This window comes from Ylistrum balloti, unplaced genomic scaffold, assembly GCF_031769215.1.
Source record: "Ylistrum balloti isolate Yb309-2 unplaced genomic scaffold, AGI_CSIRO_Ybal_v1 Utg369706, whole genome shotgun sequence".
NCBI classification, from domain to species: domain Eukaryota; kingdom Metazoa; phylum Mollusca; class Bivalvia; order Pectinida; family Pectinidae; genus Ylistrum; species Ylistrum balloti.
The window spans coordinates 160,914-220,833 of record NW_026781934.1 but is presented as its reverse complement, the minus strand read 5'-3'; the positions used below and the strand labels follow the sequence as shown (position 1 = coordinate 220,833).

The 59,920-nt window shown below is 35.6% G+C and overlaps 4 protein-coding genes across 4 annotated transcripts; 2 read left to right on the top strand and 2 right to left on the bottom strand.

Moving 5' to 3' along the window:
* The first annotated feature begins 2,574 nt into the window (after positions 1 to 2,574).
* Positions 2,575 to 10,506, top strand: LOC132565249 (perlucin-like protein). The gene is made up of 5 exons (XM_060229888.1): positions 2,575 to 2,620; positions 4,910 to 5,004; positions 5,773 to 5,863; positions 9,412 to 9,628; positions 10,455 to 10,506. The coding sequence occupies exons 1-5, from the start codon at positions 2,575 to 2,577 to the stop codon at positions 10,504 to 10,506; spliced, it is 501 nt and encodes a 166-aa protein (XP_060085871.1).
* Positions 10,507 to 15,039: 4,533 nt separating this feature from the next.
* Positions 15,040 to 21,711, top strand: LOC132565241 (C-type lectin domain family 4 member M-like). The gene is made up of 5 exons (XM_060229877.1): positions 15,040 to 15,072; positions 15,361 to 15,477; positions 19,659 to 19,749; positions 20,628 to 20,838; positions 21,663 to 21,711. The coding sequence occupies exons 1-5, from the start codon at positions 15,040 to 15,042 to the stop codon at positions 21,709 to 21,711; spliced, it is 501 nt and encodes a 166-aa protein (XP_060085860.1).
* A 1,558-nt stretch (positions 21,712 to 23,269) lies between these two features.
* Positions 23,270 to 23,947, bottom strand: LOC132565240 (dexamethasone-induced Ras-related protein 1-like). The gene has a single exon (XM_060229876.1). It carries the CDS (start codon positions 23,945 to 23,947, stop codon positions 23,270 to 23,272), a length of 678 nt encoding a protein of 225 aa, XP_060085859.1.
* Positions 23,948 to 25,972: 2,025 nt separating this feature from the next.
* On the bottom strand, positions 25,973 to 59,594 carry LOC132565239 (WW domain-containing adapter protein with coiled-coil-like). The gene is made up of 13 exons (XM_060229874.1): positions 59,479 to 59,594; positions 59,289 to 59,322; positions 54,515 to 54,686; positions 54,058 to 54,188; positions 53,222 to 53,349; positions 52,651 to 52,760; positions 51,154 to 51,552; positions 36,471 to 36,626; positions 34,599 to 34,664; positions 33,946 to 34,342; positions 33,352 to 33,532; positions 32,937 to 33,064; positions 25,973 to 31,041 (listed from the first exon to the last, which is right to left on the bottom strand). The coding sequence occupies exons 1-13, from the start codon at positions 59,517 to 59,519 to the stop codon at positions 30,945 to 30,947; spliced, it is 2,040 nt and encodes a 679-aa protein (XP_060085857.1). The 5' UTR covers positions 59,520 to 59,594; the 3' UTR covers positions 25,973 to 30,944.
* Positions 59,595 to 59,920: the final 326 nt, after the last annotated feature.

Genomic DNA, 59,920 nt, shown 5'->3' with positions numbered 1-59,920 from the left:
CAAGGATCTGAAACAGAACTGGAAGTCTGTGTGGAGAATGTTTGGCAAGGATCTGAAACAGAAATGGAGTTCTGTCTGAAGAATGTTTGGCAAGGATCTGAATCAGAAATGGAGTTCTGTCTGAAGAATGTTTGGCAAGGATCTGAAACAGAAATGGAGTTCTGTCTGAAGAATGTTTGGCAAGGATCTGAAACAGAAATGGAGTTCTGTCTGAAGAATGTTTGGCAAGGATCTGAAACAGAAATGGAGCCCTGTCTGAAGAATGTTTGGCAAGGATCTGAAACAGAACTGGAGCCCTGTCTGGAGATTGTTTGGTAAGGATCTAAAACAGAAATGGAGCCCTGTCTGAAGAATGTTTGGCAAGGATCTGAAACAGAACTGGAGCCCTGTCTGGAGATTGTTTGGTAAGTATCTGAAACAGAACTGGAGCCCTGTCTGGAGATTGTTTGGCAAGGATCTGAAACAGAAATGGAGCTCTGTCTGAAGAATGTTTGGCAAGGATCTGAAACAGAACTGGAGCCCTGTCTGGAGATTGTTTGGTAAGGATCTAAAACAGAACTGGAGCCCTGTCTGGAGATTGTTTGGCAAGGATCTAAAACAGAACTGGAGATCTGTCCGAAGAATCTTTGGCAAATTATAATCTATGAATCTGTGACAGAGATGTGCCTGATACACAGATGGAACAGAAAAAGGATTGAATCATTCCTTGTCAAAAAAGTATCTTAGATTTCACTGGTCACTTTTCATCTGATTTAATTGCAGGTCAAGGTTCACCACATCTGATTGGTATTTTTTAATACCTTAAAAAAGATCAATATCAATGTATTATATAACAAAATCAATTACGGATCCAGGATTTTGATAATAGGAACAGGCTGTCCAGCGTCCCTAAAATTCCTAAAAAATCCTAATTTTTTTCAGTTTTGCTAAAATTCCTAAAACAATGAAAAATTCGAAGGGAATTCCTAAAAAAATCCCTTATTTTTCACTTCAGTTCCTACATTTTTATATTTCTTACAATTTACTGAAAACGTTCTCATTAAATCCATACTGAAAATGTGTTTTAATGTAGTTTGTAGTTCTAATTCAGGGTAGACAATGAAAGGCAGTTGACCAGTGGATCTATGTACCCAGATTGTTATTGGTTGTGACTGAGTGACAGAGGTGTGATTCTTAAGGTATGTAAAAAGCAATACCTCCAAGCCATTTTTCCCAGTGAAGATTATCTGAGCTCAAGCTCCTTTCAAAGAAAGTGCAGCATGAAAGATAGATTTTTCTAAGTATTTTAAGAAGAGTTAGTAGAATACACATCTTATTTGCCCCATTACACTAAATCTGAGATGTGTATTGCAAGTAAATAGGCTATACTTCCGTGATATGTGTGTATGTGTTTGTTGCTCTTAGATATATTTCATTTTAATGAGACTAACGCCAGGTACAATAGGATCTGTCGTATGCTAAAGTCTCCCACAACTCTGGTTCAGATCAACTTCTTGCTTAGCCTTTCTACTCTGTATGATAGGTTTCTTAGGTTGTTTCAGAGAGAGGATCCTTTAGTTTATATCCTTCACTCAGAAATGATTGATCTTCTGAGATCTTTCATGCTCCGATTTTTGAAGGGAATAGTGGTTGATGAATTGAAGACTGGGGTGAAGTTGGAGGAATTTACCATTGAGTCTTCTGAATGTCGGAGAAGTGATTAAGAAACTGGACAATCAACACCGAAATTGCTGGATAAGAAACCAGACCTGGAATAAGAAGAGGTATTGAACATGAGAAAGTTTTACCAGACAGTCACCAAGTACCTACAGAAGAGACTGTCTCTTGACAATGAGATGCTGAAAGATCTTAAATGCCTGCATCCCCTAATTTTAGCCCTAAATTTGCCCTAAAATTAGCCCTAATTTTTTGTCAAGAAGTGCTAGACAGCCTGTAGGAAGTGAGAGAGACAGAAAACGATTTGGGAAGTGGTGGGAGGGAATAGGTATAAACAGGATTGTGGGAGAACAAGAGCGAAGGAGGGGATAGAGGAGGGACAGATTTTTAGAAAGGTGGAAAGGTAAATAATGATTTGGGGATGGGGAAAAACAATTTTTTAGAACGGGACGAGTACAGGATACGAAAAGGAGGTAAGGAATACAGGATTTGGGGATAAGGTAAAACAAGATTTGGGGATGAGGTAAAACAAGATTTGGGGATGAGGTAAAACAAGATTTGGGGATGAGGTAAAACAGGTTTTTGGGAAGTGGAGGGCCGAAGGTGGATATTTGATGTGGGGATCAAAAACAGGATTTCGGAAAGAAAGAGCATAGACAGAATGTTTGAGTAATTGGGGAGGGGAAAAGATAGGATTCGGGGAAAAGGGAGTGACAAAAACAGACTCAATGAAAAATAAAAACCACCCCTCCCCCCTCCTCGGATGCGCAACTGAAAATAGAACAAAAAGTACAGAATATGTTTTAAATTTTGCTACGGGGGCATACGCCAACCTTGTCTTACTCCAACTGTTTATAAGTATATCGTCTCTGTCTATACAACCTTATCAAACTTCTTATCTAGTAGCTATACAGCGACATGGACAGACGTTTTCCATTTCTTATTGTTGTCTGGGTGGTGATAGGTAAGTCTTTTCCATTTGATCTTGGTTCTTATTGTCATTTGGGGTTAAGGGTAGCCATTCCCTTCTAGTTCGCACTGTCGTCTTGTTTGTTTGGTCGGGGTGGGGGTTGGGGGGAGAGGTAGATCTTTTCCTTTGGTTCGGAGGGGGTATGTAACTCGCTCACGTTCACCTTGTCACCGTTGATGGGAGTAGGAGGGGGTGTAAATCTTTTCTTTTGATTCGGGGATGGGGGTGGAGGGAGAAAGATAAATCTTTGCCTTTGGTTCGGGGGTGGGGTTGGGGGGGAGGTAAATCTTTTCCTTTGGTTCACGTTCTCATTGTCGTTTAAGGATGGGTGGGTTGGGTAGGAGTTTAGAGCTTTTTTCAGTTCATTTTGGTTCTCTTGTCGTGTGGGCGGGTGACATTTAAAGGTAAATATTCTCCTTTGTTCCACATTGCAGTCAATGGCAGATGAAAGTATTGTACAGTGTATTTTTACTTTTGGTTCTCAATGTAAAGGAGGTGGGGGAGGAGTATTTTATTTTTAATTTCCAATTTCATAAGTTTCAAATTCTTCAATTTGTAGACTTACATAAACAAATAATAATTCAAAGAGTTAACCTGATTACAAAACTTCCCCATGTCAAAGATGAGGTGAAATCACCGTTATTAACAGGTGCCCGTTTATGAGTGGGATTATTTAGCTATGAAACATTACTTTAAGTCTCTACAGTGCACGCCTGACAGCTGGCCATCTTAAATTCCAATTGAAATATAGATTGTACAATAATTTGGGTAAGTTTCGGTGAATCATATTTACTGGTTGTATATACTTGCGAACAATTAATTGATTGTGATGATTAATAAAACGATTCTATTATAATCCATACATAAACAAATTGCTTGTTTTGTAAGCGAATGACTTAGATGTTTGAAAGTTAAGATAGTGATTTCAGTCAACTATCTTGTGCAGATAAGAATGTATCCCGTATTTGATAATATCTATCTCACTAACATTACCTACCACGGACACTAACTGTGACCGACTTACAGATGTCGAGATTACTATGTCCAGTCATGTTTGTGTAAACAATTAATAATTGAATTTCTAGATGTTTTGAAATAATGTAAAATTTAAACTATATGAGACACGTGATCGGAAATACCACGTCTGATTCCGACAGATCCCGTTAGTATTACCAGAGATGAATAAAAATACGTCAAGCTACACAGAAAGACAGTTGTTATTTCATCACAATCAGAATTATAGTGTAAGTTAGCCGCCCAAACTTGCTCGTACCAAAGATCCGGGACACTCATATTAGTATTTCTGAATGAAAAATTACTGAAGAGGATAAGTTGATTGTTACACCATATTTGTCTTGTACATTTACACACTGGGTTTCAGTCTTATTGTCTTCCCCAATAGATTTAGATATATGACAACTAATTAAAGTCTACCGTATTTCTCTAATAAAATGGTCTCGTCATTATTGATACCATTTAATTAGTATGTTGTGTTACAGACCTAGATATATCTAAGTCCGTGGTATACACACTGTCGGCATAACTGAACCAACTGACACTCTATCAAGTATCATAATACAATATTGAGCGACCAAAGGCTGATACTGTATATTCCTTAATCAAATGTTGTAAAGTATGATAGATTGTTCACTGCCTGCAGATCATATCTTTGGCGTTCGATTTACTTTCTTTTCTCTATTCGCTATCGAAACATAATTGCTAAGAATGAATAAGTTGTTATCAAATAATTGTCATATATAGCATATCACACACTTTGTCGCTAAATTGGATTGTTAATGTATTAAAGCAGGTAGCAAGAAGCATATAGCCGTGGAGCAAGTAAACGCGAAAGCCAATCAACCTGAAAAAGATAAGTCGCGAAAGCAAGTATTACCGAAAGTAGAAGACGCGAAAGCAAGTGAACGCGAATGTCGGTTGACCCGAAAGTAACAGCCGCGAAAGCCAGTAGACCCGAAAGTAACAGCCGCGAAAGCCAGTAGACCCGAAAGTAACAGCCGCGAAAGCAAGTAAACACGAAAGCCAGTAGACCCGAAAATAACAGCCGCGAAAGCAAGTAAACACGAAAGTAACAGCCGCGAAAGCAAGTATTAGCGAAAGTAACAGCCGCGAAAGAATGTCGGTTTACAATGACTATGTACAATAGATAGGTTGCTGTTTGAATATTAAGGCAGATATTCTACATATATATGTAGAATATGTTTACGTAATCAACGTGTTGCGGTAGAGTGAATGAACATAAATAAAATTTTAATATTTTTCCAGGATCTGTCACCGGTGATTGTCCTAGTGGGTGGGTTAGTCACCGGGATTCCTGCTACTTTTTAAGTAACCATAACGCTAACTGGTACGACGCAGGGGTAAGTATATATATATACCTATATTTACTGATGTATTACCACATCACATGACCCATCTGTTATCCAGTTAATATGTCACGAGTGAAGTATACCCTAAAGCGTTTTTCATTGGCTATATCAGTCAGAAATTGATTGTGCGATCAAAATATGAACAGTGAAGTTACGTTACAAATGGAAATAGCGCAACAAGATGGCGGTCTCTGTTTGATTTTGTGCTTCAAAATTTGAAAAGTATCTTTAACTTGTTTTCATTTTATGTGATATTTTAAGAAGCTCGTCTCGAATTGTTGATTTAAAATAAAAACTTGTAAAAGTCTTAAAGATACTTCAACCATATTATGTTGATCAGTGAGTTAGACACCACGTGACGCGCAAAAAATGGCCCTGGCTGTTGTCGGGACGATAAACAAAGCAAACAAACACACAACAATAAAAACAAACCATAGTTACTCTCTGTGTACTCTATATAATATCATCTATTTGTTTCTACCTTCCCCATTTTATTCCAGAAAAATATTACATCAACAAACTTATATAATGTGCTCAAATAATAACATTCGTGATAGCTTTCTTCTCACTTAATATCCCGCTGAAACTGAACACATATGTATACTTGTGTACTTACTGTGGGTGGAATGGCTGTTATCAGTCGGGTTCAAAAATACCGAGCTTTCACCTACATCCACGCACGCATCCACGCACTCACACACACATAAACGAAAAACAAAAAGCAAATGTATATTATGAAATATATTTAATATCATGCAGTTCACATGTGAGGCCATTCATAGCAGGAGAGTAACCATCGACTCAGATGACGAGAATGATTTTTTGGCTGGGACTTTAAAGCATTTTAGAGGTGAGTATGACGTTAACAGACACATTTCAAACAATCTTATTGAAATATTATAACTGTGCATATCGGACTGGATTTGGAAATAATCTACAATACTAGTAGAACAATCAAGACCATTAACTATAAATACGGTCAAACCTGTCTATAGAGGCCACACTCGGGAGCAGAGAAAAGTGACCTTTATACACAGGTGGCTTCATATACAGTGACCTTTATACACAGGTGACTTTTATATACAGTGGCATTTATACACAGTGGCCTTTATATACAGGTGGCTTCATACACAGTAGCTTCATACACAGTGGCCTTTATACACAGGTGACCTTTATGCACAGGTGATATCTATAGATGTTATATTACTATAAATTACGTTACACTGGGAACCGTACAAGTATCTTTTATAAACATGTCGTCTTCTAAAGATGGCATTTACACATATTTGACAGCAGCTCTCCATGGATATAAGTGTTTTATCATGTACAGTATATGCTTCAGCAATAAGACTGCTATTACAACATTACACAGATAACCATAGAAATGGCCTCTATAAACAGGTGACTTTTTTTTTATAAAGATGACCGTTAAGACAGGTTGACTGTAGTTATCTATGGATTTAACAACTTCCTATAAGGTTTTCTTGGAAATATCTACCGAGAGATTTAAGTGCTGTGAATAACATTACATAGGGGACCAAATAAGTGGCCATTATAGACAAGTTTTCTTTGTATAAACATACCCTATACGTTTGACTGTACATTAATCGCAATTTGCAATCATATATATTGGGGGGAAAACCGCATTTAACTTATATATCTTTTCTTTTTTATGATCAGTATCGTCTGTTTATACATCAAATTACCGTTGTTTTCCCAGCCATGACAGCTGTTCTACACCACATTGATATTATTGGTTTATTAAGGTTTATCCTGTCAGTCTATTTATTCTCAGGTCTTGGAATGTTCATTCCAATACTTGCCTTTTTGCAAATGTATTCTAATTGAAGAGTCGATGAATAACTGACAAAAGAGAGATGAAACAAGCCGTGGATTCGTGATGGGAGATCGGGGATTTGAATAACAAATTAGCTGTTAGCAGTGGATTGGAGATTCAAGATGCTTAACTCAATAAAGGGGGCAAACTATAGATTTTCCCCTTTTCTTGATTACTGGTGTGTAAACTGTATTGTTTTTTAAATGACACGCGCTAGTGCGTACTTGCGCGTACATAGTACTTCGTCGCTGTATAAACCTTACTGGGACGTTATTATATACATAAACACCTGTCTTCAACTGTATCCACCTGTAAATTAGAATGTGTGAAATACGCAACGAAAACAGTGAATACGCTTATTCACCTTTTCAACAGTTTCTATATACATTCAAAAATGTTTCAAATTTGTCACGTAAGCCCGAAACTTCAGTAAACGCTTTCGACACCACAAGCAGTTGTCAATAGCTAAAATGGCGATGATACATAAAGATAGATGGATTGGTCTCATACCATCACATATGGCTGTACCTATCGTAACCGAGACATCTTACAACGAATTCTGTTTGTTTCTATAATGTGTTCATGCTTTTCCAATATCTAGCAAAAAGGCCAGTGATACAACTGAAATTTTCAAAAAGGGTGGTAAATATAATTATGTGCCAATAATTCACCACTGTGTTCAATTTTCATATTAACTGCGCATCTGCAAAATTAATTTGACAATTTGATTAAATGTGGTATAAATATATAAAGATAGTTTACACAAATGTCCACGCCACTCAGCAATCATTTAGTTACAAGGCTCTTGTTATTACCTAAACAACCAATATATCAAAAATCAATAATAAACAACCTTATGTGTCATTCAATATAAAATGGACTCCGCTTGGAATCCACAGGCCTTTATTTCTCATGGCCGCCATTTTCAGCATGTGGTTTGGAGGGTGTATGTGTAGGCTTCAGACTCCATTTTCACTGTTGATTACACTTCACTATACGTCTCTAAATACAGTAACATATCTCACTATCACTTAATAGGTTTCACAAGTGTCCTTCATTTACAACGATAAATATAAAGTGTTTAAGCTTAAAGGTTGAACTCTTTTGAATGTCCTCAGTCGTATCCTAGGCTTCATTTCAAGTCTTTTGCAGCTTCACGAGTCTCTGAAGAATGAAACAGCTGTGTGTCTTGTTGACAGACACCGATATAATTAACTTGAAATGATAGCTGGCAGAGGTTAATCTTTTATTAAAATGGAAGATATGATATATTTATTAATGCACACGTTGTTGATAGAAGAGTGGGGGGTCAACCAATATTTCACATAATATACATTCTGACCTCAAACTTCTCTGAGTTTATTCCTGTGATATTTGACCAAAATCAGGTTTCCTAGATGAGGATGATTAGATTTAATGTGTTTTATATATAACCTGCTTTAGGTGCCGTTTCCAGGCTCTCCGACGGTCAAGTAGGGTACAGTCTGCAGTGTATAAATTTTGGTTAATTTCCAGTGGTGATAATTTTTGTCAAGTTGTTTATGATTGGTTAACGGAACTTTTTATGCATTTGAATATTTGAACGCTTTTAAACGTGAAAAGTGCACCAGTCATAAATTAAAATTCTTTGGCTTAAAACAACGATCTTAAAATCAAATTTTCTATTAATTCACCAAAAGCTGATGTATTAATTATAATGTACTTCATGCATCTGTGTCTTTCAGAAAAAAATATAATGTTATCAGTAAATGATCTCAAGGTATCCAAACCTACCACCGCTCTTTTGCCAAGTATAAATCATTATTTCCTTTGCCAAGTATAAATCATTATTTCCTTTGCCAAGTATAAATCATTATTTCTTTATGTTGTAACTATTGTTGTCAGTTTTAAATTTAAAATTCAGTAGGTTTCTTTAAACTTGAAGCTTATTTAGCAGAACTCATAAACTACAACTTTCACTGCATTATTAACTTTGTAAGGCTCCAAAATTTGATTTCCTTTTTGTGAGTTTGTCCATTTCTGGATCTGGACGGAAACGTTCTATTTTTATTTATTTTCATAATTATTCCGTGTTTTGTCAGATATTCCATGATTCCTTGTCTTTAAATGAGGAATGTATTAAGCAAACATAATTTTGAACTTGGGTTGGCCTTTAAAATCGAGAAGGATGAAGAATGTAAGTTGTGCCAAGAACCAGAGAAAACATTAAATTGTAGTCTTGAATGCAGTTACTCCTCTCCAGTCAGACCACAATGGTCTATATATGACAGAGCAAATAAATGCACATAATATAGTAAAATATTAAAAACCTCTTTGAAAAGCGTAGAATAGTTTCTTTATTGTAACAGGTTCACAGGGTTGTCAAACTGTATTCTGTGACGTCATCATTATTATCGAATCTTTTTAAGGTTTAGATAAACATTCAGAAGAGTTCCCTTGCTGGAGTGAAACAATCTCTCCCAGAGTGCATAGCATAATTCTTTAAGTATGTATTTTATTTTTTAATGTATTTTATAATATGTATTGTGAGTATTTTTTCTCATTATATACATTTTGTACAGGCGCCTTTCATTCGGATGCCTTCTGGACAGAAGGAACATCGGAGGGCTCATCAGATGGTAGTTATAAGTGGGCAACGTCACAAGACCCCATTACGTACACTAGCTGGGGCCCTAATGAGCCAAATGCCACTCTCGGTGACTGCTTCGTGTTGAAACTCGACAGATCCTGGCAATCTAGAGATTGTCACTATAGTCAAGGCTTCATCTGCGAAATCAGGTATACATATACCTGTGTAAGGTTACTGGGTTTAGATAAGATAATTTGATCCTGTATGCAACAAGCATTTTCATTGGCCATATTATAACCCCATATCATAACGTAATGTCACGTTTGATTGGCCAATGCCGTGGTGTAAGAAATCAGGAAAGAAACGTGTCCATTATAAAAATGAAATATTACAATCTATTATTAAATTATAATGATTTCCATTAATCATTCTATATGTTATTGAGCCGTCACACAAAAACCGATATGTACTCTTAACATCAACCGCTTCAATCTTTATTTAGATTAAACTCATGATTTTTCTTTTTTTTTATGTTATAGGCCAATAACACGCGAATAGGTTGAGAATTAAATGATATATTTAGAAAACAAGACCTACTGTATAAGACATGCTTCCGCTTCTGCGCAATCACGGATTTGATCAGCTGTATTTTATCGTGATATCATATTGTAACATTACAATTGATTATCCTGCCGAATTTCATGTTGTTAAAGATGAAAATTTTCTATGTTTGAATGATTACTGCTGTAATTAAGCTATATAATATAAAGCTTTGATGATTCAGGTAAAATCTAAGAACCATTTCACATATATTCCATTAACATTAGAAGTGAATACGCAACACCCTTTGTCTTCATATTGATGGAGTTATTGGTGTGTATGTTTTCGGTGGAATGATAGGTAAACTGCAGAATCAGAAAGATGGTAAATTTTGCATTAAGTAGATGTTTTGAAAATAAACAATGGATCAAATCATATTGAGCACGTTAAATATCTCCTTACCAAAATAATATTTAAGTTGTTTTCATCTTTCAGTCGCCAACAGACAGACTGCATTACAAAGGAAGGTGGAACCATAATTGGATAATATATCAAAGAAAAATATCTCGATTATAATAAAAAAAAAATTGAAACATTTTCATGTTTGTGTTATAAATTTTATGGTATACAACATGTCGTGCAGATGTCCGTACAGAAAATCAAATTGTTAAATTCTTGTTAAAATCAAAACGCGAAAAAGGTTTTTTGTGTGCAAGCAGTACACCAACACGTAAAATCCAATTCAATATTTCATTCCATCATTCCAGCTCTTAGAAAATGAGCGGGAACTTAACTTTTATAAATCTTAGACTCATACCTGTGGGAAATTAAGTTGACAGGAAGTGTGTGTGTGTGTGTGTGTGTGTGTGTGTGTGTGTGTGTGTGTGTGTGTGTGTGTGTGTGTGTGTGTGTGTGTGTGAGAGTGTGTGTGTGTGTGTGTGTGTGTGTGTGTGTGTGTGTGTGTGTGTGTGTGTGTGTGTGTGTGTGTGTGTGTGTGTGTGTGTGTGTGTGTGTGTGTGTGTGTGTGTGATGTGTGTGTGTGTGTGTGTGTGTGTGTGTGTGTGTGTGTGTGTGTGTGTGTGTGTGTGTGTGTGTGTGTGAGGGTGTGTGTGAGAGTGTGCGTGAGTGTGCGTGCGTGTGTGTGTGTGAGTGTGTGTGAGTGTGTGTGAGAGTGTGTGTGTGTGTGTGTGTGTGTGTGTGTGTGTGTGTGTGTGTGTGTGTGTGTGAGTGTGTGTGTGTGTGTGTGTGTGTGTGTGTGTGTGTGAGGGTGTGTGTGAGAGTGTGCGTGAGTGTGCGTGCGTGTGTGTGAGGGTGTGGGTGTGTTTGTGTATGTGTGTGCAACTAAATACAAATCTTTAGCACAATAAAAATGATTGATACTAGAACTCTGAATATTGGCAGAATTACAGCAAATGCAACACAATATCGAGAATATTTACGGGCTTAAAACTTAGACAATCTAAGTCCAAATCCTAATACATTAAGGCAAGGTTAATGTCCCGAAGAGGTTTTCTTCGTCGTATGTCTTATGTCTCGTCACCATTCAAAGTGCTTGTCAAGTCAACATAACAAAGTGTATTTCCTAAATTACCAGTGATATGAATGATTGTATACATTACAAAGATAAAAATGTCAGCTTTGAAAGATCATCTCATCCATCCCATTCATTATAGAAATATTTCGTTCAAGAGTGAAAAGGGATCAAAAGGCTTCTATAATTATCGTATAACTTCAGGGCCATGTCCTACTGGAGTCAGTAAATGGAACCAAGAGTTTAAGTCTGATGATGTAGAAATGATTTTGAAGATAGCTTTTTGAGCTACTAAAAACTCAACGTTGCAATGGTTATAAGTTAGAATTATATATCACGTCTAGGGAACTAATACCTTCCTTCATATCAATAAGTTATATAATTTGATACTGAATGATAATAACTAAATGAATAAATTGACCCTCTATGTATTTGTTGTAATTTGAAGTAGGAACAATGTTTATGGAAATGCCAAGAAGTCCAGACATCTCTTCAGAGGTTTGAATTCCTGGTTCTTATTTCTTTTTGCACATAGGAAAAACTCTTCTCATTTTGGGATAGTTTCACAAACTTGTAATTTAAGTCGATCGAAATCCCAACTGTTATTAAGTTTTCTGTCTACAAATAGAGCTGCCTCAGCAAATCAGCACAACTCGATGGAATACTATCAAAGATCACATCATTGTTCAAAGCCATATAAATAAAAGTAGAAATGAACATTAGAGGAGGAAGATTGAAAGCTAGAAATAATTGACACCTGTTCTTGAACTATAGTTATATATTGTATAGAATGCAGTGTATCTCATGTATTACCCTTTGTTTGCATATAAAAAATGCTTGCAACTTATTTGCAAACACTCATTTAAGTTCATTCATGCATATGTGTTTATGTATTGTAATGTCGTTTATATGTTAAAAAGTAAAATAAAGAAAAAAAAGTTTTCTGACGCGTTAACACGAGTACGAGCATACGATGTAGGCATAAGATACTAGTTGAAAAGTATAAAGATCACAATATGTTTATATCTATGCCTAAAACATGTCAAAGCACTGGAACGGAAAGGATTTTTTTACTTGTTGTATGTAACGAACCAAAAAATCGTTCATCTGTTTCATTTTTGTCATTTTGTGAACATTAATTTTATGTTGATTGCATTTTAAAAATCAAAATGACCAATATTTGTGTTCTGATACTTATTTTGCTAGTGTAGATATCTTGTATTACAGACATCATAAAGCGTGTAATCGATTATGATGAGGATTTGATCGTAGTACAACTGATTAGTGCTGTAATGATAGAGCTACTGATGAAACAGTTTTTCATGGGTATGAACACATTTTACAGCTGATCGACAACAGAACTGAAAAAGGATGAGATTTAATTAAAATGATTTATAACTACAGTTTTACAATAAAACGTCAATGAAAAATCCATTCAAGTAACAAAGATATCAATCTTACGTTAACTGTTGTGTTGGTATATTCTGTTTCTATGTGCAATGCTAGTTAGTGCGTCGAGTGGTTTCATTGTTATTTCTCGGCTCTATTTTTAGACCGTGACATTACTTGGATCCAATATTTCGTTAACCTTTCCCAAACACCTGGTCTTATTCTCTTTGTACTTATCAAGGATCTTTGTGTAAATCTCATTGCATTTTTCTTTTTACTCTCCTGTATCTAACTCTAAAAGTTACGGATTCACTTGTCTGTCTTTTGTACCATCTTCATAATGTACCATGTATTAATTGGTTTTCGAATTACGATATTCTGACATGTTGTATAGTCTTATCGTGTATGGTTGATAGACAATGATAAAGGACTCCGTATGCTTAGCCATGTCATAGTCCGTATACAACTGGCAGTTGTGACCTAAATATACTGTAAATGGACCTCAAGATAACCTAATTGTCTTATCTCTAGAACAGCAAAATGAAAGCCTTCAGCATTGTTTTGGGCGTATATCTGGTAGCTGTGTTTGGTAAGTATAACTTTATCTAATGAATGCTATCAAAACTGAAAGTGACTTTAATACCATATTTGGAGGGAGGTACAAATAAATATGAAAATAAATTAACCAACCAAAACATCATACATAATTGTTACCTGAGCAAGTCTTTTTCAAACTATTTACAGTATGCTTCGCGTTCGTGGGAAATCAAATCAAACCAATATTACTTTTATATTTATCACACATACGGATTCCAAATTGTTTTTGAAAGGAAAATGGCCACCACAGAGAAATAAGGTATTACAAAATATTGAGACATTTTTAAGTGTGATAATTAATATATACAATTCACACTTGACATAAAGGTGGGGTTTCACTAAAACGCTGATACATAGTTGAAAAAGAGTTTGCAAGGTAGATTCAACTTCAACACCTGGCACATCAATTATCACGTACACTCCTGAAGAGAGAGAGCGCTTACGAAACACAGGCATAAATGTCGAATATTGTGTGATATTCTCTTTTTATGAAGAACAGAATATCTTATTTGGAAACCAATAAAAAGTAGTGTCGGGAAAGTTCGACCTTGTGCCCTTTCTGATATTGTCTAAAAAGTCTTAAGTCTATAGTACATTTTAAACAGCTGTATATATAGATGTAATACAAGTGGTCATATATAGTTTCTCTTTCTCTTGGTTATTTACCAAAGTTACTAATAACTGATAATGTCGCTGATAACAATATTCAAATACTAGTACAATTTGATGATTAATTTCCGTGGGTTGTTTGTGTTTGCTTTTATCATACGAATTCATACGTCTGTGAATCATTCAACTGTTAAGATAATAACTTACATTTTAAGTCTTAGAGGTTTACCTGAGCCTTGTTCCAATCGACGAAATCAACTGCCTGAAAAATTCTTGTAATGATTTTTGAGACAAATGAAAATATGCCATTTTATAGTAAGCATTAATATTGCAGACACCCCCTTACATAGACATAACATCAGTCTGAAGGAAGAAAATTGAAATAAGAGAAAAACAAAAATCAACGTAGGTCTGATTACAAGATCATACAAAGAATAGATAGTTTACAGCAACCGTTTGTACGAACAAACATTTTCAACTATATCCTACGTTGCAAGGAATGATAGAATATATGTTCTGCTGCTTGTTTGAAACTAAATAATGGCAAACTCTGCGACTTACGGTAATATTTTCCATGAAATCAATTAGCAAAGTAATCTGATGAGCTCTGCATTTATCATTTTTGTAGACTTGGGATATGAAAGAATGGTATAAATGATGTCTTTGTTTTATTGACTAAACGTCATGTTATACATCATCTGTCATTGTAGCTTCTCCTTAACATATAAGTGGATTTCAACCAAATTTGGTAGGGAACATTATTACGGATCGACAATCTTTAATTCAGAACAATGGATGACATCTAGGTAATGGAGGGCATGACCCAAACGGGAAATTTGAATATAATTTTGCTATTTATCCAACTTTTCCTTAACGCTTCATGATCTTCCAGCCATATACCATGTCTAACATAATAATTGATGGACAATAATTTCTTAACTACAGAAAGTTTCAATGTCGACTCCTAAGAACTGGATAATGGTGTTGGTATGGGGGTGGGGGTAGGGGTGGGGAGGGGGTGTGGGGATGGTGGTGGAAAACGAAAAATCTGGCTGTGACTCCTCAGCGGATAATAACACTAAGTGCGATCATTTCCTCTAAATCAGCAACTTGTTTCAATCCTAGTGGGAGGGAAGGGAGCAATGTACAACGTTTTTGTGCGTCAGATGTTCTGATTTTATTAATATGTCCGAAGAACGGTTGTTGTATAGTCGTTACGATTATGAACATAAAGATTAGTATTATTATAAAAATACTTACTTAATTACTTGACAGTTTTTATTTAATGAAGGGTTCCCTAGCGGGCTGGCCAGCTGTCCCGATGACTGGATTCATTTCCAAGGTTCCTGCTACTACTTTGTAAACAATTTCACAACGTGGCATGGATCGTCAGTAAGTCCAAGCAAATATCCTTTATAATTACCATGTAAGGAATAGGTCTGTGTTATTATAAGTGTATTGACGATTTGTAATATACTGAGAAGCGCAATTAGCAGAAAGTTCATATTGTGAATTAAATCCTTGACGTACACCCTTAAAACTTGACAAATGTGTGCATTTGAGTTAGGTCCCTATGGTACCGTATTAAAATCACTGATGCATAACTAAACTACGCACGCTGCTTGTACAAAAGAATAAGTGACAAAAGCACGATATCTTGAACCCGGTATAAAGGATTGGTTCAAAATCTGTGTGTGCAAATCTTCAGACATATACGTCTTGATTTCCCACATTTTAAGCATAAACAGTTCACCGTAAAAAATGCCACGACTGTCTGACGTTGACAGGGGTCGTGCAATTTCGCTTCTTATGCAAGGTAACCCAGCAAAATCAGGTCTCTAATCAATTTGGAGTCCATCCATCGAACATTTGCCGTCTCATCCAAAGACTTCATGCTACCGAAAGGGTTGCAGACCGTCCCCGAAGCGGTCGCCCTCGTGTGACGACGCGTTGGCAGGATAGGGCAATGCAACTTCCGCACCTACGCAATCGCTTTCTGACGGCCACGGAAACAGCGAGGTACACAATTGGGCGTCATCATGTTCCAATTGATCCAAAGACAGTGCGTACTCGACTGCGTGCCTTCGGTCTAAGACCGCGGCGGCCATATGTTGGATCACAGCTTAATGCGCGGCGACGTGCCAGACGAATGCAATGCTGAACGCACATCCCGCAAGACGCTTCCAAATGCAACGTTGGAGAACGGTCCTGTTCTCAGATGAGTCCAAGTTTTCGCTTTACCGGGCAGACGGCCGACGTCGTGTCTATAGACGTACCCACGAGCGCTATGCAGATGCTTGCGTGATAGAGAATGACCGCTTTGGAGGAGAATCGGTCATGGTATGGGGAGGGATTGCGCATGATATCGAGACTCCTCTGGTCGTTATTCGGGGAAATCTCACGGCCATTCGCTGTAGAGATTATGTCCTAGCGCCGCATGCTGTTCCTCTAGTACAGCAGCGTCAACTGACGTTGCAGAAGGAATCAACGTCAAATTTGAAAGATTTACTTAACGTACACGAATGAAATTCTCGTAGATGACAGAGTGGTCAACTATCTTTTAGCTACACCATAATTACATTCTATAACCCTTTTCTATTTCCCGTAGTTGACCTGGAAATTCCTAATTGCGTTTCTTTTTCCTCTCAGTATATTTACATTTTGTAGTGTCACTTGTTTTGACATAATATGTAATATGTGTATTAACATCCGCTCATACATCCGCTGTAATATCTCGGACAAACTCGTTTGCTAATAGTTAGAAAAGTACTTGTGATGTAATATCACTTGCTTTGACATAATATGTAATATGTGAATTAACATCCGCTTATACATCAGCTGTAATATCTCGGACAAACTCGTTTGCTAATAGTTATAAAAGTACTTGTGATGTAATATCACTTGCTTTGACATAACATGTAATATGTGTATTAACATCCGCTTATACATCCGCTGTACATAATAACGTGTATTTGTTACTAATGTGTCTATGATACGAACCCCGACACGTGAGATCACGTGTATTAATATGTACTAGGACATGGCGTAAATTGACATCTACTCAATTGTAATACGTTGATATGTAATATTATAACATAGCAGGATTTGTTTCAGATAACCCAAATATAACTTCTTTTGGCACACCATCAAGCTTCCACAGTTAATGACTGTTTATCTTTCTGCCACGGAAATTTTCAGCGTATTTTGTTTAACTGTTTCAGAGTTCGAATCATCCCCTATTGAATCTAAAACGAAAATTTAAAAAAAGACTGTGACAAAATCATGAATTTAGAGAAAACTTTGTATTATTCTTGGATTTAAAGATGATATTTTGTGATTCCTGGAATTAAAGATAATATTTTGTATAATTCCTGGATTTAAAGATGATATTTTGTGATTCCTGGATTTAAAGATAATATTTTGTATAATTCCTGGATTTTAAGATGATATTATGTATAATTCCTGGATTTAAAAATGATATTTTGTGATTCCTGGATTTAAAGATAATATTTTGTATAATTCCTGGATTTAAAGATAATATTTTGTATAATTCTTGGATTTAAAGATGATATTTTGTATAATTCCTGGATTTAAAGATGATATTTTGTATAATTCCTGGATTTAAAGATGATATTTTGTATAATTCCTGGATTTAAAGATAATGTTTTGTATAATTCCTGGATTTTGAGATGATATTTTGTATAATTCCTGGATTTAAAGATGAGATTTTGTGATTCCTGGATTTAAAGATGATAGTTTGTATAATTCCTGGATTTTAAGATGATATTTTGTGATTCCTGGATTTAAAAATGATATTTTGTATAATTCTTGGAATTAAAGATGATATTTTGTATAATTCTTAGATTTAAAGATGATATTTTGTGATTCCTGGATTTAAAGATGATAGTTTGTATAATTCTTGGATCTAATGATGATATTTTGTATAATTCTTGGATTTAAAGATGATATTTTGTGATTCCTGGATTTAAAGATGATATTTTGTATAATTCCTGGATTTAATGATGATATTTTGTATAATTCTTGGATTTAAAGATGATATTTTGTGATTCCTGGATTTAAAGATGATATTTTGTATAATTCCTGGATTTAAAGATAATATTTTGTATAATTCCTGGATTTAAAGATGATGTTTTGTATAATTCCTGGATTTAATGATAATATTTTGCATAATTCCTGGATTTAAAGATAATATTTTGTATAATTTTTAAAAGATGATATTTTGTGATTCCTGGATTTAAAGATGATATTTTGTATAATTCCTGGATTTAAAGATGATATTTTGTGATTCCTGGATTTAAAGATGTTATTTTGTATAATTCCTGGCTTTAAAGATGATATTTTGTATAATTCCTGGATTTAAAGATGATATTTTGTATAATTCTTAGATTTAAAGATGATATTTTTGTATAATTCCTGGATTTAAAAATGATATTTTTTAATAATTCCTGGATTAAAAGATGATATTTTGTATAATTCCTGGATTTAAAGATGATATTTTGTGATTCCTGGATTTAAAGATGATATTTTGTATAATTCCTGGATTTAAAGATGATATTTTGTATAATTCTTAGATTTAAAGATGATATTTTTTAATAATTCCTGGATTTAAAGATGTTATTTTGTATAATTCCTGGATTTAAAGATAATATTTTGTATAATTCTTAGATTTAAAGATGATATTTTTGTATAATTCTTGGATTTAAAAATGATATTTTTTTAATAATTCCTGGATTTAAAGATGATATTTTGTATAATTCCTGGATTTAAAGATAATATTTTGTATAATTCCTGGATTAAAAGATGATATTTTGTATGATTCCTGGATTTAAAGATGAGATTTTGTGATTCCTGGATTTAAAGATGATATTTTGTATAATTCCTGGATTTAAAGATGATATTTTGTATAATTCTTAGATTTAAAGATGATATTTTTTAATAATTCCTGGATTTAAAGATGTTATTTTGTATAATTCCTGGATTTAAAGATAATATTTTGTATAATTCTTAGATTTAAAGATGATAAATTTTTTAAAAATGATATTTTTTAATAATTCCTGGATTTAAAGATGATATTTTGTATAATTCCTGGATTTAAAGATAATATTTTGTATAATTCCTGGATTTAAAGATGATATTTTGTATAATTCTTGGATTTAAAGATGATATTTTGTGATTCCTGGATTTAAAGATGATATTTTGTATAATTCCTGGATTTAAAGATGATATTTTCTGATTCCTGAATTTAAAGATGATATTTTCTGATTCCTGGATTTAAAGATAATCATGAATAATTTCTGAATTTATGGATAATTTTGCATAATTCTTGGATTTTGTGATATCTGGATTTATAGATAATTTTGTGTAATTTCTGAATTTATAGATAATGTTGTATAATTCCTGAGTTTAGAGATAATTTTGTATAATTTCTGAATTTCTTGAATTTGGAAATCTTTAAGATATGAAGTAGTATGCATTATAAGTATTTTGCCGTTTAAGGTTTTGCAGACGTGAGTCACGGTGTAGTTAATACTGCTGTTTGTTTCCTTCTTTAGTCATATTGTCAGAGTCAAAATTCCGAGCTGGTTGCTGTGGAAACTGAAGTAGAAAATGACTTTCTCCACAGATTCATACAACGATTTAGATGTAAGTTGTAAAATAGTCCTAGTGTTATCGTTCCTTAGTTCCATGGTTTTATTCCCCTTGTACGTTTCATGAGTCGCCGTGTAAATATTTTCTGTTTCATATTTTATACTTGTTTTATTGGAGTTTATTATCATGTTGACATGTCGGTATTTTCTTTTATTTTACAGTTTCTTGTTGTTCCTATTGTTGGTATTACAGAACCCATGTCAGTAGCGTAAAAGTTGACAATTGCTGAACTATATATAGCTAGTTGTCAAGGAGACAAAACGAAATCTAAAATTATAGTAAGAGTTCTTGATATTCTACCAGCACTTGTTACTTACGGTTATTCTCTGTGTTCTGAATGTATTACAGAATTTCCGTATATACGAAGATAACTTGTTTTTGCAAACTGAACAGATGCATTTCCCCAATAAGTCTAATCAATCGATTATCGAAAATTACGCAATTTATTTCAAAATGGAGTCAGTGCACCTACTTTACTTAAGGTCCCCTTAATGTCCTTTTCTTAATTGTACTGTATTTGATGTTTCTGTGGTGTCCCTTTCTGAATGTGTTTCATCTAAGATTAAAGATTTAATTTCATGTTTGATTGTGCTTTATTCAATGTTATTTTTCGTGCCCTTTTCCTGATTGTACTTGAATCAAGGTTCTTTCGGTGTCCTTTACTTGATTGTACTTGAATCAAGGTTCTTTTGGTGTCCTTTACTTGATTGTACTTGAATCAAGGTTCTTTTGATGTCCTTTACTTGATTGTACTTGATTCAAGGTTCTTTTGATGTCCTTTACTTGCTTGTACTTGATTCAAGGTTCTTGTTGATGTCATTTTCCATGAGTGTACATTGTTTAACGCCCGATTTTGTTGTACTTTATCTAAGGTTCCTTTAATGTCCCTTTCTGGATTGATGCGACCGATATGATCTCTGATGGTGTCTGGGTTTGGGCTTCTTCACTCACTCCATTAACCTACTTCAACTGGGGCAAGAACGAACCCAATGGAGATATTAACGAGGACTGCATCTCAGTAGATTCTGGGATGTGGAACGACCTCCGGTGTGATGATAGAAGATACTTTGTCTGCGAAAAAAAGTAAATATAAAAAGAGCATTTATGAGAATGATCAGAAGGATGCCTAAAGTGGTATGTACGTGAAGGGGAAGGGGAGTGCTAGGCATACTTTGCAGATTACAAGTCGAATTGTATGTTCCCCAGGGAATTATGACTAGCAGGGACTCTGTGTTAATATCCCATTGACATAACCCTTAATTTTGTACAGCAATGGGCTTATTCGTATCACAACCAATACCGACGACAGATAGACATATCGATAGACAAGCTCTGGCTGACACAAAGAATGATATATCCTATCAGAGGATGTCCGATATTTTATTTAAAAACAATGTAAATGTCTATTTTCACTATTTTCTAGAATGATATAGAAATAACAGAAAAAGGTAAAGTTCAGATAAAATAGAGCCACTATCATTGGAAAAATACAGCATTGCCACTCACTGACGTCATGATTAATATATATAATATGTGTTGATTGGCTTATAATGTTGCTTCGAATCCAAGGAAAAGAAGAATATTTTGGATGTGTTTGTTCCGTGGTTGTAAAGCTTTTTTGTCATTTGAGAAAGTGATAATACTTAATTGGATTGACCAAGATTAACATGGGGGGTGTTGATATCACGGAACACCTGGTTTTATTATCTTTGTACTTTTTTTAGAATGCATGTAAATATTTCTTGTGTTAATTTCTTGTTCTAGTTTAATCAAACTCTGAGTTTGGATAATTGCTATGGTGACTTGTTGGTATTTTTATTCAACAGAAATGGTGTATTGCTGCCTCTTGGTAGTTTTATTGTAAAGTTGTTACACTTAAACTTAATAATATAATTCCTCCTTTACAGGACGCTGCCTATTTCATGTCCATCTGAAGGGAGTTCAATTATCGGGTAAACAACACACTTTAAATCTGTTTTATTCACTTCGTCGTAATAAAGGTTAGACATCAATATTTAATTTTTTTTGATTGTTTTCTCTTCTGAAAAGTCACCATTTACTTTTGTATATCGTGGAAATATGAGAGAGAGAGAGAGAGAGAGAGAGAGAGAGAGAGAGAGAGAGAGAGAGAGAGAGAGAGAGAGAGAGAGAGAGAGAGAGAGAGAGAGAGAGAGAGAGAGGCACCTATTTACATATTACAATTAAGATTATGGGATATTATGGGGTAGACACTTAAAGGTTTTAGTACTATTCAAATTTTTAAAATTTATTTTTATTTTCTTTCTATTTTTAAATTTTCCATGCATCCATTTTTCCATTGTTAAAAAAACCCGAAAAATAAATTGGAAAAGAGCAAGAAAATAGCGACGTAGTAACAGAATCTTTATTAAAATAAAATTCAATGAAACAATGAAAAAGGAAAAAGATTCAAGAAAAATTAAAACCGGAATAGTAAGATTCTTCTGTTTCATTAACAACTAAATCTTGGCCAACCCAAGTTAGAATTGTCGCTTTCTCAAATGTACTATAACATACTTTCTACATGGTCTTTCGAGTTTTTGACTTGATGCTCTGATTTTCCCAACATGGGTCTTAGAACGTCTGCTATTGACCAGTGAAGTTCGCTATGGTTCCGTTCATTTTTATCTTAAGTGTACAGTACATTTTCTGTAATGGGATACAGTTGTCTCTTGCTTAAGCTTTGATAAAATAGCTTCCAGCCGCTTTTTGAACATTTGGGGAATATTGCTTTTATGTTTTGATTTGTGATCTCATTTGATCAGCTCAGCGTAACTTAAGTTCTTACGTGTCTGATCTGCATCATACAGCTGCTTCCACTTCCTAGGATTAATCAGGGATACTTAGAGTTTAAATTTTGAAACGTAGGAGGCGACCAAGGAAAATCAAACTGTGCTTATTGTCATAATTAAGATTAGAAAGTGCACTAACAATAATTCAATAAATTTGACACATTGTATTAGTTGGTGGTTATCGAAGAACGTTAAATACAACTTTATATTCTAAATCATAATATTACTGAAAATAAATTAAATCATGGACGTACTTGTTATTACACTTACCAATGTCTGTAGAACAACGCAACGTAAATTTACATAGAAATGTATACATATTTCTCTTCTCGATGACGACACAGCCTTGATAGATTCAAGGTAACATAATATGAATTGATGAAGAACGCTGATGCTGTAAATAACCAACCAATTATTGATGTTGCTTGCTAAAGACACACAGCTCAGTGGCACCTTTTAAAACAATTTCGAATTATGTAGAGTACAGCCAAACAATAAATTGAACTTAATCATGTAGTTGTTTCATATTTCTAGGATGCTTGTGATTCTAAGGAGTTTTTTAAAAACAAAGTGATCGAAAAAAGGCAAGATGTTGATTAAGAGGTTCATTAACACCATCAAAAAACTTTTAGGAAAACATCAAATAAAAGTACTGTCCATGAAAAGTTTACAATGATGTAAATTGCACACTTTGCAGCATACATTCAATCTTCTTCCTTTCGTCCACACGAAATCAAAGTTGTGAAGGGTTTAAATCGTCCTTTCTTTGTTCCAAGCATATCCATCCGTACTTTCTTATGTGATTGCGTCCTGAGTGCTGTCTGTTGATGCGCCTTAAAACTTATCTCTGTAAACAATTTTTCAAAAACGTTCTCGAGATTTTCTCCTGTTTTCGGTGATGCCTCTATCATCATTCCTCCCAAACCGTTGTTATCAGCCCAGTTCAAGGCTTCGAAATATTCTACCTTTCGGAAGTTTTCTTTGTCCATCTTGTTAGCAATAACGATACACGGTATGTCCTTGTGGTCCGATCTAGAAGTCTTGATTTCCTGCCATGTCCGTTTCATTTCATCAAACGAGTCTTCATTGTCAATGGAGAAGACAAGAAGGAAAGCGGTTGCCTTCTGTATCTCTAGTCTCCGCATTGCAGGGAAGGCAATCGAACCGGATGTGTCTAGGTAGTCAATCATGAAAACCTCACCTTTAACACAAACGTCCTGACTGTAAACGTCTTCAACAGTCTGGGTGTATTTGTCAGCAAAGGTGTCGTTGAGGTATTTGTGTAAAATGCTTGTTTTGCCGACATTGCCACTTCCAAGAACTACTACAAACTGTTTGAGAACCATCTTCGGTAGGCTACAACTATTAGTCTTCATCCACATAGTTGTCGTATTTATAGTCTCGCATTCAATTAACACTTACAAAAGCGCCAATGAGCACAACCCCACGTTAACCTTGCTTGGAACGCCGTAGTTTCTTCATGGAGATATAGGATAAGACATGCTTTATCAAAATATCACTTAAATTAAAAATATATAATTTACATCGATCACATACTTTATAGTATATCACACTCTGTATTTGGAAATTCATATCTCGGTAATAAGATATTCACAAAGTATTTACTGAAAACAAATCTCCCAGGAGATGTATGAGTACTATGAAAATCAAACAGTGACGTAAAGAATATCGAAATACTAATACCACCACGAGTCATAATTAATTCTTTTCTTAGATAAGCTCTATAATATTTCATCAGCAATTCTGACAAATATATTAACTTGGAGGATGGAAGTGGGTGTGTGTGGCGCAGTGGTAACGGGTCATCTGCCTGACCACGTGGGTTTCCTGATGTCAACTGGTTTACCCCTACTTTGATGGTCGGATGGTTGAATGGCGCAGTGGTACTGCACTCGGCTTTTACTTTGCCGTCCGTGGGTTTCGATTCTCGGGACGGAAGAAAAAAAGGTAAAGGACACCTTTCAATGACATCAGTAAAAGCTGTGTGGTAGCACAAGGTGTATTTGTAAGCGCGATTGATTTAGGTTGGTCTGGTGTTTTCCTGTACCTACCTACATCCTTGGCTGATGTTTGGTTGTGATAAATTTCCCCAGTAGAAAGGAATTTCGTGCCCACTCATGTGTCACTTGATATCATATTTAATTAGTCCATATCTAACTTAAGAAAAACACGTCTGTCTGTCGTTGCATCCTGTTCGACAAACAAGGACTTGTCCTCGTCTGTGATATCTTGCTCGTCTTGTGATATCTTGCACTCGCCGTGCCATTGTGATGTGCAGTTGAAGACAACTTTCATTTTCTCAGCTAGAGCTCCTTCCTGTCTTTGGTGTACAGAAATATGTTCCTTTGATACCGATGAGGCCAGCTGATTCGCTGAGGCTTCTGACCAATATGGTAAATATATGTTCTACAATAGATGAAGATGTCCAACACAATGCCTCTTAATGCGCTCTGTGTTCTCGGTTTTCTCTTTTGGAGTGCTACTGACCGAGACCGTTTTGTCCAATCATTGAAAGTCTTTATTGTGAATAACATTCTCGATACTCCAAGGTTACGATCACTTTCATTCTCTGCACCCGTGGAATATGCCATCGCAAAATTGAATATTCAATGGGCGAAAAGACTAGTTTGATCCTTTGATGTTCATCAAACGAATCTCGAAATAGCATAATGGTATATTGCAATGGTTTTGAAGTTTGGTGTCGCGCCTTTGCAATCTTCAGAAGATTCTTCTTGTCTGTAATTATTGTTTACTTCTCTTTTTTTAAAAGTGGGTATTTTCCCTTATTTTCTATCCTTTCCTCTGTTTTCGCTCTCAATTATATGAAATTTGAAGAAACCTCATAGGAAACAGTGATAACAAAATCTAAGACGACTGCCTGACAGCCCGTTTTCTGGTCGGACCCAAAAATTCGCAAACCATCGTTGTGCTAACTGGCCAGAAACTGATAATGTGTTATTTGAAGTACATTTACATTCGCTGGAAATCCGTTTTTAAAACCCATATAGCCTGCATTTATAATGGTTCAAGTGATTTCTTAAAGCAAGCTGTTTGGTTTCATCAAAGGATGTTACTCTCTAAATATTGCGACACTACACCAACTTTCTGATAAGCTAATGTCAAAAATCCTGATGGCAACCTGTTGGTCACTTTGGGAACACACAAAATTTAAGGAAGAACCATTCAAGAAAGTGATAAAGAATTGTTTACGACAGTTGGACAAAGGACTACTAAAGAATCCACCACCTGATGAAGGTGTACAATACTTGAATCATTCTAACTATCTTTGGCTTATTTACCATATCAAGTTACTGGTGATCAAACCAGTTTGATTGTTTGTAAAAGTGATTTAAATTTCTTTAAAATAATACAACCAACAAAATATATCAAGTGTTTTGAATTTTTATTTCTTTCAACAGATACTATAAACATGTAGAGAACAATGAGGCTATCTACACCATTCCCTTGTTTAGTGGTGCATTGTAAGCTCATGCAGTTTGATACATATTACAGTAGCAGACATACTGACTGATGAACCGTGATACACTGATTCCCATGTTCCGATGTGGTTACACACAAAGTAATTTGGAAGAAACTGGATATGGGGTTAAAAAGTAGACAGGATTAAAAAACAAAAGATTGTTAGCCTGTGGCCACTATCAAGTAGAATGTACCTAGTCAAGGAGACATTACCTCGTGGTCAGATTAACCAATGATAGCATGTTAGAGTCACTGATTTCTATCAGTAGTGAAAATAAATATATAGCTGGTTCCTTAATGGATATAAATACAACTGAAAATCTACAGTAAAAATTTTCAAAGAAAATTATTTTTAACTTTAGATTTTTAAGTGAGGGAATAATAATATCTCTTATATTTCTTTTTTAAAAAAAAGTGTAATTTTTTTCCTCTCACAAGAAGTAAGGTCAGACCAGTAAACACTAAGCAAGTATTAAGGAATAAGAATGAGGTACTTAAATAAACCAATAGGATGACATATAATGTGTAACACAGCTGGAAAATTAATAATCACATACAATTCTGTAACCTTGAATTGAAGATGACAAAAGAAATGTTTTGTGAATATCGAAAGAGTAATGGCTTAAAGGAAATAAAGACTAATAAAAATGTTTTACTCCACATCAAAAGCAACTGGGAATCCAATTCTTATGAAAGTGTTCTGTACAAGGTCACACCTATGTTATGTACAAAGAGATACTAGACATCCATCAGGCAGCTCAGTGAGCACCTAACAAGACATTCACAACATACAGCATTCAAACTTATGGGCAGCCTGCCATCCAACAAACATTACACACAAAACGTACAGCATTCAAACAATTGGGCAGTCTGCTTACCATTCATGTACACGCAGTAAACATACAGCTTTCAAATCAGAAAACAGTGGTGGCCACCTAATACACACATCATGTCATCCCAACAGTCAGCACTTATCAAAAAGTTGATTTAATGTAAAACCAATACCACACAAGTTTTTCTAGTTTACCAAGAGTTATGCCCCTTCCACTAACTCTACTCACTCAAAAATTGCTCTCAAAGCCACTGGTCCTCAGGTGAACACCATTTCGTATCGTATTTCTCTTAATTACATACTATGAATAACAGTCACTTAGAGCCGTGACACAACTTTTAGACTGTTAAAGCACCAAATCATTCCACAAACTGGCTGTGGAAATTTGGAAAGTTTATTGCTAAAATATTTTCACAGACAGTGTGTACTGCACTTAAGAATAGATCACTAAAAATATAATATCCTGTAATGCTTTCCCTTTTACAAACTACTGTCAAAACAGGTGCTTGTTCAAAGTATCACTAAATCTGGAAAGTCTATATGCCTCCAACCATATGTCTGCCTAAATCACTGACATTGGACAGTTCCAATGTGCCTTTGATACACTGACTGATCAATAGCTTAATTACATCAACAGCTAGAGTGCCAGTGTAGCATTGTCAAATATGTAAGGGACTTCAATGAATAACTAAGAATGCTTGAAAGCATTTTAGGTTTCATGAAAGAATGTCCTAAAATCACTTTATGTATCTTGAAAAATGAAGTATAAAGAATTTCAAACAAGAGGCCCATGGCCTTAATGGTCCTCTGACTATAAAGATTTATCAATAATATGATAGCAGTAGTGATAGGGAAGTTGGTAACAGTTATAAATAGGATTCAAACGATTCTGAATTTTAGCATCCAAGGTAATAAATCAACATTCTCACCAAACTTCATGCCAAAGTGTGAAAGTGTTTTTTCAAGATGGTAGTCATATTGGATTTCACACCAACCTGAAAAATATCAACACTTGGTCAGGTCCACCTCAGGATCATTTTAAGCAAGTCTCAGCTGGATCCCACTGGTGTAACTTCAGAAAAAGTTAAAATGTTTTTCAAGATGGCAGCAATGTTGGATATTAGACTGACTCAAAAAAAAAAATGACATCTCTGGTAAGGACCAACAAGTTTGAGCTGAATCCCTCTGTGAAACTTTTAAGCAAGTTTGAGCAAAATCCCACTGTCACATGAAGGTGATTAATAGAATAACATGGGTCAGTTTTCTGGACTTGGATATCTCAACCCTAGTAAAGAAAGTTTGCTGGTAAGCATGTGGATTGCCATTATCACACCATTAACCATTTTCTATAAATTGTGCAATGAAATGGATGGTGTTATCAAATTGCCACATGGTTTTGTTACACAACACAATGCCACTACTCTATTGTAAGTAGGACATAGCACCTGCTATCTGTCATGTCGTAGAGGATGACAGAGAAATCTCTTACCGTTAAAACCCAAGACAAAAAAATGAAGAGAGAGAACTCTAGCAGTAACACAACAGCTGAAGTTAACTCTTCCAAAAAGAGGAGGAATACATTTCTACAAACACCTTAACAAATAGTTTACTACTGAAAAATCATATATTTTTGTGGGGCTAAATTTTCATTAATTTTCTAAAAAATATGTTCTCCTGGACACCTAGTTTTGTGATTAGATATATGGCTAAAGAAATATTTGCTTAATCATTCAAATTTTGGGATTATGAATACCCACAAAATCATAGAAAATAAATCTCCCACAAAAATGCATGATTTTACAGTATATTCATAAAAAGTAAAGTTATCTCATGTCAGAAAGGTTTATTTAGAGGTCATCAAGATAAACAGGAACGAAGTCACACTAAAATTGTTGGCCCCAACTTGAAAACAAAAAATAAAAATAAAAAATGAAATACTGAAACTTCAACTACATTTCGAAAGATATTTTTTTTTGGACATTTGTTATCAGTCCTGTTAATATTAAAGGGACATCACCGTGCAATATTTTTTTCTTCCCCTTTTTCACTTTTTTTTTTTTTAAAATTTCAAAATGTACATTAAGAATGTGGTGCAGGTCCTTATGTATAAATGTAGTCAGATTTTGTCAAGAAACAGTCAATAATTGATAACACGAGTATCCCTATTCATCAACAAACAAGTTAAAGAGACTTTATATCACTAATGAAGTTTTGAAGGAATGGACTGAGTATGCATTAAACACTTGTTGCTGTAAATGATATGGTGTCAAAAGCGAAGGACTGACAAACAAAGAGTCAATGTATTTCAGTGAGGAGTTGTCAAATACTCCTGGATATTAAGGATAGGAAGTCAATGTAACAGATGAAAAATTTTCAAACAATGAAATAATTGCTGTACGAATAAGGAAACATCCTTGCTTAAGCAAATCCAATGCCATAAGGAAGCATGTAATGTAGAAGGGGCTCCAATGTGGGAAACTGTGATGGTGAAATGATGTGATTTAAATACAGAGGCTGAATGAGGTTTGAGCTGTTGTAAATGGAGTGCAATGTTCTGGAGAATGTTACATTTCACAGCAAATATGCGTTAAGTCTTAATCAGTGCTTTTAGTGGTCAAACTTGACTTTCAGGATGGACTGGGTATTGATATAGCAATTACACATGTTTTGGGGTGTAAACCACAGGTTTATTTAATTTCTTATAGAAATATGACAGCAGGGGCTCTAACAGATATTCCCTACCCTGAATCAGGAAGTAATGGTCAACTTGTCCAATGACCACCCAAATTGAATCTGGTATGAGCTATATATGGTGTAAATATGGACCAACTGTATTCAAGGATGAATTACCCTAAGGTTATCATACAAGCATGCAAACCAGTCCCCCATCAGCCAAGTAGGAGATATATCAATCGGTTTCCACGGTGATGTCCCTTTAAATCAAATTGAAAGTAATGTATAACACCTCACAGAAGAGAATATAAGACTAGGTTTTATACCACTGTCTGAAGATAAACCTTGTTGAAACATTTCCCACCAGGTTTGTCTTATTCCACATACATAACAGTGAATCTAGGACTTCTTTTCATTCAGATTAATACAATTTAAGACTTGTTTTTCATTTCATCCAGAGGCTTCACTTAACAAAATTATTTTAACAGCTGTGCAGCTTTTCGTTAGCAGGTAACTTAATCAATGAACTGTGAACAGCCTCCTTCAAACCAATTTATCATAAATTCCATATCGGTACCCGAAAAATTGAAAACTAAATTCATGTTACAATCTGAATAGATTATCTGATATTTGAATGGCATAGACATCATACTGGAGTACAAACAGCTCTGTTCATTATATCATAAATCATTTTAAATGTTTTTGTTTACATTAATGAATTATTTCATTCAATGAGGAAGCATGAAGTAAACAATTAAAATCAATAATTACAACATTGTTAGATTTATGAATATATTTTGGCTTTGATTTAGTAAAAGCTGATATTATAAAAGAAAACCTTTTGATAAGTTTGACAGTTTAACCCTTGATAACATTTTATTCCTACAAAGTATGGTCCAGACACTTTTTTGTGTCTGATATCCCTTCAGATTCAACCGTTTATAAACAGAATAAATTCTAAAGTCAGCTGCATGTAATTAATTTCTCAAAAGTTTTATCCAAAATTTGAATGAAACATTGCTGCAACACCAGAACCATGTTTCTCATATAAAGCTAGGGCTTTCAGAAATGGTAAAAATCCTGTTGCTCACAACTTACACACCACCAGCTATCCAAGCACTCAATCTGCAGTCAAATTTTCACGGACGACTAAAAACAATACATCATGGATTGAAATACTTTAAATTAATCACATTTCTTTGCTGTAGAGTCTCCAGATTTCTTTGAGGATCAATTCCATTTTGTATGGCACTATTCCATGTACCCTCATCCAGAAGTCTGCCTACTGCTGCTGACTGAGGTCTTACAGGGATGGCCTTTGGCTCGATCCTAATTCTGCCAGCAAGAATTCAATTACAATGACAGACACTGTCCTAAGAATGCGAAGACGATGTAAACGAATGTGATGATGAAAATGACGGAGGCTTCATATTCTCTAGTTCATGAATTTGTTGAGCTAAAAATAATATTCTGTGGAAGAGAAAATGAGAGCCATATTAGTGAATGTTTCCTGTATGATGGAAATAGTTCATGTACAAAACAGTACCCAACTTCAAATGACCCTTCATAAAACAAATGTTTAGGCAGTCAATCATGGCTGCAATTTGATTTTGGTGAAGAGAATGAAAATTCGCCTTCATTTCTAAACATTTTACCTGAGGGAAGTGGATCATATATCACTTAGGTAATAGTCCCCATCAAATGTAAACATAAAAGCAGTTCCAGTGACTAGAAGTGTAGAAGAGAGCCTGTATAAACATTTTCTTTGATGAAGGTCAAACTGTAGGTCAGAATGTCCAGGTTCTGATATATGACACTGCCTACCCAACGTGCCCATATATCCTACCAAGTAAGAAGTTCAAGTCACAAGTGCCGTAGTCTGGGTTATAAGCTGAACTGACATATAAGCCGCAGAGCCAATTTTTGCCAAATTTTTCGATTAGATGCACAAATAAGACACACCGAAATATAAACTGCACCCTTTCTTACAAAGTGGTGATCGTTACATTGACCTAAGTTCGTTGATATAACAGACAATGAAGGTCATTTTATCAAGATCATCAGTGAAACACTTCCCGAAGTTTTCAAATGAATTATACACAGATAACCCTTTATTTCACTGATGTATTAAAAAAAAAAAAAAAGCAAATATCAAACTTGTTTGGCTTGGGTGCCTTCAAAGATGGTCTACGCACAGATATAGAGCATGACAATGTGTATGGTTTAGTAAAAAAATCTCTCCATCCATGTCTGGATTGTTCAATATTAACGAAGGCCTTTGCATGCTGACTATATTCTTATTGTCCCATATCATATCTTATTGTAATATGAAGTCACTCATATTGTAAACAAACATAACAGTCTTTCTAGAACTTGACCTATAACCTGATGACCTATCGATCCCAGGATGCAACAGGCTATTATAAACTTCTGTTATTGCTTTGAAGTAACCCCAAAAGTCCAGAAGATATTCTTGTGATTCATATTAAAAGGTATGATTACTGTTATCATGAGAGATTTCATCCTGTATAAGATTGTAAATGAAGGTTTTAGATGATCTGTTTCAGTCACAAACACGTGACGGGCAGGTAATAGTAAAAAAGCACAATACTGTCTCATACCAGTGTACTTGTATGCTTCCTGACTTTTTTTTTTTTTTTTTATCCTGCCAATTTATTAGCCACACTGGTGTATAAGCCCACTGATGTGGAAAACAGGTGCAGCTCATAATCCAGAAAATACGGGGAAGTAAGAGATTAAGCCCTGACAAGACAGCAGGACAGACTGAGAGACGGTGGGGCACAATACAAAACTACAACCCCCATCACCCTCGGTCGCTTGGGGAATAGTAAGAAATATTACTAGTATCTACATACTACCAACAATTAGGAATTTCCACCCATGCCAAGCTTACTGTCATTCTTGAATCCCACCTCACTGATCTATACATCATTACCCAAAATTCTATGCCCCATTTTCCAATCCAAATTTTACCAATTTTTATGATCGAGAAATTTTCACTTAATAATCATTTAGTTTTGGCATAAAATAAGATGTTAAAGGGGTCTCCGATTAATTTTGAAAGAATTAATCAGAGTGATATTTATCATGTTGTGATACAGAGTTTTTCAAAAAAGAAAATGTCTTGTCAATTAGGGATAATTTAGCAATATTACTGAGTGTGTACGTATAAGGGGAGATAACTACCATGCAGCATGAAAGACCTCCCAACCATTCCACTGTCATGTCTCTGAGTGATAAGTTCTGAATCTCTGTAACCTGACTTGAGATATTGGGTTAAGAGAGTGTTATCTCAATCAATCACAGTCTAAAGCTACTTATTCTACTGATATATAGAGATGTACCTTTGTTCATGTAATGTTGACTGAATTTCTGCAATCCGCACAAGAGACCTTGCACGCTTTAGTTCCACACTCACTTGACTGCATCGCATACAATCTATAGTAAGATTTTCTTGTCTGTACTTTTTGGCCTGTTAAAACAAGGACAAGGTCAAGGTAAATACTTCATCCAATCACTGCTCATATCCTCCCATTATTTCATATTTATCTAACACAATAACGCATGTCATTACTAACTTAAATATGCTATTTTTGAACATATGGATATTGGCGTTGTTTACCTCTAAAGTCACAACTGAATGTCAAACATCTTAAGTAATTGAGAAGGACTTATTCTAATGCCTTTGTGTATATTCTTGTTGAAATATTTCATTAAAACATCTCCCTAACATATCCTTAAATATACAATCTTCCTTACCTGTCTCTCTGCATGTTCTGCCTGCCAGCCTAACACATGGCCTATTAATTTTTCATTATAGTAATTTTTAAGAGCTGGATTGATGCCCATAGATGTCTCCTTGGTGATGCCAGCAGCTGACAATTCAGCCTGTGCCACTGCAGCTGTCTGAGAACTTGTTGTGCTGGATCCTGGACTTAAACTGTAACACAAATGGTTATATTAGCCAACTAGCCATTGGAATTATCCAATCTGGTGGAATTAGGACAACTGTGAAGGATGTTCTCTTCCATTAAAAAAAAAATATATATATATATCTTGAAAATAGAAAATACAAAAAAAGACATTCCTATGAAATATGCATCCTTTTTGTATTATGTTTTTGGAAAAATTTCAACCTATTTTTGACTGGGACATTGATGGATGTATCTGTTGGAAAGACAACACAGAAATGGGGTGAACTCATCTAAAGTCAAGCTGAATTCTATCTGAAAACTACTTTTGTTATACGAGTGATTTTGATGACAGAAGATTAGAATATCCCTATCACAAGTTATAACAACAGAAACAAGGTCTCAGATGTAGGAAGCACAGTGTTTTAACTTAATGTCTTACCAGGAGGGTCCTTGACTTGTCTCTGACAGTGGGCTCTCACCTCCACCTGGCCCTGTCATATGATGTTCGTCATCATGGCGAGAGATTTGATTGAGCTTGCCGTACACCGACGACGAGCTATGTCCACCAGGGGTGTGTGGAGGTTCTCTCTGGCCAGCAGGGTGATGATGATGATGGTTGTTATTATCGGAGTGGGGCTGAGGGTGAGGATGAGGTTGGGGATGATGAGAGTGAACGCCCTGTGGACTAAGGAGCATATTTGAGTTGTGAGAGGTGGGGGTAGGATTTGGTTGATGATGATGAGGGTTTTGGTGGGGTTTGCTTTGGGCTGGTTGGTGTGACGTCTGGGATGTCGGCACATCACTTGTAGACCTGGGAGATTGCTGGGGTGGGTTTCCTGAAAACATAATTATCAAAGCTTATATACATGGTTTTCTGTGATCACAGCATTTACACTTTCAATGAAAAGGTGTACAGATCAATCCAGAAATGTCATGCCTTAATTTCATATTCTCATGACATTGTATATGACAGCTTTAGCTGAAACAATGCTTCTCAATAAATATATATGCTATGTATAAAATTGGAAAAAAACAAAAACAAGTAATTTGATTACTTGGGAGACAATAGAATAATTCCATTGAATTTCTTACCAGGACTAGTTTGCTGTGCTATTTGTCGACTTATCACCTCTTGTAATCTCTGTAAGGTTTGCAAGGCTGAAATGGAGAGATACAGTATAACTGAGTTTTACCAGGATACAGAGAACATCTATCAGTAGGTAACTCCTCATAACTATTACACATTCAAAAAATCTACAGGGATTATTAGTGATATTTCAATATATAACACACTCTGAAGTTAAGGAACGGTTTTGTTTAAGCACTATTAACGGACAGAACTTTATTCAATTACTTTCCTCACTGAATTCAAAAGATATTTTCAAATACACACAATATTGTCAATAACATGAAAAGTTTTGTAAATTTTAACCCGACATTTTGAATGGAGAACATTTGAGGAGCTACAGCTAACAATTCAGCGAATGGTATTGTATTTCTTAGGTATGTTACATATAGATTATTTTTTGCAGGCTGTTTGAAGACAACCCTCCAATCACAAACAGATGATGATTAAAAAAAGGTGTTACAAACTTATCATAAAATAGCAAGGTCTGTGTCAGCTCATTAGAACTTTTATCATCAGGACTTTGGCCAATGTTTAACATTAGACAACATTCCAGTACTTAAGGAAAGTTTGTTTAAATGGCAGATATATCACATAGAAAATAATGTAGGTTTGTTGAGCAAGAACAAAATGATTGCTATTTTCCTTGCCTGAGCATTTTAAGCAAAGGATAGTAATAATTTCACAGTTCAAGTTTATAAAAAAAACTGACAACATACATGGATACACAACCTTTAAAAATGTGTGATTTAATCCATATAGCCATCTTTAAAACAAACAAAAAGTTGAACAAGGAAACATTGAAAAATACATGCAGTTTAACCAGTACATGCAAATGGAATAATTGTTAGTGATGAACAAATTTCACATAACCATGATCCATCTATCGTTTCCAGATCAAAGAAAAAAGAAATCCTCACAGAACCTTGGAAATTGTTGACAAGAAAAAAAATCTTTTAAAAGTTAAAGTTGTTTGTTTTGAAAAAAAAACAAAACAAAAAAAAAACAAAAAAAAAAACTTTGAACATTATAATTTTACAACTCAAAATATTGGGTGATCTTGATTATGGCACTTGAGTCTTGCAATAAATAATTATTTTACTTGAAGCACATTATACATTGAATTCAAGCAATTCCACTGTACGATATATGGTTCAAGGTTACAATGGGAAAAACAAATGTCAAACGTGAAAAGTATAAAAAGATTTGAACATCGAAATACACATGGTTGTCACTGTATTGTATTTACAGTGAAGGACACTTCCATGTGTAGTCGTGTTCATACCTTTATGAGTTAAATCTTGGTTTCTCTGACTGCCGCTGAGCGTGGATATCAGACAGGGAATCGTAGATAGGAGTGGGGAGGTGGCGCCTAGAGGGTTGGACACAGAATCACGTACTTGTACAATGAGGCTATTCACAAATTAGACATGGGTGTACAGAGATCTGCTTACAACTATTGAAATTTACTACATTGTTAAGATTTAACTATTAAAAGATTATAATCTCCAAACCTCTCATGTCTTACAGGTTATTTATTCATTACATCAACACCTGTATACTTTTCATAGTTTCACGTACCCAAAGTTAGAATGGCATTAAAAACGAAATAAAAAAAAACCCATCCTAATATCACCGATGAGGATTGGTCCAGTTCTAGAACTTCAAACTTTGATGTGTACTTTGTTGAATGTATGATTAGAGTTTGAACTACTTCATTGATGGGACCAGAATAGATTTCTATACCGCAATAGTATAGTGTAGGTGTTTCTGTATCTGTGTGGGCTCGACAGGGAAGACAGGAAAAGACAGATAAAGTGGTGTAGGATTTTCTGTACCTGTGGGTGCTATACCGGCTAGAGCTGCCGCTGTAGACGTAGGGAGTGACATGGGTGTGGAGTTGGGACCTAACTGGGGTGTGCCTGCACAACTTGACCGCCGTGAACTTGATGGTGAACTTCCTGGTGATATATCCATGTCATCCATCTGTGAGTCTGCAAAACACAAAAGTTAAAATGTATGGAATAAAAATTCATTTTTATGTACTACATGATTTTGACAATACATACATGATGCCTTGAATGCCCAAATTACTGCCCTTTCCACTCTCTGGAGTAATTTCATTAATAAAGGCTTTTTAAATCTTGACACAGGTCTGATGTTAAGAATAATATGATCTTTCCCTAGCTGGAGGTTAGGACAGAGAAATCTCTACTCGAGGAGGAGATTCCAGATAGTCTCACCCTGGGAAAAGCCTCTGGTTAGACAGACATGAATCTCCTCCTCCAGTAGAAATTTTTCTGTCCTACCTTCGAACTAAGAAATGATCCTTTTTCTACTATTTATCTCCAACATGCCAGAAATATAAGAACAGTGAGACCAACATAAAAACAAATCTACAATACACAATGACAATCATAATATTACAATAACTCATTGTCATAAAACCGAAGATGATCAGAAACGGTCTTACAAAAACATCAAATTGTCAATATCAATCAATCAAATCTCAAATGTACAACTTTGGGTTTAACAAGTGTTTATGTTTTGTGTACAGGCTGTCTCACTCTGGCAAGATTGAGATATCTTACCCTCACTGAAAATTTGGATTATTACGTCTGATAGGGCAGAAAATGATTATCTCAATAAAGATCACCATAGTAAACTTAACAAGAGCGCCGTGGACACAATATATGCCGCCACAAAATATAAAAATCAAGATCAAAAATCTTACAGAAATCAATGAACCGTAAAATCACCACTTCCAGCACATCTACCCATTGTATTAGTGACATTGAGCAAGTTTCGTGAAAACCTGATGATTATTTTAGGGAGAGTTGCGTTCACAAGGCTCCACTAAGAGCAAGCTACAGATACAAAGTTGAAAATGGCATAAATCTTACAAAAATGAATGAACCGTAAAATTACCCCTTCATGCACATCTACCCATTGCAAAAGTGACATTGAGCAAGTTTCATGAAAATCTGATGATTATTTTAGGGAGAGTTGCGTTCACAAGGCTCTAATATGAGCAAGCTACAGATACTAAGTTGAAAATGTCATAAATCTAACAAAAATCAAAGAACCGAAAAAATCCCCCCTTCATGCACATCGAACCATTGTAGTTGTGACATTGAGCTAGTTTCGTGAAAATCCTATCATTAGTTTAGGAGGAGTTGCTATCACAAAGCTCCACTAAGAGCAAGCTACACATACAAAGTTGAAAATGGCATAAATCTTACAAAAATCAATGAACCGTAAAATTGCCCCGTCATGCACATCTACCCATTGTAGTAGTGACATTGAGCAAGTTTCATGAAAATCTGATGATTATTTTAGGGGGAGTTGCATTCACAAGAAATGGATGTATGGACAGATGTACAGAGAAGATGACTCCAATATATGACCGCCTCTGGCGGCGTAAATTCCGATGTAAATCTACAAAGTGAGGATCAGGAAGTTGTATAAAATTAGGTGATAAAACTAATAATATAGTGTAATAGATGAACAGCAAATTATCAACAAAGGTCAATAACAATAACAAAACTGAAGAGCTGATGGTGACAACTGACTAACAGTCTGTAGAACTGAAGAATTGAAGTTGACAACTGACTAACAGTCTGTAGAACTGAAGAATTGAAGGTGACAACTGACTGTCTACAGAACTGAAGAATTGATGGTGACAACTAACTGTCTACAGAACTGAAGAATTGATGGTGACAATTGACTGTCTACAGATCTAAAGAAATTAAGGTGACAACTGACTGTCTACAGAACTGAAATATTGAAGGTGACAACTAACAGTCTACAGAACTGAAGAATTGAAGGTGACAACTAACTGTCTACAGAACTGAAGAATTGATGGTGACAATTGACTGTCTACAGATCTAAAGAATTGAAGGTGACAACTGACTGTCTACAGAACTGAAATATTGAAGGTGACAACTAACTAACAGTCTACAGAACTGAAGAATTGAAGGTGACTTCTACAGAACTGAAGAATTGAAGGTGACAACTGACTGTCTACAGAACTGAAGGTGACAACTAACATTCTACAGAACTTAAGAATTGAAGGTGACAACTAACAGTCTACAGAACTAAAGAATTGATGGTGACAACTGACTGTCTACAGAACTGAAGAATTGAAGGTGACGACTGACTGTCTACAGAACTGAAGAATTGAAGGTGACAACTGACTGTCTATAGAACTGAAGAATTGAAGGTGACAACTGACTGTCTACAGAACTAAAGAATTGAAGGTGACAACTAACTAACAGTCTATAGAACTGAAGAATTGAAGGTGACAACTAACAGTCTACAGAACTGAAGAATTGAAGGTGACAACTGACTGTCTAAAGAACTGAAGAATTGAAGGTGACAACTGACTAACAGTCTACAGAACTGAAGAATTGAAGGTGACAACTAACAGTCTACAGAACTGAAGAATTGAAGGTGACAACTGACTGTCTACAGAACTGAAGAATTGAAGGTGACAACTGACTGTCTACAGAACTGAAGAACTGAAGGTGACAACTAACATTCTACAGAACTTAAGAATTGAAGGTGACAACTGACTGTCTAAAGAACTGAAGAATTGAAGGTGACAACTGACTAACAGTCTACAGAACTGAAGTATTGAAGGTGACAACTGACTGTCTACAGAACTGAAGAATTGAAGGTGACAACTGACTGTCTATAGAACTGAAGAATTGAAGGTGACAACTGACAAAGTCTTCAGAACTGAATAATTGAAAGTGACAACTGACTAACAGTCTACAGAACTGAAGGTGACAACCGACTAACAGTCACAGAACTGAAGAATTGAAGGTGACAACTGACTGTCTACAGAACTGAAAAATTGAAGGTGACAACTGACATTCTACAGAACTGAAGAATAGAAGGTGACAACTAACTAACAGTCTACAGAACTGAAGAATTGAAGGTGACAACTAACAGTCTACAGAACTGAAGAATTGATGGTGACAACTGACTGTCTACAGAACTGAAGAATTGAAGGTGACAACTGACTGTCTATAGAACTGAAGAATTGAAGGTGACAACTGACTGTCTACAGAAATAAAGAATTGAAGGTGACAACTAGCTAACAATCTATAGAACTGAAGAATTGAAGGTGACAACTAACAGTCTACAGAACTGAAGAATTGAAGGTGACAACTGACTGTCTAAAGAACTGAAGAATTGAAGGTGACAACTGACTAACAGTCTACAGAACTGAAGAATTGAAGGTGACAACTAACAGTCTACAGAACTGAAGAATTGAAGGTGACAACTGACTGTCTACAGAACTGAAGAATTGAAGGTGACAACTGACTGTCTAAAGAACTGAAGGTGACAACTAACATTCTACAGAACTTAAGAATTGAAGGTGACAACTAACAGTCTACAGAACTGAAGAATTGAAGGTAACAACTAACAGTCTACAGAACTGAAGAATTGAAGGTGACAACTGACTAACAGTCTACAGAACTGAAGTATTGAAGGTGACAACTGACTGTCTACAGAACTGAAGAATTGAAGGTGACAACTGACTGTCTATAGAACTGAAGAATTGAAGGTGACAACTGACAAAGTCTTCAGAACTGAATAATTGAAAGTGACAACTGACTAACAGTCTACAGAACTGAAGGTGACAACCGACTAACAGTCACAGAACTGAAGAATTGAAGGTGACAACTGACTGTCTACAGAACTGAAAAATTGAAGGTGACAACTGACATTCTACAGAACTGAAGAATAGAAGGTGACAACTAACTAACAGTCTACAGAACTGAAGAATTGAAGGTGACAACTAACTAACAGTCTACAGAACTAAAGAATTGATGGTGACAACTGACTGTCTACAGAACTGAAGAATTGAAGGTGACAACTGACTGTCTATAGAACTGAAGAATTGAAGGTGACAACTGACTGTCTACAGAAATAAAGAATTGAAGGTGACAACTAGCTAACAATCTATAGAACTGAAGAATTGAAGGTGACAACTAACAGTCTACAGAACTGAAGAATTGAAGGTGACAACTGACTGTCTAAAGAACTGAAGAATTGAAGGTGACAACTGACTAACAGTCTACAGAACTGAAGAATTGAAGGTGACAACTGACTAACAGTCTACAGAACTGAAGGTGACAACTGACTGTCTACAGAACTGAAAAATTGAAGGTGACAACTGACATTCTACAGAACTGAAGAATAGAAGGTGACAACTAACTAACAGTCTACAGAACTGAAGAATTGAAGGTGACAACTAACTAACAGTCTACAGAACTGAAGAATTGAAGGTGACAACTAACTAACAGTCTACAGAACTAAAGAATTGATGGTGACAACTAACTAACAGTCTACAGAACTGAAGAATTGAAGGTGACAACTGACTAACAGTCTACAGAACTGAAGAATTGAAGGTGACAACTGACTGTCTATAGAACTGAAGAATTGAAGGTGACGACTGACTGTCTACAGAACTAAAGAATTGAAGTTGACAACTGACTAACAGTCTATAGAACTGAAGAATTGAAGGTGACAACTAACAGTCTACAGAACTGAAGAATTGAAGGTGAAAAAAAAAGGTTGACCACAATGCCAACATGACAATATACCCAAATCTGAAAGCTTTCTCAAAATTGTCTGAAAAATTGAGGCAAGGGGTAATGTTTTACTGAAACAACATTTGTAAAATTCATATATCATGTCAGCTCACATACTGCAGAAGTACATAAATAAAGTGGTAGGTTTGGTGTTCAGAGTTGCTAACTAAGAATTTCAGTAAACAGCAACTTTATCGCTTCACTTTAAGATCATCTCCTACAACAATGTAAAATAAGCTTAAACAATATATATAGCTTGTGAAACAGGACAGAGACACTGTGGGTAGTGACGGACAATGTTATTTATGGTTTCCTAAAACATTGTAAAATAAGCTTAAACAATATATATAGCTTGTGAAACAGGACAGAGACACTGTGGGTAGTGACGGACAATGTTATTTATGGTTTCCTAAAACATTGTAAAATAAGCTTAAACAATATATATAGCTTGTGAAACAGGACAGAGACACTGTGGGTAGTGACGGACAATGTTATTTATGGTCTCCTAAAACATTGTAAAATAAGCTTAAACAATATATATAGCTTGTGAAACAGGACAGAGACACTGTGGGTAGTGACGGACAATGTTATTGGCTTGTATCTTTACACAGCGTGAGACCTCACACTGCTAGTATTAGATCTAGACTGTATAAGAACAGTGGAGTAAACAGAATAAGAATTAACCAGACTCTAGAAAGACAAAAATAAACGCTTAATTTCTAAATAAATTTTCTTTTTTTTTTTCACAAAAGATTTTCTTAACGTAATATTATCCTTGAACATCAGATTTTGCTCCATTAAAAAAAAAGGATCACTTCTGGATAGGACTGTTTAACGAGTACCCAAGCAGCTGGACACTGGTCTAGGAAAAGTAACCAAGTTTTAAAATGTGTACCCAGGTACTCAACGAAATAGAAAACATATAGTATTCAGTCTTTGTCAATAGTGAGCTTTAATGGATTGAAATAATTCACGTTTGTTCAATTTCTGCCATCAAAGACAACATTTTATCTGTTTGCAGTATGTTCACTTGCAGCATTGTTCTCCTAACTGTATTTCAATTGGTATCTGTGACAGCCCTAGTTTTTTAACTTATTATATCACAATTCTCTAGATCTCCCCTCCCCTTTCCCCCAAAAGTGATGAAAGTAAATGTGATTTGTTATTACCAATCTGATACCAATATACTGAAATCAGCAAAGACACTCTATAAGGCATGTGAAACAAGTAGTTATGAAGAACTGGATTACACAGGGTTGTCTTACATGTAGTTTTCAGTACTAGTGGATGAATCATACTATTCAACTCCGTTATAAAAAGCTTACAATTGTTTAATATTAGTGTCATGATCAATTTACGGCCATACATGATCTCAAAACTCATAGGGTGGTCAGGAAAAGGTAAGGGGTCACCTGCCCGGACCACATTAGTTTTCCCCTGGTACTCAAGTTTCTTCCCACAACAAGACCCCATGCATGCTTACATCCTGGCCAACAAAATTTCCCCTTTCCACAGGAAACTTTCCCCTCTTCATAGGAAACTTTTCCCTCTTCATAGAAAACTTTCCCCTCTTCATAGGAAACTTTCCCCTCTTCATAGGAAACTTTTCCCTCTCCACTGAAAACTTTCCCCTTTCCACAGGAAACTTTCCCCCCTCTACTTGAACCATCACACTCAGCTTCTTATTGTAGATGATGAGTAAATTATCCTTGCAGTCACTTTTTTGAGTATGAGCAACCAGACTACATGTTTATGACATTAACTGCTAAAGGAACTGATGATAACCTCTTTTGTACAACTACAAGCTCCTATTACATTCTTCTATGTAGGCCAGACAAAAAATACATGTTTTCTGTAACATTTTTAGAAAATTTACGCCAGACAAAAAATATATGCTTTCTGTAACATGTTTAGAAAATTTAGGCCAGACAAAAAATATATGTTTTCTGTAACATGCTTAGAAAATTTAGGGTTATGTATAGGTAAGCAAATTTTCGTTTGGAAGCAAATACTTTAATATGGTCTGTATATAAGAGAGATGTTGACTAAAACAGAGCTTATTTGAAAATCACCTTTAAAAGTTCCAGGTAGGAAAGGAATATTACGGTAGGTAGAGTTACTCAAAATAGGAAAAATTTTTTGTTTGGCCTTGAACTTGATCTTGATCACAGGCACTTAACCAGTCATATCCCTTTTTCAAAATCTGATACTAGCAAAATGACACATTGATGTGTTGTCTGTAATCCAATATTCTGTTTCCAATTTCAATTATTTGCCAGCGTCATCTAATCCCAAAAAACTGGTGCGCCTAGCTCTTAATCAATGGATTTCATACATAATGAAGTAGTAAGCACGCTTCTGAATGTAGATTAAACATTTAAGTCTTCATTCAATGAAGGAACATAACAATGTTCATAGTAAAATCATTGAACAAAAAAGATTGAAATAACCTTTTACATACTCAAGCTGTAAGGTGAAAACTAAACTATTTACTCTCTACTCCAACTGAAGTGCATAATGTCAAAGGGACCATGATTCTCTTGAAAATGTCAATAAAAAACAATTTTACATTGCTGTTCCAACTTAAGTATCTTCAAATAATGTGTTTTTGCTTATATGCAACCAAATAGTCCAATTTCAGATTTTCATTTTAAAATAAATATTTTTCAATAAAACATGTTTTATGCCAAAGTACACTGCATTTAATAAGACAATTTGAACATGATATAGAAGTTTTAACTGTGAAAGGATACACATTTCTGTGTCACATTGTCATGTGCTTTGAGTGGTAATAAACGGTTTTCTGTAAATCCAGTTTTACTATTAACCAAAATAAATGAAATTGTTTTATTGTAACAATAGCAAGACAGATTTTCTCTCCACAAATTTAAGTGGTACTGGTGTAAAGTGTGTTATATGATAACAACGTACGGAGACATTATCTGTCAGAACACTGTCAGAATTTTGACATGCTATTTTTTTGTATGGAGACATTAACTGTAAGAACACTGTCAGAATTTTGACGTGCTATTTTTTTGTACGGAGACATTAACTGTCGGAACACTGTCAGAATTTTGACGTGCTATTTTTAAAAGCTAACATTTTTAACACCAGGTTATTTTAAGATTTACTTTTACCACTGATTTTGATTTCTGGGACCAAACTTTTAATTAGAAATATCCGAGGTTTTACAGTTTTCCAAATACCAGTTTTGCGAGTCTTTATTACCGAGACAAAGAAAGAATTTCATTTGGCCGACAAGGTACTTGGAGTTAAGAGGGGTATTTAAGTTTTCCGAAGTTCAAATATACTAGTTTTACAGGGATATCTTCACAATGAAAAGCATGATGTTTTCTCTTATTGTTCATCAGTCACATCATTAATACTGGAATGAAGATATAGTTTTGACTGCAGGGAGGTAAACTTCACTTTATTCTGTCCAGATCTAGACCAATCAGAACAAAAGCAAATGAGCAGAGACTCACTCTGCTATACCATCCCACCCTCATCTTTTTCTTTATAACTTTATTTGTTATGGTGTTTATATCTATCTTTTATACAAGCTTTTATTACAGAGGACCACTAAAGGGATATTCCACACAAGTTACAATATCATGAGATGCTTTTGAAGAAAATCATCTACTTCTTCTCTTACGGAGATCATATACCCCAATTTATCATTTAAATAGCCATATAATATTTAATTTGTGGAAATTCTTTATAGTTCTAGCTATTTCCATTTACAAACATTTATGTGGCCCTGATTGTGTCATGACAGGTTTGCTTTGTTACAAGCCAGACAGAATGAAATATTTGTGTCATTCATAAAATCAACAGAAAATAAGTCCGGTGATGTAATAAAATGGTAACCCATGCAGAAATGTTAGTGAACAGCATTCACAGTTGTATACCCAATACCCTCCATAAAATTCATGGTCCAGAGACCTCTGTTCCAGATGCACTATATATAGATGGTATGGCTGGGAGTATTCTCACCAACTTTTTCTGTCCAAATTAAACTGACCACAGGAGAGATATTTTGATGATAACAATTGTTTCAAAAGTCATTAGAATAAGTTCTTAAAACAGAACAGCCTAAAATTTTGTTACTTGAGTGAAATATCCCTTTAAAATCAGACGGCCATAACTTTTGTTTTCTATGTCTTTTGATGGCCTCCTGCTTGTAAACATAAGCCTATCATTAACTGGCCTGTTAACAATGAGAATGGTGTTGTGTATCACCTGCTGAGGACAGTGACCATGGCATCAATAACTGCCATTAATAACCTACCATAGAGAAGTGATAATAATTGGTTGAAAACAACTTAGTAATTATCTATTGATATTCAGTTAGTGAGTTTCATGATTCACGTTTCTTAAACATAAAATCACTTTTAACTCCGTACATTTCTCTAGTTCTCGAGTTGTAGAGTAAAATGTATTTATTCTGTATTAATAACAAGACAACAAACAACTGTCTTTACAGACCCATCCCCCGACCAGGTAGACCTGATTTACTTCTACCAGACCCATCCCCCGACCAGGCAGACCTGATTTACTTCTACCAGACCCATCCCCCGACCAGGCAGATCTGACTTACTTCTACCAGACCCATCCCCCGACCAGGTAGACCTGATTTACTTCTACCAGACCCATCCCCCGACCAGGCAGATCTGATTTACTTCTACCAGACCCATCCCCCGACCAGATAGACCTGATTTACTTCTACCAGACCCATCCCCCGACCAGGCAGATCTGATTTACTTCTACCAGACCCATCCCCCGACCAGGCAGATCTGATTTACTTCTACCAGACCCATCCCCCGACCAGATAGACCTGATTTACTTCTACCAGACCCATCCCCCGACCAGGCAGATCTGACTTACTTCTACCAGACCCATCCCCCGACCAGGTAGACCTGATTTACTTCTACCAGACCCATCCCCCGACCAGGCAGATCTGATTTACTTCTACCAGACCCATCCCCCGACCAGATAGACCTGATTTACTTCTACCAGACCCATCCCCCGACCAGGCAGATCTGATTTACTTCTACCAGACCCATCCCCCGACCAGGCAGATCTGACTTACTTCTACCAGACCCATCCCCCGACCAGATAGACCTGATTTACTTCTACCAGACCCATCCCCCGACCAGGCAGATCTGATTTACTTCTACCAGACCCATCCCCCGACCAGGCAGATCTGAGACCCATCCCCCGACCAGGTGATTTACTTCTACCAGACCCATCCCCCGACCAGGCAGATCTGATTTACTTCTACCAGACCCATCCCCCGACCAGGTAGACCTGATTTACTTCTACCAGACCCATCCCCCGACCAGGCAGACCTGATTTACTTCTACCAGACCCATCCCCCGACCAGGCAGATCTGATTTACTTCTACCAGACCCATCCCCCGACCAGGCAGATCTGATTTACTTCTACCAGACCCATCCCCCGACCAGGCAGATCTGATTTACTTCTACCAGACCCATCCCCCGACCAGGCAGATCTGACTTACTTCTACCAGACCCATCCCCCGACCAGGTAGACCTGATTTACTTCTACCAGACCCATCCCCCGACCAGGCAGATCTGATTTACTTCTACCAGACCCATCCCCCGACCAGGTAGACCTGATTTACTTCTACCAGACCCATCCCCCGACCAGATAGACCTGATTTACTTCTACCAGACCCATCCCCCGACCAGGCAGATCTGATTTACTTCTACCAGACCCATCCCCCGACCAGGCAGATCTGACTTACTTCTACCAGACCCATCCCCCGACCAGGTAGACCTGATTTACTTCTACCAGACCCATCCCCCGACCAGGCAGATCTGATTTACTTCTACCAGACCCATCCCCCGACCAGGCAGATCTGACTTACTTCTACCAGACCCATCCCCCGACCAGGTAGACCTGATTTACTTCTACCAGACCCATCCCCCCGACCAGGCAGATCTGATTTACTTCTACCAGACCCATCCCCCGACCAGGCAGATCTGACTTACTTCTACCAGACCCATCCCCCGACCAGGCAGATCTGACTTACTTCTACCAGACCCATCCCCCGACCAGGCAGATCTGATTTACTTCTACCAGACCCATCCCCCGACCAGGCAGATCTGACTTACTTCTACCAGACCCATCCCCCGACCAGGTAGACCTGACTTACTTCTACCAGATCCGTCCCATGACCAGGCAGATCTGACTTACTTCTACCAGACCCGTCCCATGACCAGGCAGATCTGACTTACTTCTACTAGACCCATCCCCCGACCAGGCAGATCTGATTTACTTCTACCAGTCCTGTGTCTTCCATTTTCATTACTATGAAAACCTAGACATACCAATCAGAGGTCTCAATTAACATTGAGAATCAGCTGAACACCACCGTAAGACATTTTCCAACAAAAAAAAAAAAATCAGATTTTTCATTTTGAATGAGAAAATTAAACTTTATCAAATTGAAATTTTGTGATCTGGATGTAAAAGGATATTTGATTTTTGTGAATATTGTTCAAGTAAAAGGTAACCTGCACTTTATTGTAAGTGACTGTAACTATAGAAATATCTTGAGACAACTGAGACAGCCAAGTCAACTACTGACCACAATTATATCACAGACAATATTTTAAGTCATGTTTGATAATGTATGCATACTGATAATATGATTTCCTTAAAAAACCCCAAACAAACAAGACTTGATCAGGAAGACAGTGTAAGCATAACTGAAATGTGGTCATGTATAAGAGACTATGTTAGAATTTAAAGACTTGGGGTGTTATTTTCTAGTTGAGTCAACACTTTGTTTTAAAATCATAAAGAAAAAGAAAAAGAAAGATCTTCCACCATATAGATGTAGCTATTCTTCAAATATCACAAAGTACCATTTTGATATATGCCAATAGATATATACTGGTAATATTGTGTACATCAGTCCTAATGATTCTACATTCAGTTCCAAGTCAGCTTTGATACATATTCAGACTAAAATATATGTCAGTTAAAGAGAAAATGGACAATGACACCTAACAAATCACATACTTTACTTAATTTTGATAATGTCGTAAAAACTATTCATCAGAAAAATAATTAAAATATGACTTTGACCTTCTTTCTTGTGACTTTGACCTGCAGGTGGAACACTTTTCATTTAAGTTCAAACAAGTTACAGTGACGTATCATCATGTGAAATAGAAAGTTTGGCATTATGAGTAGGGACCTATATGATGTGTTTTTAACATTGTATACTCGATTCTTCTTTAAGGTAGGAACAACCTTGGCCATGGACATCAGTGTATTATGAAGTGAGACTTCATTAAATTTTATAATCTCTGGGAATGAAAGTGATGGCAGAAGAACATTGACACCATTACGGTGATCATTCTTACTTTGGAGCAGATGGAGTCTTTAGTGTGAAAAGTGAGGCAGTTTAAACAAAAAGTATTTTATCAAACCCTTCCATTTTGATAATGATTTAGTCTTAAATGAAACACTGCTCAAATACTACTTAAGCAGTTTTTTTTTACCAATAATTATTTTCTTCACTCAAGTAACATTTTTATTCACAAACTCCAAATAGATCAACCAGTATGAATTCAGATGCTGAATTCTACTTAGCCAGGCACAAAATAACAAAATTTACATACCCAGTGCACCTCTCCCTTCAGTAACAGGTGGATATATATATAGACTGTTTCATACCTTTGACATTTAAGTAACAGGTGGGTAAACTGTTTGTACCTTACACAAACATCTTTGTTTACTAATGTAATGGCCAGGAATAAGTGGCAGAACTGCTGTACCATTCCAAGCTGTTGTTGGTTCATTACCAATCTATGTTTTAAGAAACTTATATGTAGATCTAAACTTAAGCATTACAATCCAAGATACCATTACAAGTTCCAACAAAAAGACTTAGATCTACTGGAGTTTTGTACAGATTGGAGACTGATAGTGTGAAATTTGCTATTTCATTACCTATAAAAGCGTACTTTTAATTTCGTATAATTTTTTAAACATTTTACATAAATTACACTGGATATTTCAATGTTTTATCTTTAAAGCCTGTTTTACAGTATTTAGAGTGAAGAGACAATGGCTATCATAACCATAAGTAAAATGTAAATCACACACTGATAATAAATAGCTAACTTCTAGGTTTTTTTAACCTTTAATAAAATTATTGTTAGCTGCAAATAGGTGTTTGAGAATAGCCCAAATATTCATTATTCTGGGCGTGGAATCCTTCGAGGGCAAACGAAAACATAATTATGGATCAAAGAACATGTTCATCTTGTAAACAATGGATTCTACATGTGAAACAATGACAAACAAATACTGTCATTGCACATTAGCTACAAACTGAGTGTTACCTAATTGTACTAAGATAATCTGAGAATTAGGATGGACGTCACTTATTATATTATGAAAAAGGGGAAAAGATGGTGGTTTCCAACATTCTTAGCCAACTCTTTCCTCCCAGGTTGAAATCCCATTTCATAAGTAACATAGTGAAAGATAATAATATTGTTCAATAAAAACACTGCTTGTCCATGATATTCTAATACTTCATTAAAGCTGGTGTAAATAGGTAACTGACAGAGAGGAGAATGATACTACTGAATAGCACAACATTTGGACTCTATCACCTGTAAAAGTTGACAAATATTCACATTACAGGAAATATTTGTTTTGTCAAAAAAATTATTCCTATTTCCGGGTTATTTTTGATGGCAGTGGAGGCATGTTTTTTTTAATTATATACACTGACAAAGGGTTTTTTGGCATGTAATTGTGTTGCTTTTGTGAAACAAGTTAATTTCATTCACACTAAGAAAGCCATTACCATAAACATATGTTAGGACATACTAAATCACAGCATAAACCTAAAGTGTTTGAAGGCCCCTGAACTTTCTTGTATGGATTAAAGGCTAGATATTATTTCAAGGTTAACAAATTACTTAGCCATCATAGCTAAGTTCTTTTAATTCTGTTTTTAATAGTCTAGCAACACAATTACATGTCACAAGCCCTTGTTGTTGCACAAAGGAAAAACATTACATCCCCTCTGCCATCACAAATGAAGCAAATATTTATAACTATTTAGTTATGAGGTAAAAACTCATGTTTTCCTGAAGAGTTTTTTCTTGTGCAAAGAGGAACAATGGACCTGTATTGCTTACACTGTTAATTAATACTACAAGGGTTACGATCACTTGTGCTCTCTGCATCCCTGGAACATATCATGGCAAAATTGAAGGCACAGGCAATGTAATTTGATTGGTCTAGAGTGGTTTCCAGGAGAAAAAACTAACCAATCATAGGCTGGTGTACTCCTTTGAAAATTACAAAGGAGCGACATACAACCTCAAAGCCATTACAGCATGTACATCAAAGGATCAAATTGTCTTCTCAACAAGGTGTCACACATGTAAACTTCAATTTTGCCACGACATGTTCAAGGGGTGCAGAAAATGAAAGTGATTGTAACCCCTGGTGTATCAAGAAAGACATCAAGATCTGTGATAAAGTCAAAATAAAATATGCAAACACTGAAATGTGAGAAAGTTAACACTGTAACTTAAACAGTATTACTCCATACACCTTACAGATCTTTGTTCACAGTTCTTTACTTAAACGGACAGAGAGTTAAAAGCAACATCAAATAAGTTTGTGCCAGGCAAGTGCTACCGTCTCATTACAATTGACTCTGAATCTCTAAACTTCTAGTAACATTTTGTAATTTAAAGAAGCAGTAATTTTCCCAGCACCTCAATCAAGGTCAATACTTACCAATGGACACCAGAATCATCCAGCAATGTTTTGGTTAATCCTTTGAGGGACAAACACGAGACACACATATATTGTATCCGGTTGTACAGGAGAATACATATGGATAACTCACCATGATTTTGTTTTCTGGGGGTCACTTGACCACCACTGTGTGACCTATTTCCTTCGCTGTTGCGACGGTAACGTCTGTTCGCCTGGCTGCCTTGTGGGTCAGGATATATCCCTGAGCTATCTTTTCTGTGAAATAATGTGGCATTGTCAGGCTTATGCTCCAAAGTATGAGGAGTCCGATGGTGAGAAGATGACAAGGATTGACTAGCTCCTCGTAGGTGTTGTTGTTCGACAGCCAGGTGCTGACTGGCCTGAAACTTTTCAATAATGTATTTTTTGTCTGGTTTTCCACTGTGGGGATATGTTGGGTTAATATCAGACATGCTTCGTTTGAGGTTTTTCTCTGATAACAAAGTCCGGTCCACAGCATTACTGGAATGTTTGGACTTGTCCGTAGAGGCTACAATACAAAAATAGGGTTTAAATAGGATAAAAGGAAAACACTTATAGAATGGTCCACATCAAAATGGAAAATTACATACCATGAGTTTTTCTTTCAACATGTTCACTCTGTTTAGATATAGGATAGATTAAACACCATTTTCTAAATCTAGGGTTGAAAAACTGACTTCCTTAAAACGATGAACCATGTACAAAAAAGTACATATCAGTTACCGGGTCACATGACTGGTCTTTACATAACACAATGTTTAGTTCTTCACTGATGAAATGCGTTCCTTCTCTACTTTGGTAAAGCACTTAGGCCTAGTTCACCTTCCCCTCCAGGTTTTAACATTTCTTTGAATCACTTATTTTGGATATGCCTCAGTTGCATTCCATGTATAATGCAGTTAAGTTCATTACTTCTGTATCTAAATTTGTATTAAAAGGTGCTATTTACTTGACAAGTTGTGTCTTTTGTACCACCTTTGTTTAACATTAAACATACAAGACTGATATATACTTTGTATCACAAACCTTGAGTAGTTTACAGACATTTTCTTCATTGTAGATAATATTTGCTATTTGATAACCTCAGACATGAACAACAGTAAATTTCTTAAGTTTAAGGATAATTTCTTTATAATTACAGAAATTTATCATTTTGATAATCACAGACAAGTCCAACAGTAACTTTCTTCAGTGAAATCATTACCTTCGTCAATACCAGAGAAGTGAATGACGGTGCATAATCCAACTTTAAATCAGCAGCTTACAGCTTGTACAGTTCAACATTCAATACTAGATACATATAAAGATTTCATCACTTTATCGTAATGGTGAATCATGCAAATTACATACATCTGTTTTTTCTCTTTGGCTATATTTTATTGACATATATTTTTCTGTACATAATTGTCCAATTAACAGCAATTATATCCAACAATTTCTGATAGCTTATCTAATAGCTGAAGAAATATGAAAGTTTGTCTCCTACAAACTTCTGATTTTACTTTTACTGAAGTCTGCTCCAATAGAACCTTTTGTAATTTCGTTGAAGTTTGTTATACAAGAGACTTTTGTAATTGTTATGTGTAGGACCTACAGCCTGACTTACATTTATTTGGGTAGTTGACTTTGGCTCCACTGCTGTTTCCCCCAGTACTACTGCTGGTACCTCCACCACGACTGTAGTTATTGGGCTTGACATCTCCTTTTGATCCCGGTCTACAAAAATATAAAAAAGATGAAATGCTTATAATTACAAAGGATCTAGGATGCATGTTGGTCCCCTCCATTGAATGTTCTTTATTGGTTTTAAACAAGACTTGATTTTTTCTCTACTTTGCCCTTCTTTCTCCTTTTGCTCTTAATCATTTGATAATAAGGAAATTCTACACATGAAACCCAAGGAAGACTTAACAGGAACTCTCTAGGGAATAGTGATGAATTTAACATCTTAAATGGTCTCTGGGCAACCACTTTTTCTTCTTCAGACACAAAATTGTATGGGCTTAAAAGGGGAAGTGGGGACAACTGGACAGACTATCCTATAATCTGATGATGGGAGGGCTAAAAGTTCCATTTTTCACTACTTCAAAATGTTAAGATGTTTTTTTTATGAATTCCATCTAGAAGTGTCATAAAGGAGGCATAACAAACCAATTTTACTTCTGTGGTATACTGACCCATCAATCCAATCTTTTGGTTTCTCCCACTGGGATACTTCAGTTTTACAGTTGTAGTAGTAGTGCATACCAGACGAACTGACATGCTCTGACCAATCTCCACAGGTTCGTCCAGGTGTCTTTTGGGACTGGAAGAGAAAATTATTAAGGCTGATGAGTGTAACATGTTGACAGGAATTGAATTTGTAACAAAAAAAAAAAAAAAAAACATAACAGGTCACATTATATATAGCTCTCGTTTTCTTTATGCTATCTTTTGCTGAAAATTATTTATAAAGGCATTCTATTCCTTTTCTTCAGAGAAGCATTATTTACTAAACACAAAATACAGATTCAGATTTCATATGATAATATGACATTAGTTGAAGCCTGGACAGTGGGGAATACTTGTATCTATTTTGGTTTCTGATTTTTTTTTTTTTTAACATATGCTAGTTCACTTTCATTATCTCAATCTCACTTGATGTGTTGGCACCGTGGAGTTCTTAAATGATAAGTATGTTAAAGAACAAACCTCATAGTAAAGCTTTGTTCTTTGCTGCATAACGTTATCATCTTACAGAAATATCAAGCTACTAAGACATTACAACCCCAGTTTATTTTTATTGTATATTAAAAATGCCTTTTTTGTTTGAAATTTTCCTGTCTTAATTTTAATAGTCACTTCATTTTCCAATTTTCAGGTCTGTAAACCTAGAAGAGAAGTTATATAATCTACTGAGGAACTGTCTCATCAATGTAGTAACTATTTTTCTAGTCCCCTGAAGTGCTTTATAAATGTTATTTTGCTCCGGGACACTTGTCAGGCATCGTCTATCAGGAACATAAAGTCGTACCTCAGATTTTCCATCTTTTTCCTTAACATCACGAAGCTGTTTGATGCCTTTGTCGTAGTTACCATTTTGGTTGTTACTTCTTTGATTGCTGTAGGTATGGTTTGCTTTTCTGTCGGGAAAACTGCTTGATCCTGAAAACAAGTAAATCTTTATCATGTAATTTCATCCGTAAAGAGTTTTTTTGTGATAAATTGTCCTTGCCAACACAGTCAAGCATTAACTTAGTTTAGATGTTTAACTTTGACTGATAGCCAACTAAATACAAGCAGGCTTAGAATACTGATTATGTCTTTATACAATTTCATGTAAAACCTGATCTGTTGAAAGGTTTACTGATTTGTACATTCTATTTGTTGTTTCTATAAACCAACACAAAAGATATCCTACATGTAAAGAATGACTTCATGCATGCATTTTTTTCAAATTCTATGCTGCATTCAGATATTTCAACTCTTACCTTTCTCGTATCTTTCTTTAATTTTCTCAGAATAAGAGCCTTTGTTGTGATATCTGGGACTGAGACGGCTTGAAGGGCTGTTGTCTCGACATCTGTCAGAACTTCCCCCATCCCGCTTGTATCTGTCTGCATAACTGTCAATTCCGTAATTCTTTGATGGGTACTGGGATGACTGAAACATGGCAAATATCATATAGATTGACAGTAAAGCTGAGAGAATTTTGTCTACGTTCAAGATCAACGAAGAAAATATTAACATGTCAGCAGAATCTTTATTCAAACTCAAAATTCTATGAAATAAGGGACCAAAACTATTCTTGGAGATCCCTGGAAATGTCAAGGAAAATAAGGCAGGTGTTCCAGAAGAGTAAGCTTCTTCTGCTTCTTCGATGACACCAGCCATGCAAATCTTGGTCAATCCAAGTAAGTAATGTCATGTTCCTGAATTAGAACAAGATGAATTACAATGGAATTGCAAGCTCTCAGCATTGTTGTATTTTGAGAATATGATATATCTTTAAAACCTATTCAAGGACCTATGAGTGAAGACTTTTGAACATATAACATATATTAGAATACAGTGTCAAACAAGATAAGAATATAATCTCAAGTAATATCAGGCCTGCCATCAAAAAGTCTTTATTTGTAAAAAGCTATTCATCCTTCAAACTCGTACGTAATCACAAACCAAAGTCAGGACCATAGTAGTGTAAAAGAACAAAAATTACCTAGGGCAAGTGGCTGAAAAATATTTGTAAATTTCTTCATGAAGTTTCTTTCACTGTATCAAATCTCAAGAACTAGTAACTCTTGCATGTGAAACCCAGTCCTAGCTACTGTAAGCATTGATTCAGGAAGTTGGTAGGAAATATGTTTAAATATCAAACCTATGACCAATCTACATGCGATTCCTGCACTCTTAGAATTTTCGAGGGATTCATAGAACTTCTGAAACTACTTAATATTTCCATTGTGGGACTGGTTGTTTTTGGATATTAAGTTACAAAGGACTCATGAAAATAAATCTTAGATTGATTGCAGCAAAGACATCAAATGTCTGCATTCCTGGTGTAAATCCTTCATAAGTATGTCCATGATGGGAAAATGGCAAAGTCAGTCTGTCATTTTCTTTGAAATTTAGATGCAATAATGACTAAGTTATGATGATAACTTTCACTCATCTTTCACCTTTCCATTCGATCCTTTCTTTTCAAGAATATAAATGATATCCATTCTTGTAATCATGATCAAATTTCATTTCCTAGATAAACAAACCACAACATGTATTTTGTATAAAAGTAGCATGAGTTCTCATCAAACCACGGTGAATTGTGAACATATGATCATAGGGCCTGAATATCTCTTCTAAGCTTGAAATTCTAATTTCAATTTCCCACTACACATATTCATCAAACTCTAAAGCACAGGCAGAAGGTAACAGGACAGTTCTGGTATTGAATATAGTGTGCAGATTCTGAAGAAGAGACAACAATATCTCAGACATCTGAGACCAAATCTGGGTAGTTTGTGTTTCACTGGCAAGGATCAAGGAACTCCCTGTAATTTTGTGGTAGTGTCCTTCAGCAAGACACGCCACTCTTACATCCAATATGATGTTCAGTGAAGAAGACCTGACCCACATAATGACCCTACCTGTTTTAAAGGAAGAAAAATTAAACCTAGCAAACAAATCCAAGACTTTCTCAAGCAATGAGTGCAAATAACTGATGATAACAGTTCACTATTTGGCAAATGGATGAAAGTGTTAAAAGTAAATGGTTAAATTGTCAGGATGCATTTTTGTCCCAATCGCACTCATGCTTCAGGCAGTCTGATCGAAAATTAATGTTTCATCCATTCCAACCATTATTAAGTCAAATATCCAATTCTAGTGAAGAAAATAAATAATTTGTGTCTGGGTTGGCATTCAATAATTGTGGAAAGAAAATTGTCCTTTTCACATGCATGCCACACACAGACTGAAATGTCTTTTCTGTATCTGCAAGCTGTACCAATGTCATGTTTCAGAGTATAACACTTGACTGTAAATTTATCTATTATGGAGCAATCAAGTTTGAATGCATTATCACTTTTGTGTCACAGTAGGACAGTGATTGTAAATTTATCTATTATGGAGCAATCAAGTTTGAATGCATTATCACTTTTGTGTCACAGTAGGACAGTGATTAGCATTTCCACTGCTATATTATCAGCATACAGAAAAAACACTACTGCCAGGATATGCTTGTTTACAACATTTTTTCCGAATCTTCCCATATCAAGATTGAAATCAGTGTAGGAACTTTCCCATGTGACTGAAATATCCTAATACCCCAGGTGTTTCCAAAAGTTATGACCTATACTATAAAATAAAGAAGACAAAATATATGCATTCTCCATGCAGACACTTTCTTTCACTTACGTAAATGAGCGTCATTGAGCTTTCTTTCACTTGTGTAAATGAGCGTCATTGAGCTTTCTTTCACTTACATAAATGAGCGCCATTGAGTAACTTTCATTATGCTTTACTCTTAGATGAATTATTGCATAGCAGTAGCTGCACCAAACTTAAATATTTGACTGATCATGATTACACAAACGGCCAGAAGTGAATTTTGGAGCAATATTTGTCAACTCAAGACCAATTTAAAAACTGATAATTTGGATTAACCAATGACTGAAATTTCACGTAGTTGGACATTTACATAAATCCATGCCTTATTACTAATGGTAAACCTCCAGTCAGATATTAACACAGCTAGTTTGAACATGATTTCTTTCAATAAAACAATAATTTTGTGTTTAGGGCTACTTCCTACCCTTTTTATTCCTGTTTCAACTACTATTTGAAGAGTCTGAACACGTTGTGAGATTGTGGATATTTACACTGCAATAATACCAACATGTGGTCATTATTTACATCAACTGTATATGTGGATAGCAGGTTGTAAATGACCACTGTAAGCAAATGATATAGCCAATTATACACATACATGTCACTTTATCAGCAATGGCACAACTCGAGGCTCCAAATCTGAATTACAAGTGATCTGTATACAGAGCACAAAATGTTGACATGGGTGTTGTCAAAGGGCATTTGTATTTTACCATAAATTGCAGGGCTCTTGATCTGCCAGATTTGGGGCATTCCCAATGCAAAATAGTATCTTTTTTCCCAATTTAGACCCCAAGTTTTCCCAATTCTAAGGAAAACGCTGCAATTCTAAGGGCCCTGGGCCCCAGTCCCAAAATGGGGTGTGAGAGCCCTGCATTGTGATAAGATATATCCCTATTTATTGCTTGAAAGAAATTATTGTAAGACTCAATAGATATGCTTTGCAAACACCCATGAGATGATTTTAATAAACAATAATCTGTAGCCACAACCCTCAATCTACATTCTGTATACTGATTTGTAAATAAAAACTTCTGCCAGTACACAAGCTGACATGTTGTTTTGCTGGCTAAATTACACTGTTTCAATATTGTGATACCTAACGTGACTATGAGAACAAAATAATAATATGTGACTCCTTAACAGTGACATCAACATGTAAGTATTTTAAAAGATAATCATATTATTATTGGCATTTTTATTCTAAATAGGCTATTACCTATAAAATAATTTTCTCCCACATGTACAGTACATGTTCACCTTTAAACACTTGTCATTGTGGACACCATTGACTTTGATAATTTGAACTAAAGCAACTTCTTTGCATAAGCATAATTTGAAGGAGTTCACGAATATTCAGTATTATCCAGACTGACTGAAGGTTTATGGTATATATAGTTACACTTCTGTTACACATAAACTGTGACAATTTCAATATATTTATCACTGAAATGTCAAACAAGCATGAAAGCAAGACACCTAAAATATGCAAAAGGAAACAACATGGCCACCAAGGAAGAATCTTACATGGACTGTTCTGTAACACAGGGATTTCCCTGCGTTAAGTTTGGTTGGTCACCATGAGGCTACCATTATCAATATCTCACACAATATACATAAAATTGACAATATCATCAATTTGTAACAGGGTTATGCTACAGTACATTATGGCACGACTGTTTTGAGTAGAGTCATGGCATATCTGCATTCCCTTCTAGGCAATGAGGAAACATTTCCTAAGGGATGACACAGAAATCTTGACCAGCACAGGAGTCAAATCTGTAAATGATTGGGGAAATGCATTTGAACATTCCCACATATCTAGCTCTTGGAGTGATCTGCAAGTCACTGTTTTAGAACATGGCGAATCTTTCATGAAACTTTTTATGGGGGGATATTTTCCATATCCTATTAAGTCTGATTGGTGGAAATAGACCCTTTGCATCTATGTTTTGGCTATGCAAATCCACTTAATTAGTCAACCGATCTGTCTTTTGAAACCAGCTATAGCTCATTATCAAATGTCTACAAAAACTGGTATTTCATATTTTCAATAACAGGTTTCATCTAATAAGTAACCTTTGAATCTAAAAATTTCTTATCCAAACATTTTTTTTTCAAGTTTTACCCCTTACTAAGGTAAACCTCACCCCAAGTAATAGAACAGAAGTACTTTTTCGTCACTTTACCTCAAATTACCCCATTTTGAACCCTGACAGTCCAAAATAGGGGTAGTACATCCTTTTCTATGACTTTTGAGTGTGATTTCTTTAAACATTCTTGGATTTTATATATATTTGAGGTGTATTTTTTCAAAATTCTCGACTTTTGAATGGTTTGAGAATACGAATGCAATACTGCATGGTCCCCGCCTATTACCTGGAACGGATGGGCGTCTCTCTTTTCCATATACCTGAAAAACATAAATGCAAAACGAATTAATATCAGAAATGCGTTAAATACTGCAAAACAAGATATTTTTTCTGTAAATTTATTGCAAATTGACAACAAAGATGGCGGCCTGACAGTCTTGTAACTGACATGTCATGTTGATACCTAAGATCCTTACCCATCATCGAGTCTGGGCTGTTTCCTTGCATGCATTACCATTAATGCAAATACTTATAGGGTGCTTGAACGCACAAAACGCTGAAAGTGGGACTATTCTAGCTATTTTCAACAGCTAGACAGCCTTCCAATTCAGTCGATTAGACGCCATGACACATCCGGGGTATTTCCTGATGACGAAAATAGAATCCAACGGTCGATATTTCGCCGTTCAAAAACAGAATTAAAATAAATAATTGGTTCTATTTTTATAAATTTAATCATATCATGTTAAAAATGATAAAAACACACAATTTTTGTGTAATATCCACGGTCGTTTAAGGTGAAGGTCGTTATAAGAAACTCAAGAGGACGAGGTTGTCGCGGACACATTCCAGTACACAGCACATTGGGGTACCTTAGGGGTAATCGATACATCAGATTTGGTCCAATGAGTCAGGGAC

What these genes read in the sequence shown, in the direction of transcription:
- LOC132565249 (XM_060229888.1), top strand. Translation starts at nt 2,575, where the DNA reads ATGGACAGACGTTTTCCATTTCTTATTGTTGTCTGGGTGGTGATAG. An exon ending in GACTTTAAAGCATTTTAGAG is followed by an intron (nt 5,864 to 9,411) that starts GTGAGTATGACG and finishes CATTTTGTACAG; the next exon opens with GCGCCTTTCATTCGGATGCC. An exon ending in GGCTTCATCTGCGAAATCAG is followed by an intron (nt 9,629 to 10,454) that starts GTATACATATAC and finishes TTCATCTTTCAG; the next exon opens with TCGCCAACAGACAGACTGCA.
- LOC132565241 (XM_060229877.1), top strand. Translation starts at nt 15,040, where the DNA reads ATGTCGACTCCTAAGAACTGGATAATGGTGTTG. An exon ending in AGAACTGGATAATGGTGTTG is followed by an intron (nt 15,073 to 15,360) that starts GTATGGGGGTGG and finishes ATTACTTGACAG; the next exon opens with TTTTTATTTAATGAAGGGTT. An exon ending in ATTCATACAACGATTTAGAT is followed by an intron (nt 19,750 to 20,627) that starts GTAAGTTGTAAA and finishes ACTTTATCTAAG; the next exon opens with GTTCCTTTAATGTCCCTTTC.
- LOC132565240 (XM_060229876.1), bottom strand. Translation starts at nt 23,947, where the DNA reads ATGTGGATGAAGACTAATAGTTGTAGCCTACCGAAGATGGTTCTCAAA.
- LOC132565239 (XM_060229874.1), bottom strand. Translation starts at nt 59,519, where the DNA reads ATGGTAATGCATGCAAGGAAACAGCCCAGACTCGATGATGG. An exon ending in CAGCCCAGACTCGATGATGG is followed by an intron (nt 59,323 to 59,478) that starts GTAAGGATCTTA and finishes TATGTTTTTCAG; the next exon opens with GTATATGGAAAAGAGAGACG. An exon ending in GAGACGCCCATCCGTTCCAG is followed by an intron (nt 54,687 to 59,288) that starts GTAATAGGCGGG and finishes GCCATGTTTCAG; the next exon opens with TCATCCCAGTACCCATCAAA.